Here is a 72,089-nt window from a genome sequence, read left to right on the forward strand (position 1 = left end):
CATGAATATGGCAGGGCCTTTGGAACGTAGTAACTGATTGAACAAAACATCAGGCAATATTTAACTGTTTCATGTAAAGTATTGCAGTCAGGGGAGAGCTTTTTAATATGATATCTACTTTTTTTGTTCTTGTTTCACTGTTGAAATGGAAGAAAAGAGAGAGAATAGAGATAAGGCAAAATAGATTTTTCTCTTTTTTAACCATCTGTACTTCTGCTATTGATTTAGCCACCTTTATTCCTGGCAAGTAAAATTTACCCTAGTAATAATCCCCTTAAAAGCTGTGAAGTAAATAAACTTTCAAAGGGTGTGTCTTACAATTTACTTAATAACTTAATGACTTTTGGAAATGTTTAGATTTTTTGAAACAAAAACTTTTACACTTTCAGTTCATCATAAATTAATCATGAGTTATTGCAACAGAACCCATCAAGATTAATTCAGCTGACATTAATGTAAACATCACCCGTATTTCTGTAGGTGCTCCATTACACTTTATCTGCAGGTAAATATTAGTCAATACAAGTTTGTCTGAAGATGGGCCACAAAGCTGAGGAAGTGTCTAGAGCACAGGTATTATGAGGAGCGTCTGAAGGAACTGGGTTGGTTTAGTCTGGAGAGGAGGAAGCTGAGGGGAGGCCTTATTGCTCTCCACAATTGTCTGACAGGAGGTTGCAGTGAGGTGGGAGTTTGTCTCTTCTCCCAAGTAACAAGTGATGAGACAAGAAGAAACGGCCTCAAGTTTCAATAGGGGAGGTTTAGATTGGAGATTAGAGGAAAAAAAATGTCATCAGAATCATAGAATATCATAGAATGGTAGGGGTTGGAAGGGACCTTTAGAGATCATCTAGTCCAACCCTCCTGCACAAGCAGGTTCACCTAGATCAGGTCGCATAGGAACATGTCCAGGTGGGTCTTGAAGCCCTCCAAGGAAGGAGACTCCACAACCCCTCTGGGCAGCCTGTGCCAGGGCTCCCTCACCTCAACAGTGAAATAGTTTTTTCTTATGTTTAAGTGGAACTTTTTGTGTTGCAGCTTCATCCTATTACCCCTTGTCCTGTTGGTAGCTACTATAGAAAAAAGGGATGTCCCAATCTCCTGACACTCACCCTTTAGATATTTGTAAATGTTAATAAGATCTCCCCTCAGCCTCCTCTTCTCCAGACTAAACAGCCCCAGTTCCCACAGCCTTTCCTCGTATGAAAGATGTTCCAGCCATGATATTGAAACATGTTTATAAAGGTTTATAAAGCACTGGAACAGGCTGCTGTCTTGGTTTCAGCTGGAATCATTTTATTCCTAGTAGCTGGTACAAGGTTGTGTTTTCTGTTTACATTGATAACACAGGGATGTTTTGGTTATTGCTAAGCAGCACTTGCACAGCATCAAGGCTGTTTCTGCTTCTGCCCGTGCCCTGCCAGAAAGTGGACTGGAGGTCACAAGAAGCTGGAAGGGAGCACAGCAGGATAGCTGACTCAAGCTAGCCAAAGGGCTATCCCATACTGTAGCGCGTCATTCCCAGTACAGAAAAAGGGGACATTTGGTGGGGAGGGACCAATGGCTGCTTGGGCATCAGTCGGTGGGTGGTGAGCGATTGTATTGTGCATCACTTGGGTGGTTTTTTTCCTTGTGTTTTGTTTCTCTCTTTTTGTTACATTCCTTTTTATTACAATAATTATTACTATATTGTATTATTATTGTTTTTGTTTTACTTTGGTTATTAAATTGTTCTTATATCGACCTACAAGTTCTGTTTTCTTACACGATTCTCCTCCCCAGTTCACGGGAAGTGGAAAGGAGTGAGCCGTGCAGTGCTTAGTTCCTGTCTGGGGTTAAACCAAGACAGCTGCCCAGGGAAGTGGTTTGAGTCACCATCCCTGGAGGTATTTAAAAGACGTAGTTATGGCACTTAGGGACATAGTTTAGTGGTGGATATAGCAGTGCAAATGTAATGGTTAGATTAGATGATCTTAGAGGTCTTTTCCAACCTAAACGATTCTATGAATCATCACTTAAAATGAAGCCTACATTTGTTCTCCTCAGTACATCTTCTGGCCATACATAATGTAACTCTGGCCATACATAATGTAAATTATGTAATTTACATTGACATAATGTAAATCTTGAGCCAAATGGGTATTGCTACTCTGTACCATTAAACTGAACTATCATGGACACACGATTTGGGGTTTTGTATCTGGTCAGTCTGGAATGAGTGTCATAAGTGGAAAAAGTTACAAAATATAGTCTATTAAATGAAATTCCACATTCTTCTTAAGTTAAAAGAGGTGAGTGTCTTAAATTGCATAGAAAAAAACCCCACCTTTTGCAGAAGGAGGGAGCAATGTTTCTGTCGCATTGACCAGAGAATGAAGAAATCCCATGAAGGAAAAGAGCTTTGGCCCTATAATTAAGACATGTGGATTTTTAAAATGTCATAGCTATATTTTAAAGCAAAAATGGTGAAAAAGACTTTTTGTAATCTTTTTAGGCAAAGTGAGGGTTTTATTAACATAGATCACTCAAAAAGTGCTGAGTGTCCTCACAGTCTGAACCCACGGTAAGTTTCTGACAAATCCTGTACTTCTGAGTCATTTATGCTACTAGTTACATGCAACATTTCTGAAGGGCTCATGGAGGTAGCCAGCAAAAGAGATTTTCAACCTCGGTGCTGCATGCAGGGAAAAAACAGACAAAAGAGACTAAAATAGTTTCCTGCTGCAGGCAAAGGAGATCTTGCAGAAGGTCACTTGTCAGGTGCATGTTGGGAAATTTGCCACCAGAAGGGTCAGGAAAGAATGCAGTAAATTCAAACACACAGAAATTACGTTCACTTTCTGTATAGTATTCATATGCAATCGACTTTCACATTTGTAATACACACTGCCTTAAGGGGAGCTGGGGGAAGACTGTTCCTTCAAAGGACAAAAAAAAATTATATATGAAGAGCACAGAGATGACAGAAATCAGTTACCTATTTGTATTCCTGATGCTCCAGAGAGGTTATTCAGCAGTATAGATTTAACCATTTAACCAAAATTCTCTATAGTTACAGCAACTGCTCAAGTATACCTCTCATGCTGACTCCACAGTTAAAAATATGTTATCTTCTCTCCCCAGATGGGTTGTAGAGTCTCCTTCTCTGGAGACATTCAAAACCCAGCTGGAGGAGTTCCTATGTGACCTACTCTGGGAGGCTCTGCTCTGGCAGAAGGATTGAACTAGATGATCTTTCAAGGTCCCTTCAAACCCTTAAGAGTCTGTGATTCTCACTCTTCTAAAATTTGCATCTTTGCATTTGTGCCCTTTAGTATTTCCACACTGACAGAAAAATGGTCAATGTGCACATTCAAACATGATTGGAGCTTTTTGTTTGGGTTTTTTTTAACAGGATTTGGAGGCATGTTTATAAAGAAAAATATGAACTTGATTTGGCAACACTGATTGTAAGACTTACAAATTTAAAGGAATTTGGGCAGGACTAGGTCAAGGTGACATTGTTCAAGAGAACATAACTATCTTTGTAATCTATAGGAATTATTTGGTGACATAATCCTAACTCTCTTGCTGCAAACACTGAAGTCTCTGATAGTCAAAGGGTAAAAGCTGGAATAATCTCAGCATTTGTTTCAAGGATTCACAGATCAGTATTATTTTACATGAGTAAAATAAGAAGCTTTCTTCGAGTGGTGCTCAAGAGGGACCAGAAGTAGAGGCCAAGAGATGTGATCGCTTTTGCTTTGCTATGTTGTTCTTTTTTCAAAATAACTGAAAACAACAAGAAAATCAGCAAAATACTCAAGAGAATGGAAGTGTCTGAGGTAGAGAAGAAGGGAATCATCTACATACATGCATTTCCCAGACTTGAAAATTTGTTTTTCAGCTCTGCTGGCACTCATGTTTCTCCCCCACTTACTGCCACTTACTAACAGTAAACTTTGTTCAATTCTGTCAGAGCTAACAGGAAAACAATAGTACATCTCCCAGCAGATTCAAACAGCAGGAAGACTACTTTGCCAAAAAATAAGTAAGTAAATAAATTATTTTTTTTAAGCACTGGTAAGTAACATCAATAAAAATGTTATTATTGATGTGTCCATGCTATAAGCAGCAGACAGCAAAAGACCAGGTGACTCTAGTGTGGTTTACAGCCTGCTCACTGAACAGGAAACCACTCAGCTTCACACTGCTGCTAACCTAAATTATTTTATCACTGTAAAAGAAGGACAGTTGTAACTCAAAGATTTGTCTTGATATTTCATAAACTTTTGGCTATTACACAGGTAGATGCTTAGATACTGGATAATAATTGTGCATTAATGCAGTCTCAATGTGATCCCTGGGCATATCTTTATTGCAAAATATTTCCTGTCGTTGTTTCTGAATACCAAGTATTACTACTGTAATGATCCATAAACGTTGGTGGACAGGCTGATACAGAGCTAAGGTCCAGTGGGTAAAGACAGTGATGATGACAGAACCATCACCCAGGACATCAGAGTAAGGTCAAGATTCGTTTATGTGTTTCTTCCACACTCAAATATATCTCATATTCCCTACAGTAGAGTAATAGCAGGATGGAAGAATACCACATCAGGACTGGGGGAGACTTTTATACATATTCTGCTGCCTGGCAGAATGGGAAGGGAGCCATGTGCAGTGCACAGCTGCATGTTAAAAGAGTGGTTTAGCTGCCATCTCCCTAACCAAATTCATCTCTTGAACAATACATTGAATATACTAAAGCATCAATAAAGCTGGTACAATATTTATGTCTAAAATAAATGTTTGCAAAATTAGCAGAGCTCTCTGTAACTGCACCACACTTGAAGCTCTAAGTGAACAAAAATGTAAGGTTTGATCCAAGACTGCTGAATTTCCAAATCTGCCGAATTAGTTTTCAGATCTCATTATTATCCTTTCAGCTTCCACTTGTTCCCTTAAGCTAGGCTCTGTTTCATAGAACAATGCAACTTCTAATACTAAAGTGCTTTTTTTTCCCTTTAGATCTTGCCCAAACATATGTGCAGCAATGACTCTGGATATACATCCAAAAGGTAAAATTCTTCCAGTGCTGAAAAAGGAAGCACTGCAGCATGTCTGATTCCACAACAGATTATGGCCAGTAGTAAGCAAGTGTTGAAATCACATTGATTTCAAAAGTCAAATACTGCTTCTAGTTAAATCAGTGCAAAATGATATCATATTTCACAACTGCAACTGAGCCAAGAGATATTTAATGCAAAACATCTAAGATTATCTAACTAAAACGGCGCACAACTAGCCAGATAAATTTATTTGGTATCTATGTTGTGTGTTATGTGAAGTTTGTTTAACTGCATTCAAATCCATATGATACAGAAGACTTAGATTTAGGGCTGGAAAAAGTAATTCCGGAAAAACAAAACCCAGCAATCTACCACCTTACAGCAGATATTGCATTCTCTGCAGACAGCTGGCTGTATCACAAAAGCTCACCTCAACTGGCAGGTAGTCACACGCTTTTTCACAGTCTCCGAGGCAAAGCCTGACTCACCTCTTTTCTTGGTGCTGGAATCAAACCTATGCAATTCAGGACGCTTCTACTTGTCTTACCAAACCCGTCTAGAGGCTATAGGAAGATGTCGGTATACTTAACAGGACAAGGTTTTACACCATACTTCTGGACCAGATAAAAAAATTACTCTGAAAACTCTCATGAAGGTTCTTCCTTGCAGCATTTCCAGTTGTGTTTTTTCCAGTGAAGTGGTTAGGAGAAACTCTTGTCAGGATCACAAAAGTTTATTAAAATACAACCCACAATACTTTATTGCTTTCTTTCACTGGCTGAAATACCACAGTGACTTAAAAACCACCGTGAGTTCATAGACTCACAGAAGTCAATGGGAACAGATTTACCTCCTGCTCCCTCATTTAAAGGTCTATGTGTCTGATGCTAGGTTTTCATGTACAAATTGCTAACCTGTCATCCTTTCAAACAGACTATTTTTAGGTCACTATGAAAAGCAGACAAGGTTGCCACAAAATGCACACCATTTTATTCCCTTGCAAATTAAAGAGAAAGTAATTTCTTCCCTTTTGTCCTTTGACATCAGGCATTCTCTGACAACTGGCAGAAAGACACCCACGCATGTAACACTTTACTATTGTTATAAGTGATATACTCCATTTATTAATTTCACAGAGAATGTAGCAAAGCAACACAAAAATCCAATTCAAACTGAATAAAATATGATCAGTCCCTATAGCTTGAGGAGAATTTTTTTTCACTTGCAGTAAAAAGATATTGGTGCCAGAAGGTCCAGCTGATTGCAACTACTTGGCACAAAGACTCTGTCCTCTTTCATCCCTGTACAGCAGCCAGTGCACCAGAAGCCAGGAAATTGGATGCTTCAGGCCAATATATATATAAACCAGCAGAAATAGTCTCCCCTCAAGTGGTGAGCCTCTCTGATGGTCTTCCACCAGCCTCATGGCAGGCAGCACTTCTCATTTTGAAGGTTTAACGTGTACAGCACAGCTGACAGAGTGAAATATTCATCTTCACCACCATCCCTAAGTAACAGGAGGAGCAGTTTCTAGCTGGTTTGCACTTCTCAGCTAGCGCAGAACAAATATTTGGGCATTCACCTTATGCTCTCAGGGCAGCAGCAACACTGTCTCTTCATTCACTTATGCTGTGCAAAGAGGGTGTTAGAAGATAAGGAAAAGGAGGGCTGGAGTTCCTCCAAACTCCAGTGATTCCTGAGTAACAGAATTTATTATAAACTAAGCTGGACATCAAATTGTAAACTGATGTTACATAGCAATAAATCATCACAAAGACTTACATCAAACATTCTCCTTTTAGCATTAAGCCATGAAATGTACAGTGAATAGCTTTGATGTTTACCAGTATAATTAATTTCCTATTGAGGACAGAATAACCATTTTTTATTAACAGAAGTAAAAAGGCTACAATTTAAGACACTAACTGTCTTTTTTCATTATTATACTGGTACCACCTAGTTATCCTCATTTTCATCAGTTTTCCTTGGTAATGCCATTGATTTAACTGGGCTCACTTCTAATTTGCACAGCTTAACTAAACAGAAAATCAAGATAACTATGTTGCATGAATACCTCTCCCTCCTCGCCTGGTGCAACTAACCCTCTGAGCAGAGATAAAAGTTCTACATATATTGAATAAGTGAGCATTCAATGCCATCTGCTGGGGTATACAAAGCTCTGCAGTGTCAGGTTTATGCAGTATTCAGATCTTAAAAGAACAATAGTGACAAATGTGGACAAGCCCTTTAGGTACTCTGCCCTGGTGAGGCCTCATCTGGAGTCCTGTGTCCAGTTCTGGGCTCCTCAGCTCAAGAGGGACACAGAACTTCTGGAGAGAGGGCCACCAAGATGATTAGGGGACTGGAACATCTTTCACATGAGAAAAGGCTGTGGGAACTGGGGCTGTTCAGTCTGGAGGAGACTGAGGGGAGATCTTATTAACATTTACAAATATCTAAAAGGTGGGTGTCAGGAGGTTGGGACATCCCTTTTTTCTATTGTATCTAGCAACAGGACAAGGGGTAATGGGATGAAGTTGGAACACAAAAAGTTCCACTCAAACATAAGAAAAAACTATTTCACTGTGAGGGTGAGGAAGCCCTGGCACAGGCTGCCCAGAGGAGTTGTGGAGTCTCCTTCCTTGGAGGTCTTCAAGACCCACCTGGACATGTTCCTATGTGACCTGATCTAGGTGAACCAGCTTCTGCAGGGAAGTTGGACTAGATGATCTCTAAAGGTCCCTTCCAACCCCTATCATTCTGTGATTCTATGATTCTCTTAAAACATAGCTGGAAGGGAAGGTTGTAGGATGCTGCCCCTCCTTCACACACTTCCACACAGGGTACACCTGGGAAAGAAGTTGGTCTGGTTTTAACTCTCCTTGGCACAAAAGCATTCCAGTCCACAATTCTCCCTTCCTCCTAAATATCAGAGCATGTTATATGTTATAGGTTAGGCTTAATTAGCAGACCTTCATGCTCTGCTTTTGAAATCAGGCTATTATGTAGCCACAGATTTCTGAGGCTACAGGCAGCCTGAGCAAGGATTGCTTCAACAGCCTGGATCAGGAGCATGTACTGGGCAAGGTCATACCATGGCTGCTTCACATTAGTCACGGAATTAAATGTGTAAAGTGGGTTAAAGACAGAACTTTGGAGTCTCTTCTCAAGTGATTTGCCCATGGAATCTGCCGTATGGTATAGCCAGGAGAACAAGCTTACAGGGTCAAAGAGTTGGTGAACAGAAGAGTGGCTATACCATGAGACACCTTCCATGGGCAAACAGCTACTACCTAGAATAGTTTATAGCCTAATAGCTGGATTGTTCTCAGTTACAAGAAATGTGAATTTGGAACTTCATAAGACTCCAATTTCCTGTGCTGTGCTACTACAGAAAAGACATCAGCACAGCTCATTTTCCAGTAAAGTCTTGAAAGCAGGTGGTCAGATTTTCTTCTACTGCTAAATGAACAACTTATGTTTCTATTCAAAAGAGAGATTTACAGGCCAGGATCGCCAGGCGCCCATAGTGAGCCCTTTCAGTTCTGCAACAAGCAGCAAAACTCATAAGAGAGAGAGGAGTTCAAGGACGTCCTTTTCTGGGTATTGTCTAGAAGAAGGCCCAGATATGCTAGTGGTTGTGAATCCCTTTTTCACACAGCTACTTCCTCATGTACTGCATAGGTCAATAAAATCATAAGTGGTTTTGCTTCATCTACCTGGTTTCAGTGTCTGTAAAATACTGTGCAGTTTGCACATTTTTATTGCTGTATATAAATTGTTAATTACTCTATCATTTTCAACAAAATTACACCTGCTGACATTTTTTCTTCATTTCATACAGAAAACAGAAGAATGATTCCTGCTAATACCTGTCATTTTGTAAGTATCACATTGTTCTTCCTAAAAATTTTTACTTTTCTTTCACTTCATGATGCATGCTAATATTATATACAACACTGGCTGTAACACTGGTAATAGAAAATGTAATTTTAATTATTTGTGATGCAAAGTAAAGCATGAGAATTTTGAACCATATATGAGAACTTTTGTTTTAGCAGGCGATAGATTAGAGAAATTACTCCCTAGCCACTTCTCCATTTACGGTCTGAATATTAAAATACATCTTTATCATAAAATCATGTGAAACTAACAGAAGTCAAGCTGAATGTGCATGTAAATCATAAATCTGAAGGTTTAGTATGTAACCAATGCAAATGAAAGCTGAAAAGCACAAAGTATATTTCTCAATGTCTTCCCATCTGTATCTGAAAGCTGGTTTTGAGTTTCAGCTCAAGCGTATAAGACTGCAAACAGCTGACAAATCAGAGAAAGATAAAAGCACAGGTCTATTGCTTAATAAGCAACTTAACAAGTAAAGGATGACTAAAGAAGGTTGATACAATCAATACTTTGGCTGCTTCAGGATTCATACAAAAGTTAATTACAATTAGATGCTAGATGGGATTAATACCAACTAGAAGGCAGTAATAGCACAGAGTGGAACAGGGAAGAACAGCCAGGAGAATATCTACTTATGCTAAAGCACTTAAGGAAGTATTTTAAGTAATTTCTGAGACATTAATTGATTATCTTTAGGAACTCTCCAAGGAGTCCTGCTTTCCTAAAGTAATGGTGAAGAACAGTGGTTATCTCAATTTCTTACAAGTAAGCAAGCAGATCTGAGGGTTCATTGGATACCTGGAAACACTATTAAACAAAGTCAGTCTGAATGCATATTTTGGAAATAAGAAGTCTCATTACCTAAAAAAATGCTAATGTGAATATGAAGAACATCTCATCAACTCATCAGACCAAAGTTGTTTCCTTCTTGGCAGACATATGACCATAATGAGAAAGCAAACAGTAGATGTGATATATCTTGTTTTTAGATGTGATATATCTTGGTTAGGTCTTTGACATTTCCCAGAAGACATTCTCACGACTACAAACCTGGAAACCTACTCTAGATGACAATGTGTCAACTGTTTGCACAATCAATTTTAAAAATATCCACCTAGCTGGCAGTAGTCTACTACTGAGCTGCAAAGAGTTCTGCAGCAGAAGAGCCTGCATACCCAGATCTCCTGGCAGGAGTCTGTCTAGGGTGTGATGCTATTTTTTAATGTACTGTTAGAAAAAAGGCAAACCTCATCCTGAAATGTACTGTCAAGAACACTTCTTGGAGGTCTGCTTGATATTGTAATAAAGATGTGTAAAACCTGGAGAGTTCAAAGAAAAGTAACAGAGCACATGAGGTTCAAAATCTTTTAAGTTGGCTGATGTCTCGGGAAAGCTTTAAGTAATTGTTCACACTTGGTGAGAAGACTAAAAGAAGATATAATTATAGGTGTTGAGCATAACAAAGGCTAAAATAAAGTGGATAGTTTTAACTTTTTTTGTGTCATTGGAGGACAAACCAAATTGATTTAATTTGTACCACTCCAGAGAAAAAGCATGAACTGAAAGGACAGTTAAATAGTGGAAGAAGACACCTCAGGAAGCTATTGATTCCCCATTACTAGTGAGTTCAAGAAGAGATTAAATCAAACATCAGGGAAGATCCAAGTGTGTGGATGTACCTGTACAGTCTCTGGTAGCATAATGTGACTTAAAAAGACCCTGGGTGCCCTCAGCTGAGTTTACTCAGCTCTGTGCTGTCTGTGCATGCCCCCTCCTGAACGAAGCCAGCAGTTACATTCCAGCTTGTAAAGACTGACTACAAATGGTGAAGAAGGACTCCAGAAAATAATGTTGAATACATCTAGCACAAGTGTATAGACACGTCCAGAGACATCATGAGTCACACTCAGCTGTTCAACACATACTTGCTATTGCATTCACTTGAACTGCACATTTGTTAGCATAAATTCCCCAAAACATTAAAGCACTACGTTTGTGATCAGCTAGTTAAGATATTTTTGCAAGTAACATATGTAAACAGTCAGTACAATACAAATGCCACATGCATAATATTTTCATGAAAGGCACATTTTAAAATGTCTGCAATGATCATAAAAAGAAACACTTAGTATATTTTCAAGATTGTTGACAGGCCAAATTCAGAGAGAGACCAAAACTGTCTCCCACATGGCTATTTTATTAATCTAAAACAAAAACACAGATCCTCAAAACCTTTTTTCAACTACTTTCCAACCCTTCAATTGCCATCAGAAAATTTCCAGTGCACTAAAATGTTTAGTTCTCGTAAATCAAATATTTCCAAATCTGAAATTAATCTTGATCTTAACTGTAATCTCTTCTATCCAGAACAAAGATTTGACAATGAAGGGCAAGAGTGACTTACAATCTTCCTCCAAGGTATCTAAGGAAGAAGAAGATGATTATGAGATTGTAAGTTCTTCCACTCTGGAGGCCATCCATGCTTTGAGAATTCTTCCAGCCAGACCTCTGCAAGAATCTGAATATGCAGGTAACTTTTGCTGTCTGTGGAAAGTGAGCCAGACCTAGGGGTAAACTGGAACAGTACAGGCTTTGGGTTTTCAGTGTGAGTAGTTTTTTAGATGAAATGGTTCAACTGAAAAATAAAACACTGGAGGGCAGGAACAAGAGAAGATCTTTGTCTCCACCTTCATATTCAACAGTTATCCTTATTTCCATTAGATTATGTTAAATGATAATTACATGCTGCTTTTATAATTTTAATATTACTTTCTTAGGAGAAATTCTATGATCCCATTCCACTGGGAATGTGCAGGACTGGTCAAATTCACAACCGTTTCAGAAAAGTCCACTGCTGTTTAAGCCCAGAAACCTTTACAATGGAAAACATATTAAAGAACACATTAAACATTCCTCCAGAGAATACTCTGCAGATGAAGAATTGTAGTATTCTTTTTAAAGGTGTTCTCTGCCACTTTCAATAGTAATAAGCAATAGCTTTGAGTGTATTTCTCAGGCAATCCTAACCTTGCAAGATAACGGCATTAATCAAGTTTTGGTTTAGTAAAGCCACTCTAAGCCACATTTAATGGCCAGACATACACAGACAATTAATATCCTGGCTATGGAAGTGAAATATCATTGCAGCTATCCATTGCTCAAAGCCATTACAAACCACCACTCTGTGGAGGTTTTAAATCATTAAAAAAAAAAAAAATCTTAGAAATCCTAGACAAGGAAACATGGAAACTAGAAACAAAAACACATCTGTAAATGCAGGATCAATATATGCAGGAAAACTTGCTCAAGTTCACATCAGTCAGCAACGACTTTTCTACTGATTTTTGTGGGAGTTAGTTTGATGTCTAAACAAATAGATGGCTTTTAATGTGAGTAAATTTATCACTGTGTCAGCAGATCACATTCTGAACATTCAAATATTCTACATTATGTTTGAAAGACTCATTTGCACATTTTATTTAGAAATCTGGAACAAATTCCAAATACTGTTTTTATCTCGGTTAGTAGCAAAGACTTTCAGTCAGCACTCATCACCTTTTGTTGTTATGTAAGTTTGTCTTGAAATACCAAAAAGATAACATTTTTTTTTGTGATTTCAGAGAAAACACATTATACAAAAAACTGCATTTTGCCTGTTGTGCTCAGTAACTATAATGTGGTGAGTTACAAGAGTGAGGAAAGGTCTGAAAAAATATTTCAGAAAGGCAAAACTCAATGCTAACATCCCATTTTGTCAGCTTTCCTAGACAAATAACAATGTCCTTGAGATATAAAATTAAGGAGCAAAAAACACATGCTAGTGTACAACCTGTGCATTTCTTTTAAATGGCCATGGGTGCAGTATTCATTTAAAGCTAAATTAAAAATTCAAAAGCTCTTTAGAGAGTACACCTCTCACACACTCCTCACAAAAACAGAACAACACAATGGCCTTGACAAGAACAAAGGTTCAAATGAAAAACAAATTCACAAATCTATTTACATTTTAGGTCAAATATCTGCCATAACTGTGTACCAGCTTACAAAAGCTTTTGTTTTCAAACATAAACCATAAAGCTATTACTAGGGTCATGCTTTTGTCCTCAATACAATTCCTAAAATAACGGTTGAGTTCTGAAAAGGAAAAAAAAAAGCTAAAATGCCATAAAAATGGTAAGACTTGACCTGAAAAAACTATTCTGAACATTGAAACCTCTTCTTCTTAAAACACTGAATTACTGAATTACTCAGGCTTGCTTTTACTTCCTCTTTTACAGACAAACGTTGTTTAAGGCCTTCAGCTGCCACTTCCCCAATGAACAGCCCACATTCCTCTCAGTCCCCTCAATACTTAGCCGTAAGTAAAGATCTTAAACCCTATCCACAAACAGGTTTCCCCTTTTCTGTGATATCATTTAAAGCTAAAAGCACTTTAAGTAAAAGTCTTAGCTACAAAACATTTGATTGTACAAGGTCGCACAAATTCCTGTGAGCCATTACTGTTTCAGTTTGCACCAATGTCCTTCTTGTCACCTGCTTTCAATCTTTGACTGGGGATCTACCAAGTATTAGAGGCATCCCAGTCTGGAGCAGTGCTGTTTCTCCTAGCCATGGTTGCAAGGACGATGACTAACATCACATCTTTACTGTTTTATTAACAGAAACATGCATCCATTCTGGAAGAGAGGAGCATTATAGGTACAGTAAAAAAATCTATTTGTTTCTGAAATCAGAAGTAGAAATTGTTGCTTCCATATTTTGCTTTTGTACACAAGCAGAGATTGCAGATGGTAGAATAGAGATGGTTTTCAGAGCAGCAGCTGCTTTCCAAAATAAACATACTGTAAATTTTGCTTTACTGTTTCAACTATCTAACATCAAAGTAATTATTTACAGAAGGAGATATATTTTATCTCACGAGCTCCCTGTTCCTCAAGGGGGAGAATAAAAAAGGTATTCAATTTAAAGATCAGGTTTTCCTTTTCCCTACAATTATAAGGACATAAGAGGTAGAGGGCAGGGAAGCCTGTGTCTCCTGGACTTTCACACCAAAAGTCTGCAGTATCCCTGCTATGCTTTACTTTATTTTATGCTTTTTGGCTCCCTATGCTTCTCAGGCCTTTTGTATGAATACATTGTAAAGCACAACTTAACAACTATTTTTAAATAGTAATGTCAACTTTAGCAACCCTGATTAAGGATTTACTTTTGTAATCACTTACAAAAGCTATCTAACAATGTCCTCCCACTAAGAATATGCTAATTGCATGGTATATCACCTAGCATATATCTTTTTTTCTCCACTGCTGTAACTGTAAATTTTCTTCAAAATCCTATAATCCCAAGTCACAAATGTACTGTAAATTTTGCTTTGTCCTGGTTTGTTCCTTGTGGTGATATTGGAGCAAGACTGCTATCTTCTCCTTCAAAATATCCTTGAATTGATGGTTTTACTGACTAAGATGATAATTTTTAAAGTAGGTTTATAAACACTTTTTAATGTTTAATATACTTTAGATGTAGCAATATCCCATTAAGTCTATTACTGAAGGATTAAATATCTGAATAACTTCAACAAGGAATTATTTTTTTCTCTTAACATTTTCAAATCTTTGAACCACATGCTAAATATGATAAAAAAGAATGCAATTACCAAGCCAGAAAAACGTGTTCTTTTCTGTTTGCTGTAGTGTCTGATTTTCAGAGATTAAGTATTCTAGTTCATCAGCCAGAAAAATAGTGCAAAGAATTCCAAGCAAAACAGATTTTGGGTTTATTCCCTTTTTAGTTCACACTATGTTTTATATTAATAAAACATAGAGCCAAATAATTCCTACAGATTAAGAAATAAGCAAATTTGCAAAATGAAAGGTTAGATTGACCCTTGTGAGAAAATCCTGCTGTAGCTTGCAAAAAAACTGGATTGAGAGAAATTCGAGTAAGTCAGCTTCAAACTCTGAAGAAATGGAAGGGAAGGGCCCACCAATAGTTTGTCAGTTTAGGTAAAGCTTCAAATTCTACCAGGATTTAGTAGGTTGGATTTACATGGTGTTTTACCTCCATGAGATGTATGCTGATGTCCAGAAAGATGAACCAAAGACAGTGCAGGCAGGTAGATTAAACTCTGCAGTTTGAGAATGCAATTTATACATATTTTTAGTATATCCTGAGCTAATAGTGCTTATAGAGGACTCTATTATTTTTATATAATAAATACACTGTTATCCTTCTCTAAAGACATTCAAAACCCACCTGGATGAGTTCCTTTGTGACCTACTCTAGGTCGTCCTGCTCTGGCAGGGGAGTTGGACTACATGATCTTTGGAGGTCCTTTCCAACCCTTAAGATTCTGTGAAAAGATGCATCTTAAAATTTATTCTCTTGCCCAGTGCTATTAAGTGGCTTTGCCACAAGATGGCATGAACAGCACAGAAAATTTTTTGTCAACAGTTACTTTCTAGAATTGTTAAACATTTAAGCTCCCATTATTTTATTCAGATCAATCTGTAATGGCTTACTTGAAGAAGAACTTCAGATATATTGCACCTCTTTATGCATTAGTTAGGATCTCTGTATGTAGAACTTAAGAAAATATTTCCAAAATCAAAATCTAGTGCAATTAGAGTAAGACTGGGGGACAGGGTATTAATAAGATGTCTTGTAATTATTTAAATAATCAATCATGTTTTGGTAAATTTAAAACCAAACAAACAAATTTACTTCATTGCTCTTCAATATTTTAATAAATTTCTATAGAAAAATCAAAACAGACAAAAAAGCATCCCAACCAACCTGATAAGCAGGTATAGAAAGCCCATAACACTATTTAAGTTTACAAGACCTACATAAATATCACCTTCAAATGTTTCATTCTGGAAGCCAGAGGTAAAAACCAAAGTTCACTCTGTTTTATCAAGTATCATGAGGATTTTTTAATTTCCTCTATAATGTAAGCTTGAAAAATACAAAAACAATTGTTTTTTCCTGGCTTAACTGATTATGTTACGTCTCTTATGAAATGAACGTTTGTGAGTGATATTAAAAAGATTTACTGGCTACTATCCAGGAAAATTCTCAACACTTTGTCCTAATTACCCAAGTATGCTTTAGTCTTGTGTTTTATATGGAGAGAAGCAGTTGCACTTGAAACTACCCTTAAGGAAAAGGTACAAATCAAACAAAATCCACTCCACTTCCAATAAGCCTCTTTCAGAACCCACTCACCTCAGATACAGAACAGCTAACAGAAAATACGCACTTCAGTGACCTCTGTCTCAGGTCTAGGCTGTGACTTGCCTCCATGCCCACACCAAACAATCTCCCACTGACCCTCTGAAGCTTACAGTTTCTTCTAGGTTCACAGAAATTAATGCTCCCCATTCAGTAGCAGGAAAAGTTATAGATAGGTAGGATGAATGCTGTGGGGACAGCAACATGACCTTAGAGTTCTGGAGGAGCCCAGGAGGAAAGAGGGAGTAGGGATGAGGCTGGATGGCCAGTAACAACAATAATACCAGAATATATACCTTTGTTTGTGAATGATATAGGTAGCTCTCTATTGACATTTATTAATAATTATTTTTAGGAGGAAGAATGAAAATACCTGGACCCCAGGTAAGCAGATTCTCTCATCAATTCAAATTTTTACAGGATGTTTTGTCATTTAGTGTATTTTTAAATCTGGATGCAATTTTGCTAGCACTAACTAACGGGTAAGAGAACTCACACCTGCAGCCCTACACTATCTCATTTACTTGCATTCATGGTTTGTGTGGATGTCTTTTACCCCTCGGTGGTTTAAAAATGGCATATTAAAGTATGATGTTATGGGCTGTTAAGACTATATAAATTCTTTGACTGTTGACACAGGCATGTCTGCTTAATCTAAACTCTTTACATTCTCTTGGTAAAACAAGGAGAAAAGATGACTCAGAGTTTTGTTTCCTCTCCTCTCCAGGACCCTGTGCCTCCCCCACGGTAAGATCACTTAAGAGATCACTAATGAGTGCTCATATCAACCTGCACCACTCATGGTAACGAGGCGAAAGTGAGCCAGCATCCCTTTACTACCTCCTCTGTTTGGACATTTTTAGATTCTGATATGAAATCAGGGAGAAAAAACACGAGCTGTTAAATGTTCATAGCAGGAGCTCAGCCCTGCATCTTCAAAATCAACTTGGCTGTGCCTACAACCAAGTCAGAAGCCTAAAAATCTTGAATCTGGTTCAACCCAGATTGAAATTGTTGGGAAAAATAATCATCTATCAATTTGTATTGGTGCCTTAGGCTCTGTTCACCATGATAATATTGACTTTCTTGCCTCTTAAATATTTCTGCCATTTTTTTTTTTTTTTGCTGCAAGTCTAAATCATTTCCACAGAAATCAACTGCAATATTGCTACTTACTCCCACAGAAGATGGACCACACTCTGTTCCATGAATTCATCACTTCTTGATCTTTCCCACTTCAAACAATAACTGCTACAATTAAGACATTCTTCCAAAAGGTCATCCAGGACTGACAGGCTTTTTCTTCCATACCTACACTGACTGTCATAAACGCTATAAAGGAGTTTAAAATATAATTAGCATTACAGACATCTTGAGATTATTCCTTAAGTTAAAATATCAACTAAGAGCATGAAAGGATAGTGTAGTTTCACAAACTCAAAACTGTAAAAGTGCAGAAATAAGAACATTCTCATCCCATTATTCTACAAAATTTCGCTGCTTTCATTTGCATTATGGTGACCAGAATGGTTAATTCGCTCACCTGACTTAGTTTTGGTCTGTGCCATGAAAACGCACAAGGGGCCCTTCCCAGGAGCCCACTGCTGAAGGAGAGGTCCACAGTACAGCATTGATGTACTGCAGTTTTACCCAAGCTCTCAGTGGTACAGCTTCCAGTGTGAACTAGGCCGTGACTGGCTGGTCTCAGAGGTCAGGCAGAGCATGCCCACATCTGCCCAGAAAGACTAGGCACCTATTAGATGTGAGATTTCTGGGAGGAAGAATGTTTTTTCCTGTGTGGCTGAATGGCAGCATGTTCCCTAGCTGAGCCTTCTACACAGCCAGCTCTACCCTGAAGTGTCCACACTGAAAAGCTGTACTTACCACGTACTGGTGAAGCACACAAAAGCAGTGTCAAGTGGCAAATAACACAGTACAGTAATGTCTTTTAAATCCAAACCGAAGGGCCCCCAAGACACTCTTGGACCTGAACTAAGCTTAGCATAAATGCATTGAAACACTCTTGGAAAATTACAGTGTTTTCTTCTTGAGCTTGCACTTTGAATACTGTCCCTGTTCCTCCTTTATTCCCTAATAGTTCCTCAAATTCCCCTTTTACTCCTCTAGGCCTCTGAAGACACTGCCAAAGCAGTATCAGCCACTTCCTCCAGAGCCAAAGATAAGCAGCCAGTTCTTTCACCCTGCGAAAATGCTCAGCCAAGCTCACACCTTTCCAGTATCAGCAACAGTCACAAGGTACAGATGCATTCCTCATTCCCTGAGAACCAAAACACTCTCCCCAGTCAAACCTCAAGTTAACTTCATTGCACCTCTGCTTTTACTTAATAAAGAAGTTATTCTTTAGACAGCTGTGAATAATTGAGAGAAGTGGTATTTAGAGTAATGCAATACTAGACTTTTTTTAAAGAAAAACTGCCAAAATAATGGTAGAGAAGCAAAGAAGTAGAAAAGTAGGCACAGCTTTCATGAACACTTTGCCTAAGGTTTGTCCTACTTTTTCTCACTACCATTTAGAGGTTTTGCAACCACTTCTAAGTGGAAACAATTGCACTTGCTTAGCATATTTGGTCAATCAAGTGATAGGGAAATACACTGACCATGCCAGAGATACAGAAATATAGTCCACATACCATGGATGTTATGTTCAGCAAAATAAATCATTAATCTATAGCCAGAAGTCTTGCTCCAGCCCATGAGACCAGTGAATCCAGACTATGAGTCGCTTCTTGTCCTTTCTCTAAAGGTCCCTTCCAACCCTAGCATTCTATGATTCTATGATTCTTTCCATCTTTCCCTTCCCTACCCTACAACTGCCATCCATGTTCACACAGCATCCTGACCTAGCAGTATGGAGGAGCACTGAGCCCTGCTGCATGACCAAGCATGTACATAGGAAAAACAGAGACAAAACGTTTTCACTGTGAGTGTGACGTAGCACTGGCCCAGGCTGCCCAAGGAGGGTGTGGAGTCTCCTTCCTTAAAGGTCTTCAAGACCCACCTGGACATGTTCCTATGTGACCTGATCTAGGTGAACCTGCTTCTGCAGGGGGGTTGGACTGGATGATCTCTAAAGGTCCCTTCCAACCCCTACCATTCTGTGATTCTAAAATATGTCAAGTTATGAGGCAGGTTGCTTTTCTCATACAACACTCATCCCTGGACAGATGAGCAGTTACCTATGCTGCTCACTGCCATGTAACCAGATGCACATGTGCCCTTTCTGAGTGACCACAACGTGCATTCATAAATGGGGATGTTGGGAAGAGGAATGACACACATCCAAGGGCCACAGGGTATAATGCTCAAATGCCTCTTGAAAGACAAAAGCCTATTGCAGCCAGAACTCTGGGTATGACTGAACTGTGTCAATCCTGCACATTGCTCCTTAAATGGTTTCAATTTCAGACAATCAGAATGGAATTTTGCTTCATCTTACAAAGGTCACTACAAATCCCATGAAGGAGAAAAATAGCTTACAAATCAATGACATAATATTCTGCTTAAAGTTAAGCATATATTCTCAAAGCATGGGTTGTTTTTTTTTTCCCTGAATGGTTGTTACATTGTCTGGCAGATTAGGTTCCAAAAACTGTTGGTTGTTTAGACATTTTATTAATACGAAGTAGCTTCACATTCAGATGTGTGACCTGACCTATAGCTGCAAAGTTTCAAATCCCATGATCAACCTCCTCCCTCAATAGGGCAGCACATGCATTGAAATCTATGAAAACTGTTATAAACTGTGGTTGCCAGCAGACATCAGTATGCAAAGCCCTTGGATTTGAAAGCTATTAAGCCAAATTCTGCAATATAATAATGACATTTCTTTTTCTAGAAGTAAAAGTTGGCAGCAAAACCCATAACTACCAAACTCCACTTTTCATCCCATTTAGAGATACCAAAATATTACTAATAGTTTGTTGGTGGTTATTTTATTATACCAGCTTTTTTAATCACATGAGTAAGACAGAAGTGTCACAGACTAAGACCACACGTATTCTGAGGAAAGCACTTCACAAATTTCCCGCAAAAGCACTTCACTCAAAATATTTGTCACCCACATTCAGTCCAGTCCCAGCTTTGCAAGGAGAAAACATACGTGTGAGTGGCAGTGTGGAGGAGTTCAGTGAATAGCCATCATCTGCCAGACTGTAAGCAAAGCTGTCAAACTGCAGACATGATTTAACAGCACCAGTTCTGTTTTCCAACAAGATCTGGAAGACTTAAAATTTAAACACATCATTATTTATAGATTCCATAAATAGTCTCATTAAGAAAAAGAAAAACAAAACACCAAGTAGGCATGCGCAGGATCCTGGATCTTAGAAACTTTGGTGGGACAAACTTCTACATGCCTGTGGCAAGCAGGCCAAGTGAGTGGCACATCCCCTTACAGTGATGGCCGGCCCTGCAAGCACACATATATTATGGCTTAACTTCACCATTCAGGGGACTGGAGCATCTTTCATATGAGGAAAGGCTGCAGGAACTGGGGCTGTTTAGTCTGGAGAAGAGGAGACTGAGGGGAGATCTTATTAACATTTACAAATATCTAAAGGGTGGGTGTCAGGAGGTTGGGACATCCCTTTTTTCTATTGTAGCTAGTAACAGGACAAGGGGTAATGGGATGAACCTGGAACACAAAAAGTTCCACTTCATAAGAAAAAACTATTTCACTGTGAGGGTGAGGGAGCCCTGGCACAGGCTGCCCAGAGGGGTTGTGGAGTCTTGTAGGACTTCCTTGGAGGAAGACCTTGGAGGAACACCTTCCTTGGAGGTCTTCAAGACCTGCCTGGACATGTTCCTATGTGACCTGATCTAGGTGAACCTGTTTCTGCAGGGAGGTTGGACTAGATGATCTCTAAAGGTCCCTTCCATCTTCTACCATTCTATGATTCTATTCTATTATTTTATGCACCCCACATCCTGAAAACAGGCTTTTGCGTGTCAAATAGAGACCTTGGAGACCAAGCTAACAAACTGCAAAAGCTAATATAAAAGCAGCCACCCAAACCTAAACCAGTTCCTCATTTTTCTCCTTACTTTCCCAAAATTCTCCCCTAACAGATCATTCCCAAAGTTCTTGCGTCTTGCCTCCACACTGTTTTCAGCATAAGTGCAAGGAAGAGACTCCTTCTCCCTCAACAAGTGTTTAAAAATAGCCCCCATGTCTGTCTTTTGCATTCTCTGTGGCTGATTTAGCAAAATAACTCACTGTCATATTTTCCCAGTCCAGGAAGTAAGCTAAGCAGGGACTAAATCCTGAAGCCTTCAAAAAATCTACTAGATGCTTATCCATACTCTATGTTGCTAAATAACTTCTAAAAACTGCTCCTATATCTTTTTCATTATGAGATACATGCTTCTAAAAAGCATGAGTGTTCATCATACCCAAGACACCTAACAAAAGATGTCAGACTCAACACATTGTCCATTTTTGGGGGGAGAATATTTTCTGAAGAACTTTCTCATGAAAGGAAGCTACTCCTGTTGATCAGGCATATCAGAAGGCAGAAAAACATCTAAACACTTACTTGAATCAGGATCATGAGGATTTAGTTCTCCATTCCTCTTCTCCTGGTTTACACCTCCTTCCCTCTACAATTTCCATTCTGCTTCTGTCAGTATTTCATTTTATAAACTCTTCAGTCATCAAGGAATTTACTTCCATTTATAGCTGACTTTAAAGTTCATATTAAGACTTTTTGGCATGAGATGAAAAGTGTTGAAGAAATCATTCATACCTCTTCTCCCCTCCTCCTAGAATAAATCCTTTAAAGAGACTTTTCTTATTTACCATCATGAATTCAGTGGACACTATTCTTTTTTTACAGATGACCATAACCTTCTCCTGAAAATAATTTATGTGAAAAAACAACCAGCCTCTGAATTTCTATAGCAGCAATAAAATCCTTCCCTTGCCAAGGGCTGCTAATTTTCACTGGTGATGTAATCAAAGTATTTAAGTACTCACAATTATTTTTTATTTTATGATAATGAAGTGTTTTGTATATAATTCTTTCTTTTCCAGACATCTATCTGTTAAGGAACTAAATGAAGTAAGTAATCATCTTTGTATATATTGGGACCATAAAAACCATGTACAATCCTTGACTGCTTAGCTTCTCTGTAACAGTATTTTAGCATGTTAGCTTTAGGTTATAAATGTATCTTGCTTTAATGTGTTCAGCATTTTCTGCTACTTTCTGAATAAGATCCTGAAGTTGCTTGTAGAAAGAAAAAGTTACATGCAGTGCAAAGCTGCTTTCCCAAGTACTCACACAAAAGCTTATCCCATCACTGCCAGGTGCTGGGGAAGCCCGTACTCACTCTGAGGAACAGGGATTCCACATAGATTTTTAAAAGCAGAAAACTGAAACAATAAGGTCAATAGAGTGTAATAGGATTACTGTCATGTAAATACAAGGCTATTTTAAAAATAAGCTGACTCTTTTCAATAAATCAAAATTTCTTTTATAAATAAATTTATTTTATAGAATTTATATTCAGAATGAACCTCACCTACTTATCCCCAGCTCCCCTCTCCCCTTCCCTAGGGCCTGTCACAAGAGAGGCCTCAGAACAATTGCAGATTTTCCTGCAAAATAACACCAGCAACAACTGAGGGGGTCACCAAGCTGCTGCTAAGGTGCCTGCATGGTCTTACAGCTTCCCCCAGACCAAGCCCTTGTTGTCTTCCCCAGGAGGACAGGGACCAGAGCCACCCTCAGAGCCCCCATGAAGTGCAGGATACCTGCCCAAGATCGCACTGCTGTGTCCATTAACCATCTGAGCCAGAGCAGCCCTGTAAGCCCCCATTCATGTCCCACTAGCCCCATCCTACAGCTCACAACCCATCTTCCTCACAGCCGGTCTGCAAAGGTCCACCACGGGCAGCTCCAGGTACGCAGATCTGTGCTCTCAACCAGGTAACGCCGACGCAGTAGTTCTGAGACTCCCCTGTCTTGAGAGAGGCTGAAAGTGCTCTGTCCTCCCTCCCTACACCTCCAAACTGACCACCTCTCTCAGCACGGCCCCAGTACCAGTGGTCCTCAGATCAGCTGGCCGTGTGCAGAGGGCAGGAGCTGAGAGAGGGGATGCTGGCAATGCACTTACAGGTACATACAAAGCTGAAAGCAGGAACTTTTGCACAGACACTGCTAAAGGCAAAGGATTATTTTTTTTTCTTCAGATCCCAGTTTCTGTTCCAAAGTTTTTAACAAGTTCCTTCACTTTCTACCTGGGCCAATGAAATAGAAGGAAGGGGTTTAGCAATGAAGGGGTTTACTTATGACAAGTGTTTCCCTGGAAGATGTATGAAGAGGTACAGTCCATATTAATAACAGAGTGGGAAAGGACAGTCATAAAATTCAAAGATAGGTTATCATTTATGACATTGTGTTCTACTTACTGCACTAACACAATTCTACTGTACTGGGTGGGTTTTTTTATCTTATTGCAAGGCAACAGAGGGAAGGAATCTCTCTACTAATTAAGCCCAGACGTTTCCTACCACAGCAAGCTGCAGCACAAATCTAAAGACTCGTCTAACTCTAACCTTCACATCCTTTGAGTTTTTCTCCTCCGCAGTTCTGACCAGGAGGCTGTCCCAAACCTCCCTCCTCCAAATTGTTAGAAACTCTAAGTTTCATTTAAGATTACTATAAAACATGGTTTGACTGTAAATTTGCAATTAACATTTAATGCTTAAAAATTGTATATTGGCAAGAAAGATATTTCAACAAAAAAAGCTTTGTCTTGATTTAGATACTGACTCATTACAAACCAAATAAGCAGATACTCCCAAGAACAATAAATATCTTACATCTGTAATTAATATTTCTGGCTGGGCACCATACAGCTGTACAAATACTGCAGCTTCTAACAGGCTCTTAGTTTGGCTACGTCTTAAGGAGAAATATTGCATATCTCATAACATAGAAAAGATAAAATTTAATTTAGATCAATTCCCACTCACATAAAGACATAAGTAGTTTCAGTGTGACCTAGAAGAGGAGACAGAATGTGCTCTTGTTGGGGTTTTGGACACCAAATGCTGGGCCAATAGGTTTAAGAGCAGGACTGCCCTTCACCAGGACCCAGATAGGGTATAGGAAAGGCTCAAGAAGAGCCTCTTGAAATTGGAAATGACAAATGCAAAATCCTGCCCCAGGACAGACAAACTCCATTGACAGCAGATCTGCTCGAAAGGACCTGGGGACCAAAGGCTCAACAAGAGCCACTAGCGTGCCTTTGCTGACCATAAAAGTTAACAGTGTGTGGAGCTCTAACAGCTGCATAGCCTAAAGACTAAGGGAAGGGACTATTTCCTTTTACTCACCATTCATTAGGTAACACCTGGAGCACTGTAGAAGGCTGCAGCCAACAGAGAGAAGTGGGTGAGCAGAGGGTCAGCAGTACAATCAGGGTGTGCAGCTCCTATTCTATGAAAAGAGACCGATGGGGATGTGCCCCTTCATCTGGGGCAGCCATGGCTCTAAGGGGACCCAACAGCAGCCCGGCACTGCCTAAGAGATGACCATCAAGAAGGCAGAGTATGGCACTTTATAGAGTGCACAGTTGAAGTACAAGAGACAATCATCTTGAAATGAGGGAAGTGTCAACCACAAATAAGGAAGAAAAATTAATTATGAAGGTATTTATGAGGGTGTTGGAACGGGCTGCCAAGAAAGACTGTGAAATCTATGTTCTAGAGGTTCGTGAGACCCAGTTGGTCAAACCTCTGAGCCCAGGTCCTATCTCACACTTCACCATGCTTTAAGCCAGACCTTGGACTAGAAACCTGCCTAGGTCCCTTCTGACTTCAGTGAGACTATGAATTTTTAAGTAACAAGTAAATAACATAGGGGAAGTAACTTGTAAGGATGACTCAAAGTGAAACATCTACAAAGAATAAAATACTCTTCTCATTAATATTTATGTATTATAGTCTCGTGTGTATCAAATTAGCAAACAAAACAGAAATGCAGTGAAAAGTCACGATTCAAACTCTGGTCTCTAGATACCCATCATTCATTTCTTTGTAACATAATGTAATGAATTATGATACTCCACACACTGATTTTGAATGAAGTATCTGCCATGACCGTAAAAATAATTTACTGCCAGTAAAGGAACCTGAAAGGAAATCACTGATTTTAATATTTGGATGGTGTACTTCCCGTCAATCAAAATCAATCTCTTGACTTCTTACAAGATCAGTGAAGGAAAACCATATTGTAAGTTAAACTGATGGACAATAGTCATCATGAAATGATGAAGATTGCATTAAACTGTATGTCCACTTATATCCCTAAAAATTCAGTTCTCATTTTGCCAGGGGACTGAGATCAGCATTCAGCCTGACTTTCTGACAAAATGACAGAATGTCATTTTGGTGTTAATGATCGAATGTTTGTAAATTGTTTTAAAGTTAAAAGATAGTCGGGTCTGTTGGGGCAAGTTCAAGTTGGTAATTAAAAGAAAAATATTTACAATGTTATCATTTTCTACAGGCACCTGGAAGAGGACAAGGTTAGTATTTAATAAGATTTCATAAATTTGTTGCCTTTCCTTCACATTCAAAGAATGAAATACTCTATCATTAAAATTCCAGCTGAAGTAATTCGTACAGGAATGTGACATCTATCTGGCTACATAGCATCAGGCCATCTGGCTCTATAATTGAATGAGAGAGAGACATCCCCCAGGTAAACGTCTGCTGACAACAGAGATTTAGAGTGACCTCATCTGTTGTGGAAGAGCTGAGGGAAGAAGAAATTTACCTTGGCATTAACTACAGCTGCTTGGGGAACCAGAGTATCACATTTGTTCTGAGCAAATCCAAGTCTTAAGGTTCTGGGGAAAATAAAGAGAACTGGAGCCTAAAAAAATGAGAGGCTACCCCAAAAAGATTGGATTTATCTGATCTTTAAAGATAACATCTTGCTCCTCCCCTATGACTTAAGGGTGAGACTTTTCAATGAAAGTTTTTTAAAAGCTTTAGATTTTTAAAGCTAAAAAAGAAAACTGAAGAAAAATAAAGTGTTTTAAAACATGTCACCTGTTCAGATGTATGCACAGTTTCGAAAAAATAGCTTAAGCGACTCGCTGTATGTGTGCATGAAGGTCCATGAAAAAATGTTACTTTGAAATACTCTGAAGGTACATACAGGCTATGTGATTTTTATGCTGTTTACATCTTTGTGTTAATGAGTTTGTAATTTTCTCTGGCATTTTTTTTTTTCATAGACTAAGGCACAATTTCCAGAGTTTCAACTAGAAATAGTATTGACTGCATTAATACACTCAACTTCTATCTACTCTGTCCTATAAAAAGGAGTTATGAACCCTCCATGTACTTCTAGAACAGCATTCTACATTATTTACCATTACATTAAACCATATTTAGCATCAGCAAAACCTGTAACGTTCACCATTCAGTACTAGTAGAAATGTTTCCCACTGAAATCATCAGCTGATTCATTTAATCCAGTCTCATGGCAGGCTAACAGGTTTTTCTATTGAATGGCCTCCACCCCATATATTAATTTAGTGAATTTGTTTCACAGTAGTTGCTAGATACTGTTAAAGTTATACATGAGAGGAAACAGTAAGTTCTTATTCTTTTTATTAATTGTTGCAGATTTGGAGAAGAAACCTGAAATATCTTTTCAAGCACAACAGTATAAACCAAAGCATCATCCTGAAGCCAGGTAGGAATACAAAAACTTAACGAGTTTTTACTGGCTGTTTCAAGGACTAAACATTCTGCCCTAGAAAATTATACTTCACTATGCAATAAAAGCAAGATAGTATCACTTCCTGATGCTGCGTGGTGATATATTATGTTTTGCACTGATGCATGACAAAAAACCATCTTTGGGAATTGCTTTCAAGCTATTGTAATTACACATTCAATTTTTATCTTTAATAGCACACTACTGTATTAGGTTTTTGCCTCCCTTTCCATGATAGGGTATCAAATATACTGTATAAAAAAAGCTCTGCCATCTCCAGCCTCAGCAATTTCTCTTCCCCTTATTTTCTTTTTTTATATAAAAAGAATACACACCTGGCCTTTCAAAGGCCACAGAAATCTGCCACAATTGCTCCTTTTTCTTTTCTAACCTACATAAATATTTCATTTCTACACGTGTCTTTAAAACTATATCCTCCTAAAGTAGTCAACAAAACCCAAAAGCATAGGACAAAGTATAGGAAGTATATGAGTGACTTAACATCTTTCCTAGACAACTACTGAATCTCTCATCTAGCCTTGTGGTGGTGTTTCTCCAAGATAAAATTATTGGAGTAAATGTAACAATATTTGTGACCCCTAGTATTTTGTTTCTTGTCTGACATCAGTGGCTCTGTTATTTGGTTGGTGCCCTTCCCAGTGTAACCATTCTGATCACCAGCACAACACCAGCTGGGTACTCAGCAGCAGTCTAGAAAATCAGAAAGGGCAGGGAACGACTGCTCCGTGGGTCTTCCTATAGATGGTCTGGCAACATCAAGGTGAAGTTAGCAGGGAACAGGCACACTACATATGCAGCTAAAATGTGAGACTTTTGTCAAATACTCTTGTGGATAGTAAAAAACTTAAACAAGCAACTAGTGAAATTAATAGAAGAGAAATCCATCAAAAGACTCTAAATACAAAATTACCACCCAAAACCTAGGAAGGCCAAAAGCTGCAATCAGCAGAGAAAGGGGTATTCTGAGGCAGCACATGCATGCATTGCTCTCTGATTTGACTCTTATTTAAATATTGCCACTAACCAATGTTTTTCTGATGTTACTTTCATTCCTTGCTTTTTCCTAGCTCTAAAATGGTTTGCAGTTCAGGTAAGAACCAGAGATTCCTTTGAATTTTCCACTTCCTGTCCCACGGTTTAAGTCATACCAAAGAACAATTCCGCAGAACGTAGGCAGCACCAGTCACAAAGCAAACGTGGTCCTAGTTGTGAGGTTCCTTTCTAAAAATCAAGCACCTGGGGATAGCCACCAAAAATGCAGTGTGAAAACAACTGCGAAAATCAGGATACAATAAGCTAAATGGGGACACAGTAATATTCCGATAACCCAAATTGATTGCAGTAACAAAATGTAGCAGCCTAGTCCCAGGCCCTTTGAAAAGTGATTTCATTTCTGACTGTGACTGGACTGATTGGCTGCTGAAGGTTATGGCAGTCTGTCCACTGAGATCAGTGGATGTTGTTTACTTTCTTAAAAACAAATGTAATGCTATTATAAAACAGAACATGGTACATGTATGCAGGAAACAGTGAAGCACGGTGAAAACTACTATTCTTCCATAAAAGAACGTCTTCCAAAGAAAATTCCTTAAAATTCTGTCATTTGCTATGTATGGACAGAAAAATAATAAACTGATAAAAGCATGAACAATAGATAAAACATAATGAAATACTGCTTTGGCAAACAGTATTGTCACAAGAGGCAGCAACTAGAAGGAAAGGACGGAAGCCATTGATAATCACATTTTTCTCATTTACTCCTACAACAAACTCTAGGTCAATTCTCCCATCATCACTGCATGAAGCAAACAAAAATGCTTTCTGTTGTAGAGCAGGATACGATGGGGTTTATCTTCAATTAATCATTCTTTCCCCCTATGTCATGTACCTGCAAACTGCATTTGACCTACACATTGAAAGCAGGCCCTTGCTTTTTTTAGGCTGCGTCCTAACTAGGCTCAGCCTGAGCCTCCACATCACCCCAAGCTTTGTGTTCCCACTTCATCCCCTGAGTTCACGCAGCTCTCCAGTGATGTGGCGTGGTGGGTCTTGCTGGGAAAAGGCAGCTCTCCATCTACAAATACCGAATCACATTTGCTTTGGGAAGGCAGTTTTCAGCTATGTAAGCTACGTCGGCTGCCTTCTCAGCAGGGAAGAATGCAGCAGGAACACATGGCCCAGGATTGCCACCTTCATCTTTCTCTTAATGCAAGAACAATTTCTTGGCCCTAGAATTGAAACAAGTCACAGAACAGACTGAAATTCATCAGTATGGCAGACCCTCCAAATCCTTTAACGTTTTCAACAGCCTGGGAGAAACCATGCTACCTGGCAATAGGATAAGTGGCTTCTGTATGATCTAACGTAACAGCAGCTCTGATCCAACACAAGTGAAAGGGGCTCAGAAGGTGAAAGTAGAACAGAATCAACCACTACATTTGTCCTACATTTATTATTTTATTTAGCACTTGCTATTTTATTAATAGTTTATCTTTTGTATTTTGCTATAAGCACAAGAAACTGGCAGATGGATGTCAGTTAAGAAAACACAGGAAATTACTGTGTTAAATCTCTTGGGGCGTGAATCTAAACTCAATGGAGCTGCATCAGCACAAGACCACTCATAAATTACAGCCTTAAATTTTAAAGGTTAATATCACAATACTGTATTTTTAAACTATAAATGCTATTCTTAGAATCACTAAGTAAAACTGATAGGGTAAAATGAAACTATAACTTACAGTTTAAAAAACACAGCCTTTTTCCTTCCGAATTTACCTTTACAGGGTCCATGTCAAAGGCAGAGAACTTGTCAGTGAAGAGGTCACCACCTCCTGCACCGTACACAGCATGCAAAAATAAGTCAAAACCCACACACGTAAAATGGGAAATGCAGCCTCTTACTCAACCCTCTGAACAGGTAAAGAAAGCTTTGCTTCCCACAGAGACAGGGGTTTAGAAAACAGGACTATCGCTACATGGCACATGCACAACCCCAAAAACTGCTGTTTACTGAAAACATTCCCACCAAGAAGTTAAGTGGTCTGAAAGTAGTGGATATTCAGCACCCTTGAAAACCATCCAATAGGAGCTCTTGAAATAATGGATAAGAATTTAATGTCTTACTTGATTCAGAATTCCTAAGCGGATTTCTCAATACAGATGCATTACAACTATTTTTATAAGCTGTGCAAAACTAGCTTTTAATGCACATTAGATATAATCTGTTTTCAGTGCCTTTTGCTTCTGGCAGATGTGGCTAATTTCTCTTCACTTATCATGTCATCTTAAAATTAAGGATTTAAACAAATATGAATGGTACATTGGACACTACGATCGTCATGAAGCAGAAAAGGCACTGCTACAGGAAAACACTGTAAGTAAAATTGATCTCAAAACCTAGGGCAAAAAAACTCTTGGAGGAAACATCTGTCAACTGTCTGTGACAGCTTACAAATTTTGTTGTGCACTAACCATACAATCTGCAATTTAAATCTGTGTCATACAGGATGAGACATTCCTGGTTAGAGATTGTTCAAAGAAATCAAATGCCGAGCCATACGTTTTGGTTGTCTATTATGGAAGAAGAGTATACAACATTAAAGTACGCTTTCTGGAAGAGAGTCAACAGTACATGCTGGGAACAGGGCTCAGAGGAGATGATGTAAGTATAATCTCATCTAATATTATAGCATTTTGGGTTTATGTCACACTTCACGTGTTCTTAATAATAAAGATTAGTTGCAAACTCTCCCACATAAACCAGCTGTTTCACTAAAGTTTCTTTTATAATACTGTCATTTCAAGTAAGTCTCAAAAGTTTCAAGCAACTTCAAGATACTAACTCAAAACTGAATTTTACATACCACACACAAAATCAGATTTTGATGTGAAAATTTCCTAAGTACTTCTATGTACTGTAACATCTGCAAAGTAAGGGGGAAAGAAAAGCCTTCCTGTTGCAACTTCTATGTATTTCAGCACATTTAATTTGTTATAAGCAGATATATTTTAATCTATAATATTCCACACATCTGACAGCATGACCTGTGGCTGTTATTGCTGCATAATATCTCTTATTGTCTCTTTCTCATACATCAAAGAGTAATTAATATGATGGGGTTTAAGTGAGGAAATAGGACAAAAGTTGTCATAGATAATCAATATTTCAGATATGGTAAATTTCAACTGAAAAATCCCTTTAGATAATTCAATTATATTCATAAGACTGCAATTCTTATTCTACCTATATGGTTAAATAACAAATACTGTATCTGCATGTCTTTCATCCAAGAAAATAAAAAGTTAAAATTGAAACAGTCATTTGTAATACAAAAAAAAACAATTAAAGGAACGAATGCTCAGACACACAGCAAAAAAAAGAAGCAAAGCAACAACCTACTATGAGGGTTCTTAGCTATGTAAACCAAAGATGGTGAAGTGTTAAAGCCTCTGTAGCTGAATCTTCAATAATGTTGTTTTCATGCATGTCAATACTTTCAAAACTTATCTTTCCTACACATAGACTTCAAAAAAACCTGAAATCAAAACTGACTCAGGCTAACATACCTGGCAGGTCCAAGATTTACAGTTGGATTCTTATTAAAAAATGCGGGATAAGATTCATGAGCTTTCAGAGATGAGGGGCAAGGTCTGGCAAGTTGTTTTTCAGGTACATTGGTTTAATAATGAGAGAAAAATCTATTCTTCATTGTTCAAGAACACTGAAACAGTTTGGGAAGAAAAGGGTAGAACAAACCCAGAACCATACTGCAGGTACCACCATTCTGGCACTGCTGTAGTGAACCATCAGTCTTATGTAAAACATTGGCTACATTTCTGAACTGAACTTCCTACATAATTTCATGGAGCTTTACTATGATTTAAGAGAAAGCAAGTTTAGTTTTTTGTGGTTCTTATGTTGTTTAGTCATCCTGTAATGGCCTTGATAAAAAAAAAAAAATCTAAAATAAAATAAAATTACTAAAATAAGAGAACTGAAATATGGTACACTACAGGATAATGTACTTACTATGTGTGTGGTGCACTGCAGAGTAACAACAAAGCTAAACTTTCATAATTTAAATAGATTTAATTACTAAGGCAACTAGAAAATTACCTGAACAATACATGAACAGTTTTTACTGAACTAACAGGAAAGAGAACACAATCCCTTCCATCTCAGGAAATATCAAAATGTATGAGTCAGCTGTATGCTCTCAGTTGTGCACAGAAAGTATCTATCTTAAACAGTGGGTCTGGACTGACTACAAATTGGAAAGCTACAATTCCAGAATAAGGACTTTGAGCATCTAGGTAACATCCAACAATGTATCTTAGATTTGGCTCTACCAGGACTAAACCATAATCACAACACGTTGTGATTTGTCATTTTGACTGATGACAATCAAGACTTTTTAATATTATCATTTGTCTTTAACTCAGAAATCCTCTCCCAGATCAACTACAACAGAAAGAATTGTTTTGCTAGTCAGCTCTGCCTAGATAAGACAGCCTCCTACTCCTATGCACTATTTGCAGCAGCATACATTAAAACAGAATTAACTGGGAACGAAGCACATAGAAACACGTAGTGGTTTGGGTTGGAAAGGACCTTAAAGATTATCTAGTTCCCAAGCCCCTGACATAGGCAGGGACACCTTCCACTTGACCAGGCTGCTCACATGCAATAATGTGCAATAATCAGTGGCATCAACCTTACTAACAGCTTTTTGAGGATTTCTCAAAAAATGCTCTTTCTTGAAAATAGTCACCTCAACTTCTGCAGCTCATTTAAGGATCTTATCTCAGGACGGTGAAAACAATTTGTAAGGCTGTGAATTACAGCAAAATTGCTGCCTCTATATTACAATGCCTGTTAAAATGCTTTGCAGAGCACTCTGCATTGTTCCTCCCCAGGCAAGCCCTTTCTTACACCATCTGCTTTACCTAGATTACCTGAATATTCTATTTTCACCTGCCAAAGAAACCTAAACAACAACAAACAGGTGATTTTACTCAAAGGTTTAGCCTTACAGATTTTCTGTGGTGTATTTGTGTAGGGCAGGGGTGTCGATCTGACTTCTGTTTATATTAGAAGTAACTGAAGTTCCATGCAGCTAAATTATTATCAAGCTGGAATAGAATTAATACAAGCAGAGGTAAAAAAAACTCCACCACAAACTCTGTTAGTGCAGCTGTATCTTTTGCTAGCGATTTAGCCATAGATATTCACATTTACATACATATTTATTATATAGAGCTCACTAAAGGCCAAATCACAAAGCTATAAAGATTAGATCCCTGAATGGAACATACTTGAAATTTAGGCATTTACATTCAAAACTGCTGTCCTGAGCACCCTTCACATGGCTGTTGCCTTCCTCTAGTCAGTTTTCAATGTTAAAGATCCAGACACCTGTTAACACTGTCTTTTCACTTAACAGTTCTTTGAAGATAAAGAAATCAAAACCTTGCTCACATTTAAAGCTGATCATGGCACAAAATTGAAATATTTTTATGTCCTTTGCAAAACTTGGTCTGTCACACACCAAAAAAAATGGTTTTAGCATGCCTGCAGCACCAGGCCCAACTCACAATGCAATACCTAGACTTCCACAGCAGAGTTAGGCTCCTTTTCAACTCAGTACGTGTTTTACACAAAAGCTTAGAGCGCAACCCAACATGTATCATTGGATCTCGCTGTTCTGGCTGCAGGTATTTCCCCATCCTCAGGGCTCCCTTACCACCATTTGCAGCTAACCTTCATTTCAAACCACTGGTCACACAAATCACATAATTTCAACGCAGTTCATTCCTAAGTCAGTCAAACAGATTACCTCCATTTGCCTTCATCAGTCATTAAACTGGCCTGACTTGTCAGAGTGGATGGAGCACCTCCAGAATGCCTTCCACTGACAGCGTTACACAGATGTTACCACCGGGAAAATGGACACAGTGAAGATCTGTCAAGGGATGCTAATATTTTCAGCTGAGATGTTTACAAGGTAAACATCTTGTCCACAGCTTAAGTGGCAATTGAAGGATGAACTGTTCTCATTCAAGATGTGAAATATATAGTCAAGATTCCTACCACCATCCAGACACAATTCCAAACTACACCTTTCATGAGCAACCCTTGAGACCTTATTCCTATCTCCCCAGAATAGTCTGGAGACTAGCAGATAGGATATTCCTGTGACAGCAGAGCTGCAGTCTCTTCAGACAGTGAACCATCAGTGCTCATCACTATGATGTCTAAGTCAACTTCACGTTCTAGCAACCACGAAGAGACTCAGAGCTTAACCTTCAAATCTCACTAACTCAAATAAAGGTACAGGATGAAATAAAATAGCAAAAAAGATCTAAGTAACATCTGAGACATGTTTCCCTCACAACCAAAGAGCTACAGCTTAAAGGTGCAGTGACAAATAATGTGACATTAGCCAAGTGAAGTTAAATTTTAACAGTAGATGTAAGAATTTTTAACTTTAGAACCAATTAAAACAAAAACCCAATCCACATTAGAAAACAGCAGAAGAAATGGTGCTGATAAAGAGTAAGTTTAGAATTTTAAAAGTTATGATTACTTTGGTGGGGCATGAAATACAAACCACAGTTTTGCTTAGATTGCTAGCAGCAACGGTGACCTCAAACATAAGGCAAAGACAAAACAGTAAAGTTGAACAAACACATACAAGTAAAAATTATCAAAACAAAACTTAAAAAAATTGGCACACTGGTTTTGAGATGAAATCATTTGCATCTTTGACTATTAAAGGAAGAACTTCACCAAATCACAGATTTAATCAGATTCTCTTGAATTTTCCAATTAAATCACTGATTTAATCAGGCTCCACACTAGGTTTGGATCAGGTGGAGATGACTAAAACTACCATGAGATACCATCACATATGCAACAAACATCCATGCTTACAGAACATGTGATATAGTATAGATACAGGGTATGAATTAAATGTCACAGTAAGCTTGCATTATTGCTTACAGTTCTAGTGATTTAACACCAGTGAGGCCAAAGAACAGCTCAAAACGACAAACAGTGGTGTGATGACAGCTTAGTGGTGTGAAGAGACCTTGGAAGTTACACAGAGGAGAAAGAACTATTTAAATTGAAGGACTGCTAACAGTTTGAACAGCAGGATTAAGAGACTCCCATCAGGACAGATGAGGATAAATACCTTGGATGAGCTTCCATTGCTGTTTGATCAGTTCAGGAATTTCAAACCACATCTTTTTACATTTTAGGAAGAGGCTTGAAATATGTCATTGTTTTGAACACCAGAGAACAAGACTAAAACCCTGCTGAGACCCTTAATGTTCCATACTTTAAAGGGATTTTACAATAGCTTTCTCAGTAAGCTGAACAGGAATTTTAAAGGTACAATGGCAGTGTAAAGTATCATTTGCTGCTAATTAAGCCTAATTTTTGACAGGGTAGAGTTAGCAATTATTATAGTTGCCTCATATTTTAAAAACCTGTCATCATAAACTTTTTCAGGTGACACTTTATTCTCAGGGCTTTGACATGCCCTCCTTTTGCCTTAAGCAGCCATCTGTTTTCTCCTACACAAGACAGAGACATGCAAAGGAAGTAAGAGGATTAAAATCTGATGTTTTTCCTTTTGATTGCTTTCATCTGATCTGATCACAATTCTATGCAAAATAGTAGCTATTTTTAACACTGTCATTTGGAAGTCTTTCAATGTTAAGAGACAAAACTCTCTAGCAATTTCAGCTACTGATGACAATTTTTCTTTTTCCCCTCAGAAATTTAATTCTGTGAAAGAGATCATTGACTTCTACAAATATGTGCCCATCACACTCATAGACGGAAAGGATAAATCAGGAATCCAGAGAGAACAATGCTACCTCACGTATCCATTCAAGCCACACAAAAGATGTTTTCTGCCTTAACATCACCCATTAGTTTGTACAGATGTAAAGAAAACAATTATTTAAAATTTCACAAAGATTGAATTAGTCAAGTGAGGAGCTCCTGATAATACTCATTACAGTAAATTTACCATAAAGTATGATACTTTTGTAAAAGTAATGATACTTTTACCCCATAATACTCATCATACTCTGAAGGATTCTAAATGCTACACCAAAATACTTTTCTCCAGTTGGGCTCCTCAGCTCAAGAAGAGAAGTTCTGGAGAGTCCAGCGCAGGGCCACCAAGACGATCAGAGGACTGGAACTTTCATACAAGGAAAGGCTGTGGGAACTGGGGCTGTTTAGTCTGGAGAACCAGAGATTGAGGGGAGATCTTACTAACATTTACAAATATCTAAATGGTGGGTGTCAGGAGGTTGGGACATCCCTTTTTTCTATTGTATCCAGCAACAGGACAAGGGGTAATGGGATGAACCTGGAACACAAAAAGTTCCATTTAAATATAAAAAAAAACCCAAAACCTATTTCACTGTTCAGGTGAGGGAGCCCTGGCACACGCTGCCCAGGGAGGGTGTAGAGTCTCCCTCCTTGGAGGTCTTCAAGACCCACCTGGACACACTCCTGTGTGACCTGATCTAGGTGAACCTGCTTCTGCAGGGGGGTTGGATTTGATCTCTAAAGGTCCCTTCCAACACTACCATTCTATGATTCTATGAACTGAGAATACAGATCCACTCCATTTTTTGATCCTTGCCATTTGTTTTGAAATTTGATGATACAACACATGCCATTCTGTAGTAATTCAGAGAACAATGCTATGAGAGACTGTGTCTTACTACAGTTATTGACAATAATTGATCAATTTGCTTCTCTTGCACTCTACCTTCTAACACAGGATAAACAAAATTCAGTCTTGCTTATTTAAATGTCACTCAATCAGTAGCAAAATGTAATAAAGCATATGATAATTTAAAAAATCTTGCTTTTCTCTATACACAGGAAATGGCATTTAACTGCATACTTACTGTTCAACAACTTCGTTCAGTGTGCATATGTCACTGCACAACAAGAAGCTATGCTCAGCAACCACTGAAGTCAGTGTGTGTCAAATGATGGTCATGGGTATTAGAAGACTTAAGTAACACTTACTCTTTAGCATAAGTAGCAGATACTTGTATTCCACATCCTAGCTTTCAAACAGCAGGACCTTTACGCAAACAGTCCCTTAATGTCAGCATACAGTATAAATTCAAAAATAATCAGAAGAAACAGCAGATGTGCTTCAAACTCAACAAGAAAACATGTTCCAGTGTGTATCAAAGATGACAAGAAAGTGATCTTTTTCCAGAAAAAAATACAGTCATTTTTATTTATATAATTTGAGGTTTGGAACACTTCACTAAATTCATTATAAATACGAAGGGCAAACTTTAGTAGTTTTCTGCAAAGCACCTGTAATCTTCCTTTCTAAGCACACTCTTACTAGGCGACTGGAATATAACAAGACAGCAACCTCAGTTACTTTATCCTTACAGTGTAGGAGGAAGAAAAAGAAAAACATTGAAGCCGAAAACAAGACATTCCAACCCAATTTATGATGTAACCATTTAGTGGCACAAAGTATCGCTAAAAAAATTCAGCAGTTGGTTGTTCCTTCCTTGTAACCTTTTTATTTGTCAATGCTGCATCAAAATGCAAGAGAACATTCATTATCATTACTCCTCTCAAGTCATTGAGGCTGTTAAACTTGAAACAAATTATTTGACATGACATCTAATAATGAGAATTAAAATTAACAAACCAGAAGCTGCTAAGAGCTATAAAAGGACAAGAGGCATAATGTAATCAGCTTTAAGACCTTCAGAGCCACTACACAATTTAATTTACAAAAGGTTAAAACAAATAAAATCTTCTAAATTAAATCCATGATAAAAAAGACAGCTTAACGATGTAGATAACAGACATACAAAGCTTTGCAGACAAGCACTACTAGTATACTTAAACCACCTACAGTTCACAAAGCTGAGCAGCAACGCTTCCCCCATCCTCCCCCAGTAGAGCTTTCATCAGGAACATTCTAATTTTGGCAGTGACAACTCTCAAAAAGCAAATTTAAAACTATTTATTTAACAGCTTCTACAGAAGCAAAATTAATTCAAACAATAACGTGGACTGAAGGAGTTAAAAAAAGGGAGGAATTTTAACAATTATGTTAACATAAATAACTTCAATATTTATGATGTGTGATATGCCAGAACTCCAAAATTGAAGCTATTTTCACAATTGAAAATGCAAATAGTACTGTTAGGTTTGGCATCAAAGTATATGAAGTGAAAATAACCCCTCTAGAGCATCCATCTAAAAAAATATAATTCCATTTGAATACAAAATGAGAACTGTTATTTCATTCTTATTGACAAAACAGACAAAAGGAAGTTTGTTCTGTGGAACAGGTGGGTCTGACACAAAACCATACAAATTTTTTCCACATCTACGTGGTGACAGAGATCTGATTTAAAGCACCAAGACTGTATTGCAAAATGCTGGGAAAGCAATGCTTTAATTGGTTTTTAAAATAAGCCTCAGTCAAATGTAGTTTTAAAATATTTACATGTCAATGCACATACAATACATACGTTATCAAAACAATGTATAATCTGCTGGAGTACATAAAAAAATATTCCCAGCTGAAACTGTTTACAAAAATGCACCCACAGTGAAAAAAGTAGGGAGTAGTCCCAGTTCAAACATAGAACACATATCCAGCATTCAGAGTCAGTATTGATTTTCTTATCTGTAAAAACATAAAAACTGATTTTAATTGTAAATATGTGCTTCAGTATAGTTGATTCTGTAGGACTTTAAAATGATTTTAAATTGAAAAGATGAAGACAAACATCTACTGTTCACATACAGAAACAATTAGACTTCAGTATCATCCATCCCTTCACTTGAAATATGGCCCTGACATAGGAAAGTGTTTAAGCAACTGAGCAACGTTTACATTACACTGAAGTCAGTTGATACAATTTAGACTTAAACATTACTAGGCACATGCTTGTATTAATTGAGGCCTACAAAAAAATATATTCTAACATCTAAATTCTTAAGATTAAGGATGAAAGATTGCACTGAAAATCCGGTTCAACGCTGTCCATTTAAGAGCTGTGCAACATGGCTTTTCATTTTGAAAAGTCTTAGGCAAGGCCCCCCAGTAAATAAGCACTAACTCACTGACTACAGTTCTACCCCAATGTCCAGTTCTGCAAATGTGTTTATATCAAGCTACACACACAGTGGTAGAGCGTTTATGCTTGGCTACTACTTCCTTAGATTTCAAAAGCGCCTCGAGACCGTATAGAGAAAAGGCCTTTCTCCTACTGGTTCAAGCCTCATGAAATCTCTATCTCTGCCTGTTCAGAACAGAGATGCTACCGAAAGCTGACAAGTGTTCTGCTCTCCCACCTACACAACACAGGCTAGGTAAAGACTAAGTACTAAACTGAAATTTAATTTTTTAGTGCTATCTGACCTAGTAACTGTGATTCCATAGATTCTTCATTTACACCCTTGCATCTCCTCCAAAGTCAGCAGAAGTGTTTTTGTTTCATTGAAACAGAGTATTTGCATTTAAGTTTTACTTATTAAGAGTGGCACTGAACTTGCTGGTAAAACCTACGGTATACACTTGCTTCCAACAGAATATCAAAGATGCTTTTTAGCACTCATATGCTCAATCTCTGAAACACCACACTGTAGTGAAACAAACTAAACCCTGTTAAATTTACAAAGATCTCATCATCTAAGACTTTAATCTATACAGACCTAGCACCAATCAGTTACAGCACAGTATCCTAACACAAAGAATGGTAACTAGAAAGATGCTTGCATAGCAAATTTTCTTCAACTTTCTCCTATGGAACAGATGAAGTTGACCTTCAACACAAATATGAGAGTGCAAAGTAGTGCTTAATCCTCGCCATCGGCTTCTCTGTATCTACAACTCTTCTCCCTCTTTCCACTTTGCTAACAGCAGAGACCTTTTGGCAAAACAGTTATTTCAGTCTTCCTTTCCAAGTAAGTTGGTGGCACTCAAACGTAAGTGGGGAACTTCCCCTAGTCTCTCACTTAATGCTTTTTTGCTGGAAGAGAAAGAACATCCCAACCCTTGGTTGCCTCTATCAAGTGCCTCTGTCCATGACTTATCCATTCTTCTTGGTCCATATACACTCTTCCACAAAACCAACACTTAAACAGACACGGAAGTGTCTCAGCTGGTGAAGTTTCCACCACCTGGTAGTTGTTTTTATGGGTCTTCTTTAGTTTCATTTTTAGCATACTTTGCTTTTTTGCTTGGTTTCCTGTCTCTACATTCTGAAGAGTAAGACGCTTTCGGTAACGTTTAACACCAAGACAATTACTTGTCCTTTCTGATAGAACTACTTTCAGGACTTGACCTTTATACTTATTGATAGTCTTCATTACATTAATTATCTCTGGCGAGTCAACATCAGGATGGTTTAGGACTACAACAGGCTGGTTACGACGAGGACATTTTATCAATTGATTCATTCTCAGAGGGACAAGCCGAAGACGTCTTGCTGTCAATAGATATGACATGTCAGAACTTGAACTGTTTTCTGAATGAGTTCTTGTTTTCCTCTTAGGAAGTTCCCTGCAGCTTGCTTGTTTTGCCTTATTTTTGGGACCTAGATGACTTCTGGAATAGGGCTTGCTTTGCTTACTGACATCAATGCTTTTCTGCAGAGGCAGATTAACCTGTTTGCTGGTTTTAGCACTTGCCTCTCGCTTTGGTCTTTGTCTGAGTGACACACCATGGGACTCGGCATTCGGTTCACTCTGATGAGGCAAACACGGCACATTACTGCTACGAGTCTCAGAAACACTGACAGGAACTGGGCGAGGCAGAAACATTTCATTGCAATACACAGAAGGATCTGATGCTTCACTCCTGGTTTCTATCCCATTTGGGTTTTGATTGCTAGTAGCATTCAGCACCCTCAGCATTGTCCCTTTGGGGATAAACACAGGAGTAGCAACATGAGAATTTTTAGTTACTCTGCTTTTGGATGTTCTTGCAAATGTATGCAATTCATCTTTACTGTGCTCTTCACTACTAATCACGCCATTTCCACCATGCGCTTGAGGTAAAGATGCAGACTGTTCCCCTTCAGTGGCAGGAAAAACTCTCTCACAGCTTGTTGAATTTTCTTGAGGGAAAAGCATCTTTTTACTAGAGGTGTGACATCTCAAAGGCGTGGATTTCATGTTAGATTCAGCAGCAGACATGAGCTGAGCAATTTTTCTACACAGTAACGTTGCTGACTTCTTATTGTGTGTTTTGTCATCCCATCTGACACCCTCTGGAACGTTTTCAGTCCCAGAGCTAAGAGAAAATACAGATGAAATAACAGGTCCCTCAAAAGGACTGCTTTTATTTTCCATCTTCTGTAGTTCTAATGATTCCAAAAGATGACTCTTCTTTTGGCTCATGGTTTCGGCTCTCTTTACTTTGCTAAAGCCAAAAGTCGTGTCCTTGCAAGGTGGACTTTTAGGGATATTAAAGTTTTTTCCTCCTTCAGAAGATTTAACAGATTTTTTATCAAGACCCTTACCAGTTAAACGTGTTTCTGGCAAGCTGACTGGCAGAATCCTGAATTCTTTGTCATCCCTCTTTAGAGGCAATGTAACCCTTTGTTTAGGGACTGCCGAAGAACTTCTGCCTTCCCGAGAAGCCTCTGCTGAAGTGCTTTTGGAACTCCTATCTTCAGAAATAACAGCAGCATCTTTTGGAAGAGGTATATCCACACCTTCTTCATAACAATACAAGTTATACTGTAAGTTATTTTTTCCATCTGCTTCCCACCTTGAGGATTTAAGATCGCTTTTTTTTTCAGTACTATTCATCACCAGAGATGGAGAACAAAGTTCTATAACACCTGAATGGACATCAATACCTTTCACCAAATGGAAGCATAATTTTGATGCATCTTCCCTCTGCATAGATACAGAATTACAGTCAGAGAGTGGAGAATCGGAAAAACAAAGACATTCGGAGTTTTTGTCGTATGTACTACCCAAATGAGGGTGGTTACTAATGCTGGACAATTTGTCTACATTCACTTCCATGGTTAGTAACTCATTTGGAGATGCAGAAGACTTTTTTTTCCCTTCCGCAGACCGTACTACACCTTGACTCTCAAGTTCCTCTTCAGCACTGTTCACAGGTTTGGAAGTTGCTTCTTTCATAGGAATTAGTTTAAGAACCAGCTGTTGTGCTCCATTCACTATTTTAATCTCTACTATCTGAGCTAAACAGTTAGAAGGAACTACAAGTTCAGATGGTGCGATTACCGTTAAAGGCATTCCAGGTTGTAAAGGTTCCATTTTTGGAGAATAAACCTCAACTTCCACACTTTGGTTCTCACATACGCTTATTTCAGATGCCTCCAATATCTGTTTGTCCTGGACTGATGCTGTTTTTATGCTACATTCTACATCGTGAGGCGAACAGACCATTTTATTTGCTTTACCTGGAATCTCACAAGCTGTATTTGAGGACAAATTTGAAAGCTCATTCTGAAATGGAATTTTATTGTATTTCTGCTTTGCAAATAAAGTGCTCTGACTCTGCTTCTTTTGCTTGTGGTTTATAATGGGATTTGACAGCCGTTTTGAGGGTGCTTCATGCACTCTTCTCCTATGTTTCACTATATAGTCATGTCTAACAGCACCATATTCACAGTATTCACACTGATATGGAAATCTTCCAGTGTGTTTCACCAAATGTCTCTGGAATTCTCCTTTGGTGTAGGATATGTTACTACAGTGGGAACAAATAAATTTAATTTCTTCATGTTGAGCTATGTGCTTTTTATACTGTAAAGGATCCTTTGTCGAAAATCTACATTTATCACAGTAGTATTTACCTGGAAGAAAATTTTTAACTTTAAACGTTTTCTGGGTTTTACTTGGGGCTTTTCTTTCACGTTTTTCAAAGTCTACAGCATTGGTACCCCCAGGAACAAAATGGAAAACTGGTGGTGTAATATGACTGCACTTCTTGCAGACGAAACTCGTGTCTTCAGTCCACCCAAGCTTCTTACGCTTTTCTATATCTTGCACTGAAATTTTATGAACACTTGTGCATTTTATGCAGTTTATCAGCAACAACTTACTGTTCTCTGCTTCGGTCCCTTGGTAACAGCAGTTCTGGTCATCATCCCCTTTGGATGGATTAGTTTTATCCTCAGATGATTGCTTTGGGGATGTACTTAAGGAATTATTTTTATCATTAACTTGGCCAGGGTACAATGTTGGTAAAATTTCCCTCATTTTTTTCAGTTGCATTTCAGAAGATGTGGCTCTGCACCAGTTGTGTCAAACACAGCAGCAGCAAACAGATTTTTTTTCTTGGTATTAGTCTTGTGTATGTAGCTTATCAATCAATCACTCAAGTCAGCAATCTGCAGAATATATACTTTGGGAGAAACGGTGCTCAAGCAAATGCATCCATCTTATATTCCATGTTCCCAATTTTATTCCATCAACTTGCAGCACTAAAGAACGAAAAGCAGAATAGAAGTCAGTTATGATTCACTGATCACTGAATTACAATGAACTAATAATTGAAGCATTAGTGGACTACAGATGAATTACAGAGTGCAAGTCTGCTGTTAATACACTGCTGATTGTATTCTACACATAAAACCATTCACTCTTAGTAAAATACACACAATCAAATAATTCTTTAATATTTGCTCTTATTCAAAATGTTCATAAATTCATAAAATTATCTGCCATGCTTCAAAACCTAAAGAGTTCATGTTATTTGTTCCATGTCCATATAACACGTTCCATTATACATGCTCCATGTATAATCCCAGAAAACTACATATTTAAGAAATGTATTTACAAGTCTAACAAGAAAGGTACTTAGATTTGAACAGCAGAAGAGGATTCCATTTCACATACAGCCCTTAACTAGGGAAAAATATATTATGAAATACTGAAAATGTCCCTCATTTGCAAATCCCAGCAGGGAAGAGTAACTACAATGGTTACTAAAAACATGTAGCTATGAGCTTAGTTTTAAATATAAAGATTAAGTTAGCATGGAAATTCCTGAGGTTCAAAAGGAAGCTCTTTTATAATCAGCCCAAGGTTTCAGATCCAAACAGTCTTGAACACTAATTCACAACAAGATGTGATTTATACTTCACATGTTCTCAACGCAGTGAAGTCAAAACAATCTGTGGCTGCAAAACTAATTAGTTTCACTTCTACTAATGTAACAGTGTAATCACTTCTATGTATGTGGACAAGCATATAAATAATTCATTCCATCCTGATATCACAGAATGTGTCAACCAAGCCCAATACACAATGCAATGGAAGGCAGAGGGAACACAGTAATACCAATGTAAAAATCACCACATTAACTTGTGTAGTGTATTTGGCTCCTGACCTTCCAACACTTTTACTGTCTCTTTTCTATATTTAACATGAACAAGATCTAACCCTTTAAGCTTCTGCCAACACTATGAGACCACTGCTATTTGGAAAATAAGAAACTAAATTAGCCTTTTGAGACATACCTAAAACAAAACTAGTCCAAAGCTAACTGGGACAAGTAAAATCTATTCAACGTATTTCTTATTCAAACATTCTTACTTAAGACATACTGTTGCACAGATCTGCATTCATGTGTAGACCCCATTTCACGGAGTTACTTCTAGATTCCTTTAGATTGCAATACATCCTACAGAAGGCTTCTGCAATCCAGTTCGTCTCCAAGTCCACCTACCGAAAGCAGGGCCTGATTTGGGCTCTAAAAGCACGGCACTGAGATATACAGATATGTATAAGCATAGAGTGCATCATGCCATTGACACTCTTGACCACAAAAATAGTATTAAAAACATATATTTTTTTTCTTAACACTGTAAACTTCACCTTAAGGAATAACCACCTTTAATGAGAAAACAGTACAAGAAACGCTGTGAAACATTTAAAAAAAGTATCAGAGAGATCTGGGTTGCTCAGTCTAAGAGGACATTAGAAGAATTTAACAGAGGTAATTTAAAGAACAGGCTAGTAATAAACTTTCCTAACCCAAACAGTTTTATATATGACAGAGAAAATAAATAGGTATATAACCCCCAAACCAAGCTTTTATTCAGATCTGTGACAAATACCATGTCACTAGAATCCAGCTTTTGCATGTTGTTGCAGTTAGTCGTGACTGCATTTCAGTGGGTTGATCCTTGCCACAGCCAAACAGCTGCTCACTGATTTCCCACCCTCCCTGAGCAGGAAGGGGAGTGAACTGAATAAAAAGGCAAAGACAGTTTAATGGGTGAAGGAAAAAGGCAGGGAGTTGATGCAAAGGAAATCCTTCATCACCTTACACAAGCAGATTGATGCCCAGCCATCTTCCAAGCAACAGCCACCTTGGAAGCCAGCCTCCTCTCCCTGTCTTCTTCCTCTGCTTCCAGTTTCCACTGCTGAGAATGACATTATATGCTAGGGACTGTTCCCTTGACTGATTCCATTCAACTGTCCCAGTAGTGTGCCCTCACCAGCTCTTGCCCACCCCACATCTATTCATTGCAGTGGAGGTGGGGAACAGCGGGGAGAAGGCAAGCAGGGTGGAAAACCTTGACATTTGCAAATGCTGTTCAACAACAATCAAAACACTGGTGTGTTATCAAGACTGTTTTAGCCATTGATCCAAAATGCAGGACCTCATGAGGCTGCTACAAAGAAATTTAAGTCCATCCAAGCTGGACTCACTGAAAAAGAACTGAACGACCAGATGGTGCTGAAGTGATGTCACTGTTGCCTCCCTAGATATTTTTTTCAACTATCTTTCCTGAACACTGAACAGTTAACAAGAAAAGATCTGATGCAAACAGATCTACTAGATCATTATTTTGGTTAAAACAAGCCCAAAAGTACATTGTAATTTCATTCCTTTAGATGTAAGAATTATTTGCTTTTTCTGGTTACTTCTGATGATTTCATTTTTCTATGTACACAGAGATGTGGTGCAATCCAGTAGCCATTCACTTCATACTGAAGCAGGGCAGCGAAATATGCTTCACAACATTTATTTAAAAGATACATATTCAATTTTTCAAGCTACAATCAAATGCAGAGCACATTGATCAATCCAATGATATTGGTAAAGGAAGACCTGAATGTCTACAAGGAGTCTGAATGGCAAACACAAGAACAGGATGGATGAAGAACAAAATAAAAGACACTAGGAGTGTTAAAAGTAATGTCAATCCCCATCTTTACAGAAATGGATTCAGAAAAAAAAACTAAAAAAAACCCACAAACTAAAACTTTGAAATAAAATAAGGGTCCTGAAATAGAAGAAATTTAACAAATGTAGAGGCCCTAGTTTTGGGGGAAAAATAAATTGGAAGCAGAAACTCGGAGGTACATGGGGGAAGGAAAATAAATCAAACTTTCTCATTCATTCCTTCTCCTAAACATCTGCAATTCAGTGACACTAAAAAGTAGAGCATTTCATAAAAGGCAATAGTCCTGCTTCTCACACAGCACTAGTATATCTTGAAACTTGCTGCTCGTGTCACAGAGATCAACAGATCCACAGGAGTCAAAAGGCATTCCAAACCACAGATATCACATTCACATAGAGGTTACAAAACAAAGACCAATTAAAAACAATAAAACTAGGCAGAAACATCTTCTGCAGCCTGACTATGCCAAATTCATCCATTAAAAAGTTTTTTGCACTGTGGTAGATTACAAATCACTGATGTGGCCACTGTCAGACAGGAATTGCCCATGTTTTCCACATTATCCTACCTATACTCCTGATATTTCCATTTACTTCAGACTAATTACTCTTCACTTATCAGTTCATATAAAATAATCTATTCTCCATTGTTTTAGTTCTCTTTGTCTCAAATTACATGGTGCTACCAACGAAACAGGTGTAATGAGCAGCATGCATTTATCACACATGACCAACTAGGTAAGACGTTTAGCAAGGCACACACCTCTCACACACCAACTTCAAAGACTGCATCCAACAACCAAGGCCTGCAGGGTACTGAAAAGCCCATGGAACTCATCCCCTAAGAGAGGGGTTTAAACAGAATTGGAAGGCACTGTGCATCACCTTATCAGTAAGATACAGGGCATAAAATTGGAGTCTTTGAGAAGAACTTCAGTCTCCGGGTAAGCTTAAAATTACCTGGTCTGTATTTTAGTTACACATATGCCATATTTAACACCAACTGATTAATCTCCGTTAGACAGTTAACTGTTTTACTGATCCAAATATGTAGCCACAGTTATCAGTCGTTAATTTTAGGCCTAATGATGGGAAAGATCCAAAATGCTTCACTCAAGCATGAAGTATTCTATTAATTAAAAGAACTAATTTTGTATTAAAAAAAACCCCATTCAAATACACCACTGAAATTTTACCTACAATTATTTCCTTTTCAAAAGATGTTTTGTTGTTACAATAACAGCTAATCACAGTCATCGCACTTTCTGTATCCGAAATTCATGGGAAGTCTTTCCATTAACACGAATAAGGAACATCAGTGCAGAGAAATAAGAGCAAAGACCATGCACCAGGTTTTCAGAGCTTACTTTTATTGTAAAAGAAAGACAGTTATTTAAAAAAAAAAAGCAGCTACATTTAAAATTTTCACTGCTTATAATAGTTACACAAAATATTCACAGCAAATAAGCCACTATTTGTAGAATGCATGGGTGAAAAACTGTCTGATTCACTGGCACTGTAAGAAGTCATGCACCTACACAGACTACACTGTATTCTACTGAAATGGCCGTCTGCTTCTCCCCGTGGCTCTAGGACTGAGGCCTAGCTTTGTGTCTGAGAGAATCACATATCACTCAACTGCTCGGTGGTCTTCTTTGCAATAACCTAAGCAAGGTACTCTTGAGCAACTACTGTACCAAAAGTAGTATTTTAGAGAGCGCTCAGAGACACTGACACAGCTCTTTACCATTACATGTATGACCAATTTCTAAATTTATGCTGTGCCTTTCATCGCTTCACACAATGTACAACCATTTTCAGAATCCTTCTGCATACCCAAAGCATATTGACCAGGATGTAGCATTACCTTACTCTAAGCCTGCCTGCAACAAAGCAGGCAAGTATGGCACTGAAAAAAGTGGGAGAAGAGGGAGGGAAGAGTCCCATCAGAAGCACACATCCCTCTGTGCCCAGTTCTCAAAACACTCATGAGACACTAAACTGAAACTCTACAAATTTGATTCCTGCTAAAATTAGTCACATACCACTCGAATGTGGAAGACAAGCGTCTTGACTGTAACCATTTACTGTAGAAACAATGAAGAACAGAACGCTAGCAAACTCCTATAAAATATTGTTAGTCTTCTTAGTAACAGGAGACTTTTAAAATGAAATGTATGTTTCAGGACACTTTGAATACATCTATGATAATATTGGACCATTCATGCAGAAGAAATTCGAGCTATTTTACACACGTATAAATTATCTTAAGTGTCCCCAATGTAATATTTTTGCATGGCAGACTCTCTTGCAACAAAATTGAATGTAGGATTTAATTACGTGACTCTTACGCCCAAATCCCTTAAAGAACACAATTTTACATACCACACACGGGACGTTCTCTTTGGCTCGGTGACACAGTTACTAACCCAAAAGCTTCTTTTCTTCAGGCAGGAGGCCGAGATGACAAACCTGGACATCAGACGAGTCGAACGCGGCCCAAGGGCGCCCACGAGCCAGCAGCACCCGCCGGCCGCCCAACGCCAACAATCCCCCATTTGCTTGGGCCCGCGTCCTGCCCACGCGGGAGCGCTGCCGAGGCCGCGCCGGGGCCGCGCCGCCGCCCGCGCGCCGCCGCCCGCACAGGCGGCTCCGCCCGCCGCCGGCCGGCAGGGGGCAGCACGGCGCGCGCCACCGGGACGCCGAACAGCGCGCCCCGCCGGCGGGACCCCCGGGCCCCAGCGCGGGCCGGCGGGCAGCGTGCGGACGGCGAGCGGCCGGTTAGCCGCGGCGCTGGACCTGCCGCCGCGCACCGAGGACCGGGCAGGCTCGCCAGGCTCGGCGGAAGACGAGGAAGAAAGGGGGGCTGCCTCCCTTCGGGACAGACCCCGCCGCCGCTCACCCCTTGTCCGGGCGCACAGGACACACCGCGCCGATCCTCGCCCTCCTCGGGGCGCAGCTCCCGCCCGCCCGCTCTGCCGTGAGGTTACTTACCGCAGCGAGGGCGAGCCCCCCGCCGCCGCCTCGCCACGGCCCCCCGCCCACCGCGCCGACGGAACTGACCTCAGCGGCGGCGGCGGCGCCCCATTGGCCGTCGCCGCGCCGCGCTCCCGCCGCCGGCTCCGTGTAGAGCTCTACTACGGCGTCCCGGCGCCGGCGCCTGCGCGCTGCGCTCCCCGAACCGGCCCGGCCCGGCCCGGGCGGCGGCGGCGGAGCCCCGCGGAGCCGGCCCTGGCGCGGCGGGAGCGGCCTTAGCGGTGCTGTGGCGTTCGGTACGGGCAGGGCGGCGGCGGGGCGTGGTGCGCGCGGGGCCGCGGCCTCCTGGCTGTCCCTCGAGGCCTCTAGCGGGACAGCAGCCCGAAGGAAGGAAGAGCTACTCTTCCCAGTGATCTCCGATACCACTGTGTTTTATGAGTCTATGGCGTGGGTTTACGTTTTGCAGGGACCACGCTATGCTGTAGTAGATACATGGGTTTAGGTGCTTCCTATAAAACCTAAATTTCTTTTTAAATAAAATTGTTCTTTGTCAAATTTGAAGGGAGAAAAAAGCATTTTAACTGCCAATGTCATCACAGAATCTCAAGGGCTGGAAGGGACCTTGAAAGATCATCTAGTCCTACCACCCTGCCAGAGCAGGACCACCTAGAGTAGGTCTCACAGGACCATTCAGGTGGGTTTTGAATGTCCCCAGAGAAGGAGACTCAAGAACCCATCTGGGCAGCCTGTTCCAGTGCTCCCTCACAGGGAAGAAATTCATCCTTGTATTCCTTCTGGTGTGTCACCCACTCCCCTCAGTTTAGTATCATCGGCAAACTTGCTGACAGTGCCTCTGTTCCCTCATCAAGGTCATTAATGAATATACTGAACAGCACTGGTCCCAGCACCAACCCTTGAGCGACTCCACTAGATATAGGCCTTCAACTACACACTGCCCCCACTGATCACAACTCTCTGCCTTCTTTCCTTCAACCAGTTAACAATCTACCTCACTACCTGATCATCCAGCCCACACCTTCTCAGTTTTGCCACAAGATTCTGTAACGATGTCAAATGCTTTACTGAAATCAAGATAAACCACATCCACTTCACTACCACCATCTGTCCACCTGGTTACATCTTCATAAAAGGCTAACTTGCCCTCTAAAATTACTTCTAACACCACTGCAGTATCTAACCACTCTTCTTAAAAAGGGAAAAATATTCATCACAGGGCCCAAAATCTTTCCAGATGGCAGCTTTGAAAGAGAGCTTTTTGGTGCAGGACTTCAAAGTTAAACTCTGTGTTGCCAGATTGTCAAAGAATCTAAGCAGTAAGGACATAAGACTAAATGTCTTGGACTGAATAACTAGTTAAAGATGGAGCACAGGTGGTGGGAGTGACGTACAGTATAGAGGTCATACAGATGAACCACCATCAGGATCTGTCTCTGCTTGGACCTGTTCAACATACTCACAAGTGTGTGAGACAAGGATGACTACTGATACAACAAAGGGCTAAAATACCTTGCAATGTAAACAGAGGTAGGTGGGAGCTGTGTATGTGGATCCCATGAAAGCCAACATGGACAATTTGCCCTGACTTGTGTCAGCTGCTCTGCAAAGGTGATTATGTGGTGTTACGAAAATTCACTTCCCTAATGATTGTATCAATCAGTCTTTATCACGTGAAAATGTATTAACTTTGTTAGTATGTATTAGTGCACATTAGGCAATGAAATGTAACATAGTGGTGGAATTTTATTGGAGACTTTGGTATTGTTCATGCTCAACTAAAACAAACTAAAGGACAGCCCAGCCCTGGAAATAAGAACTTTGCTTCTTGGAAGCATGGAGCTGTCCATGAAGGATAATGGATGCACATGGATGACCCAGATAAATCCAGCATCGTAACTCCTCTAATACATCTTTGAAACCCTCTCAGTGTCATCTGGCATCATAGATAAGGAACTCGGCAAGCCTGACTCTAAGGAACATTGGATCAACAGACAAGCAACAAGAATGCTCCAGAAGTACAGTTGCTTTACAAAGTTTTACCATGAATAGTAATTGGTAGTGTGGGTCTTAGTAATTAGTCAAATATTGTTTCACCTGAGTGGTTCAAAGGTATTAGAACCCTGTGAAAAACCACCTTCAAGGTGACCCAGTTTGGCCAGGACACCTCATGAATGTGAATGGATATTTACCCTTGTAATTCTATACTTTGTTTCCTGACTTCACTTAGTCAACATGGGCTGTTGCAAATTTTCTTAGAAGTGAGCTACACTTACCAACTTGTTTTCTTCAAAATCAGTAAGATTGGAAACATTCCTAAAATAAAAGATAATATTCTGTAACACAAGTAATAATTCAAGAAGTAGTTTGCTAGTCAAAATGGGTTTTTCAGCTCATCTATCTGTATTTGAAATGGTCCAGAGCGCAATAAATATACTTCATATTGGTAAAATGGAATCAGTTATCTGATACACAACACTGATAGGGAACTTTCTTAGATATGTGTAGCTACCCTGTTCTGGAGTTAGAAAAGTAATTGCCTGTAACAAATACAAATGGATTATTCAGAGTTTAAATAATTCCAGACTAAACAATGTCATCCAGAAGAAGCTTTGTTATTGAAAGCTTGAGAGTCAATCTGCATCATCCACATTGTTTTCCAGATATATAAATTCAGTCCCTTCCCTGTGTTTCCTAACTTTGCATTCAAAGCTACTCCATTCCTTCCCTGTCATGTGAATTCAGTCTTCACAGAGATAACTCAGATCAGGTCATAGCCCCTCTGTTTCAGTCTCCAGCCTTGAACCTATTTAGACTACCAGAGAGGGAGTAATTCTGCTGCAATTACTGCCTTATCATTCCCCTTTCCTTTGCCATTTGCCAGTCTTTGGTGACCTCTGAATTTCTCTCCTGAGGTCTTTTGTTCCTGCTCAGTTTGTCTTGTGACTCACTCAACCCCATAGGGCTGGTTAGGCACTTGTGAGCATCCCTAATGAGGTCCTAAAGGGAAGGGTTATCATTTAGCAATGGTAAGGATTGTTACCTAACTAGGAGATGCTCATGCTATCACTACCAATTGGCAAGTAGAAGTAGCATTCAAGCAAGTAGCCTGCTTTACTTCACAGGGGATTTCTACAGCAAAGCTAGGACACCCTTCTTGCATCTTTTGTGCTTTTGCTATCCCCTGTAAGACTAGTCCTGTCATGCACTGTGGGACATCTGAATACCAGGAATTTACCAGCACTCCTCTGCTGCTGCTTGTCCTGCTGTCAGACTGTAGTTCCTTCTAAATGTTAAGATTATCTGACAAGAAATGCTGATCATGGCTTGTAGAGTCATGGCAGCTGCAGGTAGAGAGTTGCTGCTCTAGAGCTTCAGCTTTGCAGCTCAACTGCAAAACTGTGAAACATGTGTTTGGGGAAGGCTCAGAAGAAAACACAATAAAGTGGGTGGGTAAAATAGGCTACAAGATTAATTCAGTGCTCTGAGAGTTTTTCTTGGAACAGCAGTGCTTTGCATGTTACTAAATTCATAAGCCCTCCAAAAGTAAGAAAACAGTATACTGGAAAAACATTAGTAATAACCCAGTTGAAAACGGAAAAGGGCACTTTTGGGAGAGATAGAGAATTTTTTTTCTCTGAGCACTGCAGTATTCTTACATAACTACTTCTGATCTCTTTTAGGACACTATCATAACTATAGTCAGGTGGGTATGTTTTTTAACTCCATAGACTGCAATAATGCAATGGCAGTCTATTGAACTCTGGGAAGAAAGAGTTCCTTCTGGGCACATATTCTGTGAATGCACTTTGTAGATCTGAATTATGTTGACTTCCAGGGTGAAAATACACTAATTTCTAAGCCCTTGAAAAAATGCAACATGTTTTCCAAAATGTGCAAACACAACCTGCATACACTGACAATGCAAAGGATTTAAAATAGCAGTCAAAGAGTTTTCAATTCTGAAAGTTTCCTAGCTCTTTAGAATGCAAGCTTGGACTTTCAGACCGAAGGAACCAGCTTAGCTGTTGGCTTGCATTTCTGCAGCTGAGCTTAATGCTGTGTGATACACTCCCAGTTGGAATGGCTAAGCAAAGTGCATACATTACATGATGTATTCCAAAGATTTCTTTAGATACAGGTTGCTGCTAATTACCAGAGTGCTTCCTCGTGCTATTTGGTTTGATTGGAGTGCATTAGGTCTATTCTAAGGTGTCGAGAGGGCAATTTTTTTAATATGTTAGTTTCTGCATCCGTGTTTTTAAAAGCATTGCGCGCCTATAGGGTGCTCATGTATTTTGCTGCCCCGAACATACAACTACTGGTTATCTATTGCTCTCTAGTGGCCAACGTGTAACTCTGCTGCTATACTCCGAAAGGATTGCCTTCGTGTTTTGCTATCGGAGTGTGTTACTGTCACACGATAAACTCGGCTGCAGACATTCACCTCCAGTTTAAGAAGACTTAGAGCCTTGGAAAAGGAAAAAAATACAAGTCTCTTGAATTTTTTCTATCTTCCCTTCTCCCAATATTTCTAATACTTCCACTCATGTCCTTATTTGTTGGTGACCTCAGCAACTCATAGATAATATCTCTTTTCTCCACCCGAAAATGTACACAAAGCCTCCTGTTCCTGAGCTGCATGGCAGTGCCTCATTCTGCTTCTCGCCAAGCAAAACATGTTTTGATGGGCTAGTAGTAAGCAAGGCAGAACAGCTGCTACTTGGATTACTTTAGTCATGACTTCTCCAGCAAACCACCAGGTTTTATGGACTTACAGGGACTTCATTTAATTTGGGAACTAGATTTAAGCATGAGCGTGAAGGTTGTGGCCTTATGTGTGATCATTTAAGCCTTGTGCTCTTGGGAAATCAAGTTAATAAATGAAAGCTAAGGAGAAGAGGAAAGCCAGCTGAGTCAGGGTAGAGATTGGAATGAGGTTCTCAAGTATTGAGGACAGCAGCTTCCACACGGTTTTTCAACAGACTGTGAGCAATCATTCATTTGGGGTTGACTTGCACACTTGTGAAGGGCAGCACAGTTTGTCTGAGTGAGAGAGACCAAAGCTGAGCCAGAGCTCCTTCTAGCCCTGTGTTCTTGTTCAGAGGTCCTTCTAGCCCTGTGTTCTCTGTTAATGGCTGAGCTGAGAAAAGCCCCTGGGGTAAGGACCCAGGGACAGCTGCTGTCAGCTGTCACATCTCCAGTGGCAACCTCCAGGAAGAAAGCCAACAGTAGTGCTAGGGATCCCAGTGCACTCCACAACTTCTCAAAGGAGAACGGGGACAAAATAAGAAATGAGCTAAAAGAAAAATTAAGATATTATCAACACGAGTTACAAATGACCAGTTCTCTCTTGCCACTTCTTTTTGTGGCTTGCAGCGGTTCCTTAAAAACCTTTGAAACTACTTAAGCATAGAATAACAGTTGAACAACAAAATGTGTTCATGGTAAAGAAGTATCATGTAAACCAATGCAGGAAGAGAAATCTGACATAGAGCCTTGCATTTTACACAGACGTTTTAAAAGAGTGCTTAGCCAGATACCATTAGCAGATCTTGATACTGTTTTTCAGGCTTTTCCTATGCATTTTGCAGATTCACTAAAACACCAGTAATACAGCATATTTTAAGTGGGATAGATACTTTGCTAGATATTTGTTTCACTTTCCAATATATATACATGCAGCAGCAATGGATTATGTTACTGCATTGTGGTATAACCTGGTAAAAACAAAACTTGCATTAGTCCTGTTCCAGCACCTCATGAATACACAGTGCTTTCCTAAGAACCACTGCCACCAACACTAGCTCCTTAGACTTAATTCATTTCAGATTCTCTAGGGGAGTGCTCATAAAAGGGAAAATATACCTATCTGGGAGAAATAGGAGAGCCTTACCACACAGTGATGAGTAACCAGGTTGTAAAGCCAGTGTGGGTGTTCATTTACCTGCATCAGTGCTAGCTGCCGTGTGATAATAAAACTACCTTTCTTCTTTAGAAATTAACCGTGTTTATACTTTTGTGAAAGCATATTTGCCCCACTGCAGTAGGGGCTACATTCCTCCAACTTACCAAAATTTCAAAGATGCCTTAGACTTCCCTTTAAATTATTGTATCTATCACAAGAGCTTTTTCAGATAATTAGCTGTTCTGTGAAGCTTCTGTTTAATCATCTATGAGGAAATTAAGAACAGGTGGAAGATCACCCCTATTACATCTATACATATTTAAACCCTGTTAAAGCTATAGTGGCCTTAAATTACATTCCTTTATTTAAAACAATTTTACCTTGTGACTTCTTATAAAAATTAAAGAAAACATTCAAGAGTAATGGAAATCTAGCAGACTGTTCAGTGTGTACCTTTTTCTTTAGAGTAAATGAAGAAGGGCAAAAGAGGAGTTTCAGGCCATTTTTGGTTTTCTCCCACAGCTCAGAAATTCAGGTTGTTATTATTGCTTGTGTTTTACTTCTGGATCTATGGGATTTAAGAAGTAAAGGTGATGAGTTAGTAGAAGGAAATGTTTTTAGTCATCCTCAAGGTTCTAGAATTAGTAAATACATGTTTCAGTCAAGCCTGTATTTTCTTTCTCTTGCTTAGCATCCCAAACCACTGGAGCTACTCTATCAGGACAGAGAACTGAGAACAGCATGAGAGAGGGCTGTGCTTTCTGAAATAGAAGCCCTTCAATACAACCCTGAGACATAATGCAATATCAAAACTGCCTCATTCTGGATCAAAATCTCATTTAAGGGGTATCTGTTAGTTTCTTATCTTAGAAAAGGATGAGAAGATTAAAAGCATATACAGTTTGTGGCTTAAATTTTTTCTGAACCCGTAGATTGCTGAAAAGTATCTCAAACATCTGATAGTTAAGGGTGCTAACACTGTACCTATACACTTTAAGAGAGAAGAAGAGTGTAGCTTTAAGGAAAATCTTCCAGCAAGCCTACTACTGTAAAACTTATTCCCCATTTGTCATTTGATGAAAAAGAGGTTGAATTTTAGTTGAATGCTGCAGAATCACAGATTTCCCATACCTGAGACCTATGAAGTGTTAAAGTTTCCTGCTGCTATGGCAACTTTAGCAATAAATGCCTTTAAATACTCCTTTGATGAATCACAAGTATCATTAAACTCTGTGGTGAACTACCATTTTTACTGAAAGAGTTTCTTCGTTCTTCTATAGTAATCACTCACTCCCTCCAATCAAATATTAAGGAACAAAAAGGTAACATTTCAGATTTGTACAGTCACAAAGTAAATCCTACAAAATTCCTTGGTCTTCAGACATAGGCTCAAGTATAACAAGAGGAAATATTGCATATTACCAAATAGCTCCAAAATAGAGACTCAAAATTCTTGGCTATTCACGAATCTGAAAACCAATTTGTTAAGCATCAGATACAACATAGTGAATACAGTAAATTCTGAGTTATCTTCTCTACTATTTATCAGAAATTAGCTCTGATAAATACTATAACATTTGTTCCCTATACACCATAACTATAGATGTTTTTATTTTAAATGTGCCCAGAAGAGAAAGGTGGTAAACAAGAAATTACTTCAGATGAGGCTAAGAAATAAGCTCTTTTAGTATAATCATTTTCAGCCCTACATAATTAATCTCTCCCCTTTGGAGCTTAAACCTCCTTAGTTCTATACAGAAGCTCAAAAGGCCAAACATAACTGGTACTTGCAGCAAGATCTTGGATGAGTTATTCAGGGAGTCTCTTAGGCTTAACATTCAGCTGACGGGTCTGATGCTATCAGTTTGGACAGTTTAGAGAACAATTCAGACTGGGAGGAGAACTGTGCTGGCAGAATATTAGATACTTGGAGACTCTTGTTTGAGGACTGAAATGTGCCATTTCTTTTGCAGCTTTTGCAAACTAAACTGGAAGGAAGTAGATTTGAGCAGCTTATGATGGGGAGAGACCTAGATATAAATGTCTTCTGAAATGATATTACTTTTTTACATATGTTGAGTCTTGTAACTATCACTGAAAAAAAAAATGTGCACAGTTGTAGAAAGGATTTCTGGTCTTAAATAAAAGATATTTAATTGACTTTGAACAGAAAATGGATGCAGATAAACTTTTGAATGCACCTAATTAGCTTATTTGGCTTTTTGAAGTCAATTTGACATCTCAACAGGCATCCTTAGTGATATTTTTAGTTGCAGTAAATAATTTCATAAAATAATGTGGTTTGCAACAAGGAAATCTTTAGTCCTCTTGTTATTCCAAGACTAGAATACATTTCTTAGCAGCTGCAAATTAGTACTTTTTTCAAGACAAATATAGTCTTCTGTCTCCATTCCTGGAATCAGTTCTACAGAAAGGGAACCAACAAGAAGAAGATTCCCATAGAGACACTCTCTATGCTGCTACTTTACTAAAATGCATTTTATTCTGCACTGGTATTGCTAAAACATGACCTTGAGTTAAAACTGATCAAATTCAATAAGTCCTAAGGTGAACTATTCTTCTACATAAGATCTTAAGTTTCAACCTGTAACTTTAAACAGTGGGTTTACTCTAGAAGCGAAGCACTACTATGATTTCATGCTGTTACTGAGAATTTCTGGGAGTCCTGCCTAAAAAAACACTAAATCCATACAGCAGCATTCAACATCCCTGGATTTATTTACATTATTACTATTTTTGGCCATTAAGAGCTCCAAAAATGGTTTATTTAAGTGCTTTCAGTGCTGCTACATCTGAATGGCCCCAAGACCCCATGTGCTTCTTTAGTTACCAACAGAACTTTAAACCCCTTACCCAGTACACATCACTGACTTGTTTGACTACACAAAATCTTATATTTTTTTGCTAATACCTTTAATTATGGGTTTTTTTCAGAACTAAAAGTAAGACATTTAAATGGCTCTCTCTTCTACATTTTGTCACTCAGTTTTCCCAATATTTATTTCATTTATATTCCTATTTCCTTTATAAAAAATGTCTATCAAGATAATTCATAACACAATTAGAAACATCATGAGGTCTGTATTCAACTAATCAAAATCATTAACTGATCAAAACAAAATATGGAAGTATGATCTGTTAGTTTTACATTCAGAAGGGGATTCCTTCCTCCCTGTCATCTTTTTTCAAAGTTTCAAGGGCAGGATTCAAAATCTACTAAAGCTGATGGAAGTCTTTCCATTGATTTTCACTGGTCAAGCTGCAGATGACCCAGATAATTATGTCAGTGAACAAGCTGAAACTTGTTGAATCTACTTGTTTACAGTAGATATAAAAATATATTATAAATAATATATAATATTATATAATATTATAAAATATATTGTACTCAACAGACTACTGATGAAACAGCACACTAGTAAAGGGTAAGTTTTGAAGAGACGGATCTGAAAGAACCTGATGTACAAGTGTCATTTAATTACCTTAATTCTCTGATCTTCAGAATTAAGAATACTATTTCTGTTCCCTGTATTTGTTTTCAGTTATTCTTGACATTAGCAAAATGGATGCGTACACACAGTGTTGCAGAGTGCAGTGCAAAGAGCTGTAATCTTGAAGGGAGTTTTACCACATCAGTAAGACTATGTGGTCCTCTCAGACCACCTTGCCTCCAGCTGCTTCTCTCTGTTCAAGAGCCCAATATCTTTGCATTTCACTTTCCTACTGTGGTGGTTTAGCCCTGGCTGGATGCCAGATGCCCATCAAGTCACTCTATCACTCCCCTTCCTGAAATGGACAGGAGAGAAAGAAAAATATGGAGAGATTTGTGAGTTGAGTTAGGGACAGGGAGATCGCTCAGCAATTAGTGTTACAGGCAAAATAGATTCAACTTGGGGAGAAATGGTTTGATTTATTAATGAACTATCAAAGCCAAGCAGGGAAATGAGAAATAAAATTTAACCTTAAATACTTTCACCCACCCCTTCCTCTTCCCAGGACTCTCCTTCCTTCCCCCCAAACTGTGCAGGGGAGGGGGGTTGCAGTCAGTTCATTACAGAGGGACTTTGCTGCTGCTTCTTCTCAAGGGGGGAGTCTCATCACACTTCCCACTGCTACAGTGTGGAGACAGTCCTCTGTGAACTTCACTAACGTGGGTCCTTCCCATGGGCTACAGTTCCTCATGAACTCCAGCATGGGTCCCTCACAGGATCACAAGTCCTGACAGCAAACCTGCTCTGGGGTAGGCTCCTCTCTTTCCCCACAGACTCCCAGGTCCTGCCAGGAACTTGCTCCAGGGTGAGCTTCCTACAGAGTCACAGCCTCCTTCAGGCATCCACCTGCTCCGGTGTGGGGTCCTCCATGGGCTAAGGATGGATCTCTGCTCCCCAGTGGCCTCCATGGGCTGCAGGGGCTCAGCTGCCTCACCGTGGGCTGCACCACAGGGCACAGGGGACTCTTTTTCCAGTGCCTGAGCATCTCCTCCCCCTCCTTCTTCACTGACCTTGGTGTCTGTGGAGATGTTTTCACATTTTCACTCCCTGCTACTGCCGTTTAGCACCTGCACAGCAACTTCTTCCCCTTCTCAAATAGGTTATTCACAGAGGTGTTACCTCAGTCACTAATTGGCCAGGCCTGGGTCAGCTGTGGGTTCCATCTTAGAATTGACTGGCATTAGCCCTGTCAGCTGCAGGGGAAGCTTCTGGCAGCTGTTTAAAGGAACCATCCTGTAGACCCACCACTGCCAAAATCTGGCCCAGGCAAAGCCACTACACTTCCCATACACGTGCTTCTAGATTTGAAGTATGGCAGGGACTGAACAGTTTCAGTTTTTTGTCTTACTAACCTAACATGAAAGCGTCTTTCTTTAAAGTGGATAGTCAATTTGTTACATACGTTATGTAAAACAAAGAGTCTTTTAAAAGATATCAACAAAGTTCACTATGCTGGTGGCCATATCAGTTTTAATGAACCTATTTGCAAGGTAAAAGTAAGCCTCCTCATTCAGAGGAAGGGACACTGAACTGCAGAAAAAGCACAGCAACCAGCCGGCATGTGAGCAAAGGTGAATATGAGGTAGGCACATTGCATGGTGGGCAGACCAGTTCTGAAACAAGAAGTAAAAGGATAAAAAGTCAAGGTATTACCTTTGCACAGCAATTCTAGAAGAAACAATAATTCTCACACGTTCCTAAAACTAGATGAGACTTCAGGTGAGAGCCCCTCTGTGACAAACCATCACAGCTTTTTTGCCTAGAGAGCAGTAGCCATATACATCAGCTCTTAGTACAGAAAGGTAACCCAAAACTTCTGATAGTAAATTTCTCTGAGGGTCAGTACAGAAGCTTCATGTGCTTCTGGTTCATGTTCAGTTCCACAAATATTATCATAACATTTGCAACTAGTAGGTATGTTTGGTGGTCTTTTCATAATCCTAGCATGACCTTCAATACACACTATCTCTCATGAGAAAAAATCCCAAAATTATTAAGGACACTGGCCCCTCCTACAGGAGGCATATACAAATGTCTACTGCAAATGTCATGTTTATCACCACAAAAGGAGACACTAATTATTTCAATGTCAATTATCAAATACATTTTAGTGTTTAGAATCCATGATAATTTATTCTAATTAACTATTTAAGAATCTGTACAAATAATTTGAAATTTCTGTTTACTCTTGTATCAGCTGTTACACTGATTGTAAGACATGCAAGAGAGGTTCTAGATATGCTGCTGATTAGCAACTGAATGCTTGGGTGCAAAATGAGCAGACTCACTGAAGCAGATAAGTAAGCCTCTACAGAGCACCCACATATTATCCACACATTACAATACTTTCCTCCATGCTAACTGCAAGAACAGGAAGAGGAAAAATAAACTCAATAGAAAACAAACTATTTCTCCTGTGATGGTTTGAGTCAATAGTCTAAGCCGCTTCAAAACTTGGAAAGTGTTTAATGGAAAAATATGCTGCATTGACACTGTTGTACATCTCCACTGGAGTACTTCAAGTGAAGAAATGAGATATAAGCACAAAGAAACTTAAATCTATTCAAAAGCCTTTTTTGCTATCTCTTTAGTATATAGTTGCACATACAATCTGAGTCAGGTATAACATTATATCAGTGCATTGACTCTTATCCACCACCACCAGGACAAGAAATATTTCCTTTCTTCCTCTCTTTCCCTATCCAAACATCTGGTGGTGTACCTTCTATTCCTTTCTTTGTTATTTCTAGGATTGTATTTGTTTGTCTGAGCACTTAATTGGCATTTTAGTAACAGTCTCATTTCCAATGAAAAGATCTTTTATGTGAATGGTATGTACAAACATTCTAGTGGTAGCATTGTTCATTGTAAAAGGGTATATGAATTCTGTAAGTGATTGGGCAAAAGCAAGAAGAAATATCAACGAGGGGGCTAAGTAAAAGGATATCATTCATAAAGTATCACTACAGGATTAATGGGATTTTTTACTTAGCACTAGGCATCTGCTGTTGGTTCCCACAGGTGCTGGGTTAGAACGACCTTTGTCCTAATGTGCAATTTTTATACTCTTGGGCTGATGCTGTTGTGTGCTTGTAACTTTAATTTAATTTGTATTGTGCATCAAAAAATGAGCTTTCACCTTGTCAAAAGAAAGGACAGCAGCAACAGAGAGTTGTTGCTACATATCAGTAAGCTATAATTAAATAATAAGCTATTGGTGATGGCTTTACAATTGAAAATAGCAATAGGCATTTCTTACATAAGGGCAGGTTTGTTACTACACAAGCAGAAGGAATAAATTAAGATTATAATTTAGAAGTGCAAAGGTGTTGGGGCCTGGGCTATAATGAATGTTATGGAGTTAGACAAAGATGGAGAAACTTAGCAGTTCATCTCTGAATCACCTTTGGCAGCAGCAAAAGAAAATAAAAGAATGCCTATGTGACAGCAAGCTTGAGCAGGGAGGAAACCAAAACTACAGACTGTAACAGAGACAAGGTCAAAACAAGAAGACAGGATAGAGCATTCAATTAAGCACTGTGTGATCACACGTACGTGACTAACAAATTGTAATATATGTAACTAACAATAGTATAAAGCTAAGCAAAATGTAAGGGGAGCATAACCATAGTCTAGTGTGAGAGAAAACCAACTGAAGGCCAAATAGATGGGGTGATATTTTAAGCACAATAAGGTTGGTGTTTTAACACAACAGGTCATAGATTTTTAAAATCTCATTCCTTCATAAAACATTTTTCTAATCCTCAAAAACAGATCCAAAGGTGACACTTTGTTTGCGGACTTTGGATGTTAAAAAAGGTGGAAACTTAAAGTCAGAGACTTTAATAAAGTTCCTTAATAAAGCAGTAGAATGACTGATGAGTGAGAAGAATTATGCCAAATCTCTCTTTTAAAGGTTCTCCAAGAAAATTTACAAAGACTTACAAAGACATTACCAGATGGAAAAACTCACTCCTATGATTTTGCTGGCACTACAATGTGTCCTTCAAATGTTCTCATCCTTCTCTATCTTTTCAATAACTAAATACAGTTCCTTGGCTGAACTAGTTTATGGGAGGATTTATTTTTCATATTGCCTGTCAGTGCTGCAGAACAATCACACTCTGCTCCTCGGGACAATTGTTCCTTCGGAAGGCTGTGGAGGCAACAGCTGGGGATGATGGACAGTGAGCAATATATTCAAAGTCTGATATAACCTTCTGAGGCTGAACATCTTGGGCTCCTTAGCATCAGCAGTTGGAGCTGGAGTCCTTTAGAAAGTGCTTCAGAAGGGATCGAAACTCAGTTTCGCCACTTTGAATGTCTCTCTGGAGAGCTTATCTCTCTACACTTACTGTGCAAAGAGCTTAGGCAGTGAGGCTTGTTATGGTAATAGTGAGCTTTGGGATGCTACTCCCCTTTGAAGACATGGCACTGTGTGCCATAAGACTGTTGGATTTCAAGGCAGCATCTGTTGAGAGTACAGGCAGAGTATAACAGCAGAGTTCTTTTCTAAAGGTTGTTTCTGGCACTATGCCTGATATTCATCCAAAAACTTGCTTAATCTGAAGTTATGCTATTATTTCCACAGCTTTGAAAGATAAGAACTGGAGTTCAGTCAACCCAATGCTAACATCACCCAAAAGCAGGTGAATCTCATACTGCCTTCTCAGCTAAGAGCCAGTGATTCTTGTTTGTATGTTTGTATTAAGGATCCTTGTCAAATATGCAAACTTTGTAGATTAGGTATACACACTTTGCACTGGAGTGTAAATTCGGGAATGTTTACTTCTTTGTTAAGAGCCAGCATAATACAACAATCAAATGCAGGATATATCTGCCAGTATTACATGTTTGCTGAAAGAGATGAGATGGTCCTTAGTTTAGAGGAGAAGCTAGAGCAACTTCAAGTATGTTAGCAATGAACAGAGAACTTCAAGAAAGGAGCCAATAAAGGAGATATGTTCTGACAAATGTAGCCCTTAATATAAAGCCTTGATGAAAAGAGAAGTTCCTGACTGTGTGGGCTAGCAAAGAACCTACATTATGTTGTCTGATTGCGGGCAGACTTTAGATTTTTTTTTCTATACAAAGATTAAAGTACAGTTTTCTTTCATTTTTACGGCTGATGCCTTTTACAAACACTTGTAACTGTATAGCTGTCCTGGCTGTTTGAGATTATGTAAATAAATGCTTTCCACTCCACTTATCTTAACCTAAATCAAATGAAATGGGATGTCAGCTTTTGGGTAATATTACACAACTTTAGCCCCACGGTGGTTATATTCCTTAAAGGCAGGAAACTGGAATTTTCAATGAGGACAAATGGGACATTTTAGATTCAAATGGTAATAGGATGATGTTTTTTCACAGAAGCTGCTGAGGCCACTGTGAGATCTAGGATCACATGGGTCAAAAAGATGTTTCTTATGATCATTCGTTGAAGGCCTCTGAGCTAGAGTAACACACTGAGGCCTGTGCCTGACACCCAGCAGTCCCTAGGGTGTATTTAGCGATTGTTGGCTCTTCCTGCAGCTTTAGCACACCTTACTCATTAATTGTGAGAAAGCATTAAGAATTCTTCTCCTGCCTTCTATGCAATAATTGTTATTATTACTGAGTTAATTGCAGTAAGCAGTCGTGATCTTAATATTTATTACATCACTCCTTTAAAAGAAAGACATATAAGCATTAAATAATGTAGGTATTTAGTAACAGCATTGGAAATTGAATTCAGATATCTAATGACATATTACTATCTTAGACCATGATGTTAAAATGCAACACAAAGCAGAATAGGTAGTTGGAATGTAGGCAAAAATCTTGTTACATTTAAACTAAGGGACAGTTATTTTAGCTTGCAATAGACTAAAACCATACAAAAATATGAACCCATGTAAAGCTTTCCATTGCTTCTTATTATAGGTGAAACTTTAATTTAGCATATAAACAAAAGAAGAAAGCATGTATGCCTCAACCAGGGATCGTATACGACCTGATCTAGGTAAACCTGCTTTGGCAGGGTGGTTGGACTAGATGATCTCTAAAGGTCCCTTCCAACCCCTACCATTCTGTGATTCTATGATTCTACATAAAAGAAAGACATTGAAAAAAATAAAAGAGCCAGTATGTTAAATTTAGATATCTGTTTTCTCATATATCTAATGGTGAATGAATTAACTTAGACCAGAAACAAAGTCTAAGAAATATCACTGTTCAGGTATTTTCATTATGTTTAACTTTTTTTCTTCAGGTGAAAGAAAGACTTTTCAGAAGATAAAGAGTAAAATAGGACAAAATTACTTCATATGCTATATATTGAACAAAAAAAGAACTGAAGTTTCAGTAGTTCCTAAGAATGCAGTAATACATTATGAACTGTGTGCTAATTAAGAAAAGAAAAATATTTGAAAGGATAGAAGTCATATTCAGTCAGTACACAGTCAAATCCTTCTGAGTTTCACCTTATATTGTGAATAATGTAAATACAATTTTACAGATGTGTCCCAGGGCAGGAGAAATGGTGCAGAGTCGTAGTGGTCCATGAGGACACTTTGTGCACACACCTCTGCCACAGTGTTGCTGTGGCCTGCTTCTACTGCAGGCTGTTGGGAGGACAGTGGGAGTCTGAACCCATGTTTTTTGTTCTATGTCTCCACATCTTTTTTTCCAGTTTTACTGCTGGAATGCTGCTCTGATGAATGCTGGTCAGCGCTGCTACCCCAGCAGCACAGGGCCTAGCAGATTCCTGAGGTGAAATGCTGTGCACTGAGTATTAACATGTCCTGGGATGGAGTTAATTTTCACAAGAAGTTGGGAGGGGACACAGCCAGGACAGCTGAGATGAACCAAAGGGATATTCCATACCACATGACATCATGTTCAGTATATAAACACCAGAGATGTTCGTTTAGGACTGTGTCCCGGGGGAAGGACCCCGTATCCGTGCAGGGGAAGAATGCAAGGAGTCGTCCTCATCTGAGCAGAGAGAAGCAGCAAAGCTCATCTGTGAGAGACTGACCACATCCCCCGTTCCCTGTCCCCTTGAGCTGTTGAAGGGGGAAGGAGGTAGAGATATCTGGAGCAATGAGCTGGGCCTGGGAAGAAAGGAGGGATGGGGGAGGGAGATTTTAAAGTACTGGTTGCAATTTTCTCAATCATCCTACTCCCTTTTTGCTTCTTGTTCTGCTCTGTTTCTTGTAGGTAGTAGAAAAAACTTTCCTACTTTCCTCTCGCAGTCAAGTACCAGAGTTTGTTTTGCCAAGAACTGTAATTGGCAGTGAGCCCTCCTTGCCCTTGTCTCAATCCACAACAACCTTGCTTATCTTTTTCTTCCCATCTCTCTGGGGCCTCTGCCATCCTAACAAGGGTGGGGGTGGGTGGGAGGCACCGAGCAAGAGACTGTCATGGTGCCTCATTGCTGGCACTGTGGAAAGTTGCCAAAAATTTAAGTCACTGATGGACGTGCAGGAAGTAAAACAGATAATATAATTACTTCCACAAAGAGGAGACTGGAATGAGAAATCAGTATATCAGAAGTCTTTTGATTACAACGCAACACCACCAAACATGACTCAAATAGTTAATGACCAATGACTGAAAAAGTGAAAACCAAATCTAAAACTAATGCAAAATTAAGCAAAAACTGAAAATACGCTATTTGGGGAAGCTGGTCAAGAAGACACGGATTAACAACACAATAACTAATTCAAATGGCAAGTGTAGCAGTGGTCGGTTGATCTGCAGAGGCCTCTAATATAATACTGAAGGGAGATTGTTCCTTTGCACAGACAGCTCCAGATACGGACTTCTTATTGTTAGAGTTCCCGACAAAGCAATACAACTTTTAAAAGACATTAAAACATATTTATTGTAATTAGAAAAGGTAAATCATAGAGCCTGGTGTTAGATTATTCTACTAGATGTCAAATGATTTATAATATGCCTGAGCTACTTGTGAAACTCTGGGACTCCTTGCAGGAAATGGGCTTGCACTGGCAGCAGCAGACAGTGCTGTATTACTGGTTATACTGGAGCCTGCTACAATCACAGCAAAGATTTTCAGATGGAATAGCTGACCTTATAATGTTCTATTAAAAAGCCAACTGGAAATATCAACCATCTTCTCTCTTGCCAAATCTTTACTAGCTTCTGTGAACATAGCAAGAAAAAAAAAAAAAGCATATGCATTTTTGGCTCATGTATATACCCAAATATCAATTTCTGCAACCAAAACAGGTCAAAGTCAAGGTAGAAATTAGAGTAACATGGCCTTCACATTTTACAGTTGAAGTCCCCCATGAATGTGTCCACATTATAGGTTGAGATTTTTTGTCTTTTGATAAATGCTGAAATCCTTCTACTTTTGGCAGATTTGAACTGTGGTGAAACAGAGATTTTTGCATAGAAAAGTCTAGATGAGTTATCATAGGTGCTATTTTAACCTTAGTGGAAAAGACAAGTTAAAAGGGGGCATTTTTTTCTGAGCTTTGACAAGAGTTAAAATACATGGTTTTCTTTTCTTTCAAAGCTTGTTTGCAGATGTACCATCACAACAAACCTTTCAGCATCTTTCTTTACCAATAAATGGACATTTGCAGCATTGAATGCAGTTAAAAAACAAAACTAGTTCCTCCAAACTGGAATTCAAGATGCCTTTTATTTTGCCAGACCTCCTACCCCCAGCCCATCTGGAACCTATTCTGTCTTCACATGCTGTGACATATAATACAGCTATTGATCATCCATTTCTTAAAACAGCACCATTTATAAGACAGTAGTAAGTGTCTCTTTCACATAAGTTTAGACATTTGCAAGAACTGGTTTTTTCAGAGTTATGCAGGATGGATTTGTTCTTATTATTTTCCTGTGTTAGGTTGTTAGCTTCTTTTCTATAATGCCTCAATTGTCCTGGAATCAACAATACTCAGCTGAGATGCTATAAAACTGTCCAGGATTCTAATTTATTCAGGGACACTGTTTTAGTTCACAATTATATCATTTAATCTGACATTAGCAATACATCTAATGGCGAGATTTACTTGGTCCTTAATAGGGAAAGATAATCTCTCTCTGTTTTAAATCATTTATGAACAGTAGAAGTTATCACTATGATTTGAGTCTTTGCTTTTTACATGACTTCCAGCCTGTTTTCAAGAGCAGACTAGGCAGAGTTTCTTCACAGCCTTTGAAATCTAGCCCTGTTCTTGCCATAGCACTGTGGGTGGATTTGGCTAGAAAATGTCTCAATGATAGATACTCTTGTCGTGTAATTTTATTCTGAAAATACACCAAAACTTTCTGCCTAATATTATTCCTCTTGTGGATCCCTGGTTGTCAGCCAGAATTTTCAAACTACTGTTACCCTTACCAACAATGTGTTTTATTCAAATATTTCATCAGTTAAAGGGGATTTTGCTCCAGTAATGTGAGTGATGTGAAACCTAGATCCCTTGTGAGAACTCCATTATAAATAATATCCTTGTGAGTCTCAAGGCAATGAATCAATGTCTCCTGGATGTCACTTCCCTCTCTATTTCCAGTACAGCAACAAAATACAGGATTTTATGTATTAGTACCAGGAAGAATCATAATGGGAAACTTAAATTCCAAATTTGAGATCCACCAGCTGCTTTTTCCACAGAATGACAGTGAAGTTCAGAGCTGTTTTCCAAAAGCTCAGTTTGCCATTCCTGTAAATTAAAACACCCTGCACTTGTAGCAGATTTCTTGTAAAAGGCCTAAATAACAATCACTCTTGGAACAATATCCCTGCTTAAATTATCCTTGTGTGCCATGAGTTGATTTCCCAGCATCACAGTTCTCATTTTTGTATGGTTGTTTCCTTACTTTCCCTTTAGCAGAAAGGGAATGAGCATATGCTGTGACCTTAATATGACACAAGGAGAGCATATTTAAAAGCCAGATGCATAATCTTCATGGAGAATTCACACAAGCTGCTATGAGGCACAAAAAGCTGGTTTCTTGCTAAATGTCATTATCTTGTTCCACAAGGCAAACATAGAGAGGTGGGAAAAGGGAACAGAACTGCTGGCAGCTGAAGCCTTCTCCTATATCCTTCTTCATTATTTTGCCACGCCAGAGGCAGGCAGCTGACCCAAGCTCAGGAAGAGTAATGGGTAAGCTGACTTTCACAGACTTTGACTACGCAGATGCAGCAAATTAGAAGAACATCTGAAAAACTTGAATACTTGAGTGCAGACTACTCTATGAGATGGTCTCATCTCCTATCTGACCTCCTGAGACAAAATCAATTACATGCAGGTACAACACTGCTCCTCCAAGTCCTGCAATCCTGCCCTCCCCTTTGGCATTCGCAATCCCCAGCTACAACTGCCTCTGTATCAAGACTGAGCTGCAATACATGTCCCACAGACAGCTTTATCACGTATAGCTGTGGCTTGGGTGGAGGCTTGGATCAAGGGATGTTGCTGTCTTCTGAGGGCATTTGGCAACAGCCGAAAAGACATATCCTTGCATCTTGTGCCTACTTTCAAAACAGCAATTGTGTTAGTGTCAGCACTGCATGAAGGATGTGGGTCAGAGCAGAATTCAAAGCTTTCCAAAGACGCATAGTGAAAAAGCACAAGCAGGGACAATGTACTGTCAAGTTACTCAAGCTTTATGAGAGATTAATTAATTATTTTGTTGATCCTTTGTTCTTGCAAGACTCTTGAACCCTGACTATAATTTCTTCACATTATGTGTCTTTTTAGAGCCTCTTGAAACTTCCCAGTCTCTTCATGAGCCTCAGAGCATCAGGACTCACCATTTAAGAAGCACTGGTGAGCAAATTCCCCTTCTTATTATATGCTTGGAGAACACAGAGGAAAATTTCCCCAGATGTGCTGCAGCACTGGCAATAAGCAGCTCAGCGCAGGTAGTTCACGTGTATTGATGGCAGCACTGTGCAATCTCTGTCTGAAAAATTGGATGGGTCTGAGCCCCACCTCCACTCCCTGCTGCAGTGGGACTCTTCAAATTCAGCCTAGACCAAGGGGGTTCGGGCACAGTGGTTGCTGCTTCTTGGTACAGTACTAACAAGCCCTTAAACAGGGCTCACCTATGTATAGGGTTATTATTCACTCTCTCTCCTAGGAAACTTAAAGCTGAGATGACATAAGACAACATTTAATGTAGACAGCTGTGAGCCTGCATTTTAGTGTGTTTTCCAAGATTATACCATTCCTTTAGTGTTACACTGGCAACTACCTCAGTTACACAGGGTGTACTACCTTGGCATCTTGAGTGTAAGATTGTTGATTTTACAGAAAAAAAACTTCACAGGAACTCAAGTATAAACACATAATACGGGATTTACAGAAGCTGCCTCAAAATCTGTACTAACATCAGTGCCAATTATTCCTGAAAAAAATAATTGTCTTGATTCAGTGTCTAAAATACTGTCTGATAGCAATGTGTAAACATCTTAAAGCAGGCTTTGCAACCTAGTCATTGGAACTCTGGATAGGAACCCTGGAGACTGCTTTCCTCTCTGTTATGGGCTTGTTGGTTAACTTATGCATATCACCTCATTGCTGGTCCTACATCATCCACAAGAAATATTGTGTCAGATACTGACAGAAGAAAATTATCAGTGTGTGAGAAGGTTACAGGTGCCTTAATGCATTCGACACTTCAATAAGAAATCATATATCCTTCTGGAAATTGCAGCTGTACCTGCTCAGAGTTCTCCAGGTCTTCAAGAGAGTTGATACTGTGGGTTGATACATATCCCTGAATCTCAAGTGGAAAGTTTCAAAAAGAACTCATGCAGGTAATAATTATACTGCATATGGTGGAGATTTGATAATCAAAATCAATACAGATGACAAAATCCCATGAAAATAAGTAAAATGCTCTGTTGCAAAACTTCTACTATTTTTATTGTCTGCATGACAGGAATGCATTGTACCATCGAATGTCAAATGGGTATATAAAGACTGAACTCCAAATGTCTTTAGAAAATTAGAGTATTTTTCAAACACATGCATGGAGTTTAGTAATTTCTGACCTAATCTCAATACACAGGGATGTGCACACATGAATGAAGACCTGCTCAATCTCCCCATCAGAAACCAATTTTTTACATGATCAAGGATGTGACTCATGGAAAGAAGCACTGGCACAAGCTGCTCAGGTGGGTTGTTGAGTCTCCTTCTCTGGGGACAGTCAAAATCCACCTGGACGAGCTCCTGTGTGACCTACTCTAGGTGGTCCTGCTCTTGCAGGGGGTTGGACTAGATGATCTCTTGAGGTCTCTTCCAGCCCTTAAGATTTTGTGATTCTGTGAAACAGTAAATATATGCTTAGAAACTAATTTCAGCTACTTTTTTTTTTACTGGCAATGAAATCAGTCTTGCACTCCCCTACTGTTCTTATTCAAGCAGACAAGAGTAAAATTTTAGACAAGCTGACTTAAATACTCTCTATAGTCTAAGAAACATAAACAAACAAGTACATGGATGAGAATATTGAAGCAATTGCATAAAGAGAGCAAAACCTTCAACAGATATTATAGAGATATAGATATGCAGACATATTGATATATGGAGAGATATATGTATGCATGCATATAAATCTATTTATACAATCCACTATGACAAATTGGTCACTGTTTAAAATAGAAGAAATTACAAAGAAATCAATGTTCTTAGGAAACTCTGATTCAAAACTAAGAATATGAGATAGGGACAAATTAAGGTAAGTGAGCCAATGTTTCTCGGGACAAAGAGCTTTCTCAAGAAAGCTTATAGCATGAGTTTAAAAGTTTAAAATAATAAGTGGAGGTGGGGTGGGGGTTTTAAATCTCTCTGAGAAATGACAGTAATGCTTACACCAAATTGAAGGAAATCAAAACAAACTTCTTCAACAAATACAGAAATCCCATATAATCACATCTATCATCTCAAATCGAACCCATACAACTACAGGAAATGGATTTGAATGTGCAGAGCAACACATTTTGCCATTTAATCCCTGTTTAAACTGGGAATGCATAAAATGGAGCATAACATAATGCCTGAAACAGCCACAGCAAGAGCAAACCTACAATTAAACCACTAAGCTTCCTTGAGCCAGGCTTCAAGACACATGTATGAGCAAACTCCAGTCTTGTAGTTCTGAGGTTGCTCCAGTGTAAGTTAACCAGAAAAATAAAAGATTAACACCTCCTCTGAGAACTATATCTAATCCTGAACATGACATATCCATTCTACTGTGGCATCTCACTAACTTAACTTGCTCCTGATGCAACAATGCTTCTTGGCACTTCTGCTTCCTAAAACACCAATCCTATTTTGCTGAACTGATGAAATACAAGCTATAGATTAAATCAGACCAGTGATATGCAGTATTGCTCTATAAATCAGTTGGTTTGCTCCTGAATTATCTAATGGGGATCTGCAACAATAATAAAGAAAAGTAAATACATTTTTCAGGTATAAATCCACTTCAAACAATTCTCCAGTGCTGGAAGAAAATAT

At 39.0% G+C, this 72,089-nt stretch overlaps 2 protein-coding genes across 6 annotated transcripts; one reads left to right on the forward strand and one right to left on the reverse strand.

Annotated features, from left to right (window-relative positions):
* Nucleotides 1-11,333: 11,333 nt before the first annotated feature.
* On the forward strand, nucleotides 11,334-35,896 carry CLNK (cytokine dependent hematopoietic cell linker). The gene is made up of 14 exons (XM_061993215.1): nucleotides 11,334-11,481; nucleotides 13,229-13,308; nucleotides 13,613-13,649; nucleotides 16,537-16,565; nucleotides 16,909-16,928; nucleotides 18,309-18,437; nucleotides 22,234-22,261; nucleotides 25,718-25,736; nucleotides 26,848-26,917; nucleotides 28,030-28,052; nucleotides 29,749-29,882; nucleotides 30,261-30,338; nucleotides 30,471-30,626; nucleotides 35,750-35,896. Exons 1-14 carry the CDS (start codon nucleotides 11,334-11,336, stop codon nucleotides 35,894-35,896), a joined length of 1,098 nt encoding a protein of 365 aa, XP_061849199.1.
* Nucleotides 35,897-37,244: 1,348 nt separating this feature from the next.
* On the reverse strand, nucleotides 37,245-49,288 carry ZNF518B (zinc finger protein 518B). Of its 5 annotated transcripts, none has more exons than XM_061993147.1 (2): nucleotides 49,237-49,288; nucleotides 37,245-43,459 (listed from the first exon to the last, which is right to left on the reverse strand). In XM_061993147.1, the coding sequence occupies exon 2, from the start codon at nucleotides 43,248-43,250 to the stop codon at nucleotides 40,008-40,010; it is 3,243 nt and encodes a 1,080-aa protein (XP_061849131.1). In that variant the 5' UTR covers nucleotides 43,251-43,459; nucleotides 49,237-49,288; the 3' UTR covers nucleotides 37,245-40,007. The 5 variants fall into 5 exon arrangements, with proteins under 5 accessions (XP_061849131.1, XP_061849129.1, XP_061849128.1 ...); XM_061993145.1 differs by lacking the exon at nucleotides 49,237-49,288 and adding an exon at nucleotides 49,168-49,219; XM_061993144.1 differs by lacking the exon at nucleotides 49,237-49,288 and adding an exon at nucleotides 49,076-49,217.
* Between the last annotated feature and the right edge of the window lie 22,801 nt (nucleotides 49,289-72,089).

This window comes from Colius striatus, chromosome 3 (assembly GCF_028858725.1).
Source record: "Colius striatus isolate bColStr4 chromosome 3, bColStr4.1.hap1, whole genome shotgun sequence".
In the NCBI taxonomy this organism is placed as follows: Eukaryota; Metazoa; Chordata; class Aves; order Coliiformes; family Coliidae; genus Colius; species Colius striatus.

Coding starts and splice junctions, on each gene's coding strand:
- ZNF518B (XM_061993147.1), bottom strand. CDS start 43,250: ATGCAACTGAAAAAAATGAGGGAAATTTTACCAACATTGTACCCTGGC.
- CLNK (XM_061993215.1), top strand. CDS start 11,334: ATGAAGGGCAAGAGTGACTTACAATCTTCCTCCAAGGTATCTAAGGAA. Junction 16,929..18,308: donor GACCCTGTGCCTCCCCCACG/GTAAGATCACTT, acceptor TTACTCCTCTAG/GCCTCTGAAGACACTGCCAA. Junction 30,627..35,749: donor CAGGGCTCAGAGGAGATGAT/GTAAGTATAATC, acceptor TTTTCCCCTCAG/AAATTTAATTCTGTGAAAGA.